We start from the raw sequence: 72,089 nt of genomic DNA, 5'->3' as shown, positions 1-72,089 counted from the left end.
TCTCAAAAGGATCTTTTAATAAAACAACTTGATGTCACTTAATTATTAAGAGTGGACAGTAGTGAGTTCTCTGGGCATGCCACTAATAAATTATGTGACTCTACACAACTCATTCATTTTCTAGGACCATTTTTTTTCACCTCTCAAATAAAGGCAAAACAAAAAAACAATCTTCAAAGTCTCTATACATATTGATTTCTTTAACAATCAGAATTAAAGGAGCAGTGATGCCTCTCTGTAGACTGTGTAAAGAGTAAATGCAGGGTGAAGGGAGTGGACTGATTAGGGCCAGCAAGAGGGGCAATTTCCCCTTCTATAGGCAGTAATTCTTTTGCTGAACTGTGTCCTCACAACGCTGCCTCCTAACTGCCCTCAGCTGTGCTGCTGGCCCCTTGCTCATGCTGAGCGTCATCTCAGTTCTGAAAGCTGCTCACTGGACAGTATGCAATGGCTTCTGGATGTAATGACATCACCCAAGCCTTGCTCACTCTGAGTAGGGGAACCAATAATTGCACCCAGGAAATTCTTTCTTGGGCCTCTTTTGCCTCCATTCTGAGCTCTGGTAATCTTCCAGGGAGGGTTTCTATGGATTGCCCCTTCTCACCTCAAGAGCTGTTTCGTTACAAGAAAGCTGGGACCAGGGCCAGAGGGACGAATTAAACTTAGTTGGAACTTTCAAACAGGGCCCCCAATCTGACCCTCATAGAACATACTTTCTCTAAGGTTCATGGGCTGGGTCATCTACAAACTCAAATAAAGGCTTCCAAGAACGAAGACAGAACAAGGCAGACCAGGCTTGGAAATCTCAATTGGGCTGCCTGTTCCAAGGGCTCAGAAGGGTCATCAAGAATCCCCGAGACACAAGGGCCAAGCAATGATTCAGTCCATATGTATTTCACAATTATTTCCTTGGGATCGAGAAAGACGTATCAGGGCCCAATGCTATGAATAACGATGCTGGGTTTTAAGCAGGGTGGTTTAGTAGAAAGAACAAGAGATTTGCAAAAAAGGAAAAAGAACACTGAAAGTTGAAAATTAGATTTCCACCGCTGCTGACTCTGTGATCTTGGATCACTTCACCTCTCTGAGCCTCAAGTTGTCCCCTCTCTTAACATGAAGACAGTTAAACCCACCTCAGAGATAGTTGTGAGAAATGAAGATCTCTGACGGAAAAAACCCAGTTTGTGTGTGTATTTGTATATTCATAATATATATATTGGGCTTCCCAGGTGGTTCAATGGTAAAAGAATCCACCTGCCATTGCAGAAGCTGCAGATTTGGGTTGGATCCCTGAGTGGGAGAGATCCTCTAGAAAAGGAAATGGCGACCCATTTCATTTCGGTATTCTTGTCAGGATAATCCCATGGATAGAGGAGCCTGGCGGGAGTAGACAGGGTCAGAGGAGCCAAGATGTGGCCAAGAGTTGGACACAACCGAGCATCCATACACTACTACTACTACTAATACATACATTATATATACAGCGCAGAACTGCATGAGTCGGGTATTACTAATATTCTTGTTTTGCAGAAGACGAAATTGTACCCCCTGCAGTTAACTGTCATTCCCAGGGTTGCTCAGGGAAAGCGCTGGAACTGGAATCCCGCTCAGACCGCTCCAGCCAGCGCTCCCTTTCCTTCCCTAGACGAACACGCACGAACTGTGCACCGCCACGGAGCTCGCGCCCCCGGGTCCCCATTGTGGAGGCCGGCCCCTTCCACTGACAGAGGCGCCTCCACCCAGCGGTCCCTTTAGCAAGACACGGCGGCCTACTCTCGACCTCTCGAGCTCAAGTGCAGCGGGGTCCTGCAGAGAGGTCAGCTGGGCTCCTCCCCAGTCCCGCCTCAGCCCGCCCCCGAGCTGCGTCGTACCCGTCTTCCCTCCCCTAACCCTCCCGGGCTCACCCTCTGCTCCCTCGTTGGGTTGCACTGGCTCCTGAGGAGCGCAGACTCGGAAGCGCAGGAATCGCTTCCCGAAAAAGGCGGTAGCCTAGGGAAAGACAACTTACAGCTACAAGTGGAAGTACGCCTGTGCCAGCGGAGCAGCGTCGTCCATTACCCTGGTGAAAACTGCATTTCGCGTAAATCCTTGCTATGGATAATCTCGAGTTTCTCTGTTAAACGCTCCTGTTACCTGGAGCCCAAGATTTGTAAACTTCGCCAGGTTGTAGAATAGAACTCGACTTTACTGACATAGGGCTTCCCCGGTGGTTTGGGGATAAAAAATCTGCCTGCAATGCAAGAGAAGCCCGAGACGCAGGCTCCATCCCTGGCTCAGGAAGATCCCCTGGAGGAAGGCATGGCAACCCACTCTAGTATTCTTGCCTGGAGAATCCCATGGACAGAGACTGTCCCATGGATAGAGAAGCTTGGCGGGTTGCAAAGCGTCAGACAAAACCAGCCGACTTGAGCACACACGCACATTGCTGACATAACACCTAGGTGTAATGCGTGATTCTTGACTGGATCTGGCTTAAATCAGCTGCAAAAGACATTTGGGGAACAAGTAAGGGTTAATTTTTACTTATTAAAATTGAACTGTTAATATTAGGAATTATTGTTATTTTTAGTGTGATAGTAGTAAGCGTTGTAGGAAATGCTAATTTTTAGAAATGCAATACTGAAGTATTTAATTAAAATACTGTGTAAAAGTTATAAAAGGCAAATGTAGCAAAAATTCTCAGCGTTTAATCTAGGTAATGAATATAGATATTCATTTTATTATTCTTACTACTTTAACAAAAAACATCAACAAAAAAACATACAACCAGTGTATGTGTGTGAATAACCACATATTTTAGAACTAGCTTTTTCCATAAGGATTACACATTTGACTGGATGTATTTTAACATAAATCTAAAACCACTGTAGTAAATTTATTTTTTAATGCTGATTTTTTGCTTCTGGCATTAATTTGGATATTTCAGATTCACTGTACATTCCATGATGTTGGTAGCATTATTTCGTTCTAACATCAGACTTTTGTTCCTAAGTTAAGGGTTTTCTGCTTTTAATTTCATTAATTTCTGCTCTTATCATTATTTTTTCTACATGCTTAGATTTGATTTTGTTATTCTTTTTCCAGTTTAAGATGGAAACTTCATTTTCTAATATGAATATTTACCACTGTAAAATTCCTCCTAAGTGCTGTTACTTATATGCCACAAATGTTGACATGTTATATTTTCATTTGTTCTATTCAAAATGTTTTGATTTCCTTTGATAGTTCTCTTTGACCTGTGGATTATTAAGAAGTATTTGTTTAATTCCCAAGTGTTTGGAGATTTGCCTATCTTTTTATTATTGATTTCTAGTTTAATTCTATAATGCTCTGAGAACATACTTTGTGTGATTTCAGTTCTTTTAAATGTAATATTTGTTTTATATTGGAGACTATTCTGTGCAGACTTGGAAAAATGTTTATTTAATTATTGAGTTTAATTCAGTTCAGTTCAGTCGCTCAGTCGTGTCCGACTCTGCAACCCCATGAATCACAGCACGCCAGGCCTCCCTGTCTATCACCAACTCCTGGAGTTCACTCAGACTCATGTCCATCGAGTCCGTGATGCCATCCAGCCATCTCATCCTCTGTCGTCCCCTTCTCCTCCTGCCCCCAATCCCTCCCAGCATCAGAGTCTTTTCCAATGAGTCAACTCTTCACATGAGGTGGCCAAAGTACTGGAGCTTCAGCTTTAGCATCATTCCTTCCAAAGAAATCCCAGGGCTGATCTCCTTCAGAATAGACTGATTGGATCTCCTTGCAGTCCAAGGGACTCTCAAGAGTCCTCTCCAACACCACAGTTCAAAAGCATCAATTCAGCACTTAGCCTTCTTCACAGTCCAACTCTCACATCCATACATGACCACAGGAAAAACCATAGCCTTGACTAGACGGACCTGTAAATCATAGTTGGTTGATGGTGTTATGCAAATTTTCTATGTCCTTGATGATTTTTCTGTCTACTGTTTCTACTATTGATAAATTGGCGTTACCCAATTGTTCCTTCCCTGTGTGCACACTATCATTAGCCATAGTAGTCTCTACCTTAGGTTGGGAAATAGCATTGCTGCAAGAGGGGCTGGAGCAGGAGCCTGATGTAGGCTGGGAGATACCCTGGGATGGTCATGGCATGCCTGCCAGAGTCCCAGGCAGTTTTCGATCTACTGCCTCTGTGCTGTGACCAGGAGTAAAGCAAAACTGTGCACATACTCCTCAAACTAAGAAGGAGCTAAGAAGCTCCTAACAAGCTAAGAAGGCTCATATTTTCTGGTATCAGACCCCCATAGCTGAGGTGCCTAATGTGTAGTTCAAACCTCTCACTCCTCAGGGATGTAGCTCCTCCTCTGTGTCCACCACTAGGGGTATGGGTCCCAACCAGGTCACTCCTCCCTTCCTGCCAGACCCTGTGAGGATCTTTCTTTACAGCCTTGGTTGTAGAAGAGCTGTTCTGCTAGTCTCTGAGTCGATTTGAGGGAAAGTCATTCTATATGTTGTTGTAGTTTTGATGTGTTTGTGAAGGAAGGTGGGCTTGGCATCCTCCTATTTGCCATCTTTATCTTGCTCATGTTCTCTATTTCTTCATGAGTCAATCTTCGCAGATCCTATTTCTTCATGAATCAGTCTCTGTAGGTCTGTGTTTCTAGGAATCTGTTTCATCTATGTTATGCAATTTGTTGGAATAAATTACTCAGTACTTTCTTTTAATTCTTTTTATTTTGGTAGGATGAGCAGCTATGTCCCCACTTTCATTTCTGACTAGTAATTTGAGCCTTCTCTTTTTTAGTCAAGCTAAAGTTTTGTCAAGTTCATTTATCTTTTAAAAATCAATTCTTCAGCTTGCTGATTTTTCTGTTGCTTTTCTATTGTCTATTTTCTTCTACTCTGTTATTATTTCCTTCTTTCTGTTATGTTTGAATTTAGCTAGTTCTTCTTTTCCTAGCTCCTAGTTTGGTTGTTTTGAGCTCCTTTATATTTTTAAATGTAACTACTGATAGGTATTGCTTTCATGGAATCCATAAGTTTTGATATATTGTTTTTGCTTTCATTTGTCTCTAAGTATTTTACAATTTCCCTTGTAATTTCTTCTTTGACCCATTGGTTTTTTAAGTGTGTTTTGTAATTTCCATAGATTTGTGTATTTTCTAGCTTTTCTTCTATTTATGATTTCTAACTTCATCCTGTTGTTGTTGGAGAAGATACTTCTTATGATATCTATCTTTTAAAATCTATTGAGAGTTAACTTGTGGACTAACATAGCCTATTCTGGAGAATGTCCCATGTGCACTTGAGAAGAATGTGTATTCTCCTGTTGTTTGGTAGTTTTCTATATACATTTGTTATATCTAGTTGATTTACTGTGTTTTTAAAATCCTTTATTTCTCTACTTCTATCTAGTTCTTCTATCCCCTATTGAGAATAGAGTATTAAAGTCTCCAAGCAGTATTGCAGAACTATATATTTCTCTTCTTTTCTGTTCATTTTTGCCTCATCTATTTTGATGGTCTGTATTAGGTGCATAAATGATTATTTTTGAAACTTTTATTGGGTTGAACCTTCTATTGGGTCTGATTCCTGGGTTTGGAAGATCCCCTGCAGAAGCGAATGGCTACCCACTCCAGTACTCTGGCCTGGATAATTTCATGGACAGAGGAGGCTGGTGGGCCACAAGTTCATGCGGTTGCAGAGTCAAACATGACTGAGCAACTAACACTTTCACTTCACTATACTTCTTTACAAAATTTATTTTTAATTGAAGCATAAGTGCTTTACAATATTGCCTTGGTTTCTGCGAACATCAACATGAATTAGCCATAGGATACATATGTCCCCTCCCTCTTGAACCTCTCCTACATCCCACCTCATTCCACTCCTCTAGGTTACAGAGCCCTGGTTTGAGTTCCTTGAGACATACAGAAAATTCCCATTGGCTATCTATTTTACATATGGTAGTGTATGTGTATCCATGTTACTCTCTCTATTCATCCCATCCTCTCATCCTCTCCCCACCCCCATGTCCATAAGTCTGTTCTCTATGTGTCTCCACTGCTGCTCTGCAAATAGGTTCATCTATACCGTTTTTTTAGATTCCATATATATATGTGTGTGTTAATATATGATATTTATTTTTCTCTTTGTGACTTACTTCACTCTGTATAATAGGCTCTAGGTTCATCCACCTCATTAGAACTGACTCAAATGCGTTCCTTTTTATGGCTCAGTAATATTCCGTTTTATATATGTACCACAGCTTCCTTGTCCATTCATCCACTGGTAGACATCTAGATTGCTTCCATATCCTAGCTTTTGTAAATAGTGCTGCAATGAACACTGGGGTACATCTCAATGTATTTCTCAATTTTTATTAACATAAAATATAATGCTTTATCTCTTAAAATTTTAAAGCCTTTAAAAAAAACTGATAGTATAGAGACCTTTGCTCTCTCTTGGCTATTATTTGCACATAATATCTTTTTCAATCCTTCCACTTTTAATCCATTTTTGTCTTCAGATGAAAAGTGAATATGTTGTAGGACAGCATACCATTGGCTCATTATAAAAAATCCTTCTGCCAATCTTTGTCTTTTGATTTGAGAGTTTTATCCATTTACATTTATTTCACTTATAAGAAAGGATTTATTTCTGTCATTTTGCTATTTATTCTCTATATGCCTAATAACTTTTTTCCCCTTATTTTCTACATCACTGTCTTCCATTTAGTCTTTTTGTAGTGAAGTGTTCAGTTCAGTTCAGTCACTCAGTCGTGTCTGACTCTTTGCGACCTCATGGACTGTAGCACGCCAGGCTTCCTTGTTCATCACCATCTCCCAGAGCTTACTCAAACTCATGTCCATCAAGTTGGTGATGCCATCCAACCATCTCATCCTCTGTCGTCCCCTTCTCCTCCTGCCTTCAATGTTTCCCAGCATCAGGGTCTTTTCTAATTAGTCAGTTTTTTGCATCAGGTGGCCAAAGTATTTGGTGTTTTTAATTTTCTCCTAATTTCCTTTTGTGTATTTTCTATAGCTACTTTTATTTGCATTTATTGTCAGGATTATATTTAACACTTTACAGTTAATAACATTCTAATTTCAATTTATTCCTTAACTGTAATAAGATATGAAAATTCCGTTTCTTTACAGCTCTATTCCAACCCCTTTCAGTTACTGATGTCGTAAAATTACATCTTTGCGCATTATGTATCCCAAAACATACACTAATAATTTTCAATGCATCTATATATTAACATAGAAAAAAAAGTGGAGTTACAAAAAGTTATAGTAATACTAGTTTTTATAATTATTTATGTATTTAACTTTACCATAGATATTTATTTAACAGTTTTGAGTTTCCGTCTAGTGTCTTTTCATTTCTATCTTAGGGACTCCTTTTCACATTTTATTAAGGATGGGTCTAGTGGTAACAAACTTCCTCAGCCTTTGTTTATCTTCCTATGTCTTAGCTTCTCATTTTTGAAGGACAGTTTTGTAGGATATAGGATTCTTGACTTGACAGATTGTTGTGTTTTTGTTTTTCCTTTAGAACTTTGAATATACCACCCACTGCCTTTTGGCATCTAAGGTTTCTGGTGAAAAATCTAGTGATATTCTTCTTGGTGATTCCTCATTTGTGATAAGTTGCTTCTCTTGCTGCTTTCAAGGTTCTCTTTTTGTGACTGGCTTTGGACAGCCTTTCTGTGAAAAGTTTCTGAGGTCAATATTTGAGATGCATTTTGAGCTCAGGTAGACACTTATTTGTCTTTTCCTTGCTTCTTTCTAGTAAACTACATGTTCCATGATTTAGCCTAGATCTCTCATGATGCTTTCAGTCTCCTTGGAGAGAGCATAGGACCTCTTGATTCTATGCTCTGCCTTTTCCCCTTTGCAAAAATCTCTGAGCCATGCCCCAGATGTAGGAGTGGAGACAGTGGCTTTCTTCTGTGACACCCATAGTTTAGAAGGATAATGCTGTGTGGACATAGTAGCCTCCGGTCTTCTCATTTTCCCTTTTGGCTTGGAACCTCTACCCAACATAGTCAAATTGGGGGTGATTGGGGTTTCAGTATTCTCAGTGTGTTCGGGAATAGAAGCTCTTGGCTTTTCTTCAGGGGCACTTGTCTACAATGCAGGCTGTACAAGAGGCTGCAGGAGAAATGTAAGAAATAACTGGAAGCCTGCCTTTCCCAGACAGATGCCATAGCATGTGACTGGAGCTAGGGAGGCAGGGGTGGGGGTAGTTGAGGTTCAAATACCACAAACTCCTGCTGTTCTTAATGAGCGTAAGTAGATTTTCTTGAATGTTTCCTCTTTGCCATATGCCTTTAGGACAATTTCCAGAGACTTTGCTTAAAAAAAACTTTCATTACACATCATGTGAAGCATCTGCTTGCTTCACATGGGAGTGGGTCTGTATAGTCAAAAGTAACTGTTTTTACATTTGCTGCCATTCTGGGAGTAATAAGTAACTGTTATGTTTGTTGTCCCTGTTAGAAAATAAGCTCTATAAGAAGACAGAGATTTTCCCCAGTTTTATTGAGATATAATTGACATATAATATTGTGTAAGATTAAAGTGTAAAATGTGATGATTTGATACACTTGTAGATGGCAAAATGGTTACCACCGTAAGGTTAGTTAACATATTCTTCACTTCACATTAATTACTTTTTTGTTGTTATGATGAGAACAATGAAGCTGTGCTCTCATACCAACTTTCAATTATATAATACAATAGTATTGACTCTACAGTCTCCAAGCTCCTTTTTAGATCCACGAATTTATTCATCTGATGAATGAGTTTGTATCCTTTGCCCCACATCTTCTCATTTCCCCCACCTTTCAGCCCATCAGCATTCTACAGTTTTTAGATTCCACACATAGATGAGATTATACTGTGTTTGTCCTTCACTGTGTGACTTATTCCACTTGACCTAATGCCCTCAAGGTCTGATAGACCTTGTGTTATCTCATATGGCAGGATTTTCTCCTTTTTTGATGGCTGGATAATACTTCATTGTATATATGTAAAATATGTATATATTATTTCTATTTTTTCCCCTTTGTCAGTAGACACCTAGGTTGTTTTTATATTTTGGCTACTATGAATAATGCTGCAATGAACATGGGTGCAGGTATTGAGATTGTGATTTTATTTCTTCTGGATATAAACTGAGTGGGATTCCTGGATCCTATGGTAGTGCTGTTTTTAACATTTTGAGGAATTTCTGTACTGTTTTCCTTGGTAGCCTTACCAATTTATATTTCTACCAGCAGTGCACCAGAGCACTCTTTTCCTCACCAGCACTTGTTAACTGTCTTTTGGAACCCATACCCCTTGCAGTGAAAGCATGGATTCTTAACCACTGGACTACCAGGGAAGGCCCTGAAATGTCTTTTTGATAAGAGTTATTACTGTGAGGTGATATGCCATTGTCATTTTGACTTAATTTTCCTTGATGATTAGTGATGTTATTTCAACATCATTTATGTCTTTTTTGAAGGTATGTCTGTTCAGTTCCTCTGCTCATTTTAAAGCAGAATTATTTCAGGTTTATTATTTTTTTGCCTTTGTGTTGTGTGAATTCCTAATATATTTTGGATATCAACCCCTTACCACTTATATTATTTGCAAATATTTTCCCCCACTCCATAGTTTGCTTCTTCTTTTGTACAGCTTTTTAGCTTGATGCAGTCCTACCTGTGATTTTTGCCTTTGTTGCTGGTGATTCAGGTGTCATCCAAAAAATAGTTGCCAATGTCAAGAAGCTCTTTATGCATTCACCTGGGAGTTTTACCATTTCAGATCTTATGTTTAAGACTTTAATCCATTTTAATTTTTGTGAGTGATATAACATAGAGATCTAGTTTCATTCTTTTGCATATAAACAGTCCAATTTCATTCTTTTGCATAAAGTATACTTTGATTCCCCTTTCTTGAGTGAATCTACTATAGGTTTTTATTTTCTGGTTACCATGAGGCTTATTTGAAACATTTTACTGACAAAACAGTTTAAGCTCAAAACAGCTTCCATCACATACATAATTTGTGCTTTTTTAAATCCCCCCATTTTATGCTGCTGATTTACATATGTTCGTATTGTATATCCATTTACTATTATAGCTATAGTTATTTTAATGCTTTTGTCCTTTTAGGTTTATACTGATACTAGAATTAAATGTAGTATCTAGTATCTATTAAATACTATCTATTAAATCTAGTATCTATTAAATACTAGAATAATATGTGGTGTATACTGATACACCACATATTATAGTATTAGAGTATTCCAAGTCTGACTTAGAATACCTATATTTACCAGTCTGTTGTATATTTTCATGTTATTAATTAGCATCTTTTTGTTTCTACTTGAATAACTCCTTCCAGCATTTCTCGTAAGGCCGATCTGTGAGTGAGTGGTAGTCACTCAGTCATGTCCAACTCTTTGTGACCCCATGGACTAGAGCCTGCCTGGTTCCTCTGTCCATGGAATTCTTCAGGCAAGGATACTGGAGTGGGTTGCCATTTCCTTCTCCAGGGTATTTTCCTAACCCAGGGATTGAACCCTGGACTCCTGCATTGCAGGCAGATTCCTTACCATCTGAGTCACCAGGGAAGCCTACTATTAAAGAGACTTTTCTAAGTATAAAGACAGGGCAACTCAAAAAGTATCAGCAGATATATACTTGACTTTATCTTATAATCTATAGACAATATATTAGAATATGTAATGAATCCATACATCTTTTCCAAAGGAATACCCAAGACAGAAGTAGCAATAAAGTTATAAGTGACAATCATTAATCAGATGAAATAATTTAGACGAAGGCCAATCTAGTGGTGATGAATTCCTTCAGCTTTTGTTTGGGAAAGTGAAGGACGACTTTGCTGGGCAAAGCATTCTTGATTAGCAGTTCTTTTCTTTCAGCACTTCAAACGTAACCTGGCTTGCAAGATTGCTGTTGAAAGATCCACTGATAGCTTCATGAGGGTTTCTCTTGCTGCTTATCTGTCTTTGAATTCAGATAGTTTTATTAAAACGTATCTTGGAAAAGATTATTTTGGATGGAAATGATTGGGTGATTTATTGGTTTCATGTACCTGGCTGTCCAAATCTTTCTCTTGGTTTGTTAAGTTTCTAGCCATTATTTATTTAAATAAATTTCCTGTCTTTCTCCCTCTTTTTCTGGGTCTACATGATACATATATTGTTTCACTTAATGGTATCACATTAGTCCCATAGTCTTTCTTCATTCTTTTTTTCTCCTCCTGTCTGGATAAATTATAAGTGATCTTTTTGTGGGGTTCACTCATTCTTTCTTCTTTAAGGTACAGTCTGCTGGTGAAGTTATTTTTCATTGTGTTGTTCAGCTAAAATCTTGTTTTTTTGTTTTTAATGCTTTCTCCTCATTGAACTTATTTTGTTTTTGTGTTTTCCTGATTTCATGAAATTCTTAATCTGTGTTCTCTTGTAGCTCTCTGAGCATATTTAGAACAAGCATTCTGAATTATCAAGCAATTCATGAATCTCTATTTCTTTGTGGTCAGTTAAGGGAAAGGCTACCCAATCCAGTATTTTGGCCTGGAGAATTCCATGGACTGTATAGTCCATGGGATTGCAAAGACTCAGCCACGACTGAGTGACTTTCACTTTCACCATAAGTTTACTGTTTCTTTGCTATTGTCATATTTCCCTAATTTTTCATAATCCCTGTATCCTTGCATAGGTGTTCATACAGGGGTTGGTTGCAGACACACAGTGGTGAGGACCAGGGCCAGCAACAAGGCCCTGCACCAGCTGTGGGCACACTGGCTGTTGTGGGGGCCCTGGCTGTTGGTGTGTACCCCTGTGGCTGCAGGGTGTCTCCACAGGCCCTTACTTTCATGACAGCGAAGCCAGTGAAGGGAGTCAGGTTAGGAACATGCAGGTGCACAGCTGCAAGGATAGTTGCAGGTGAGTGCAGTGGTGCAGACCAGTGACAAGAGACAGGGCTGAATCTGGGTCTAGATGCAGTTAATGGGGCCCTATTGCCAAAAATGGTCCATCTAGTCAAAGCTATGGTTTTTCCAGTAGTCATGTATGGATGTGAGAATTGGACTATAAAGAAAGCTGAGCACCAAAGAACTGATTCTTTTGAACTATGGTGTTGGAGAAGACTCTTGAGAGTCCCTTGGACTGCAAGGAGATCCAACCAGTCAATCCCAAAGGAAATCAGTCCTGAATGTTCATTGGAAGGACTGATGCTGAAGCTGAAACTCCAATTCTTTGGCCACCTGATGTGAAGAACCAACTCATTGGAAAAGACCCTGATGCTGGGAAAGATTGAAGGTGGGAGGAGAAGGGGACAACAGAGGATGAGATGGTTGGATGGCATCACTGACATGATGGACATGAGTTTGAGTAGGCTCTGGAAGTTGGTGATGGACAGGGAAGCCTGGTGTGCTGCAGACCATGGGGTTGCAGAGTTGGATTTGACTGAGTGACTGAACTGAACTGATTGCCATGCACTCCTATGGCTGTAAGGTACAGCCACAGGCACACAGCAGTAGATGTTAGTGACATCGTTCAGGCCAGAGGAATGCAGTGCACAGCTGGCAGTGTGTTAGCTGCCAGTGAGTTGAGAGATACAGTGCAGTGACTTGAGATATGGCTGAATCCAGGCCCACAAGCATTTATGGGGAACTTGGCTGACTGCATGCACTTCCATGGCCACAGGACAGCACAACAGGTATGAACATGGCAAAAGAAACTGGTGACAAGAGTCAGGCTGGCAAGGACTTCTGTGGCAGTTCAGTAGTTAAGACTTTGCCTTCCAGTGAAGGGAGTGTGGGTTTGATCCCTAGTTGGTGAGCTAAGATCCCAGTGCTTTGTGGCTAAAAAACCAAAACATATAAAACAGAAACAATACTGTAACACATTCAATAAAGACTGAAAAAAAAAAAAAAACCAGGCTGGCAGTATGCAAATGCACAGCTAAAGGAGCTAACCTCAAGGGTGCCTATGGTGCTAGAGGTTAGTGTGGGGTCTAGGCTGGTGTCTTACACTCTCCCAGCTGTAGAGGTCTTCACTATGTGCTCTTGTGGATCCCAGGCTCTGGAGGAGGGGGTGGAGCTGAAAGGAGTAAAGAAGCACTCAGGCAGCTGGTGTCTGTAAATGCAAATATCTGTTGGGCAAAAACTGGTGAAATCTGCAGGGACTCTGTGGCTGTGCTGGCTGTTGGTTTCTTCAGTGGGAAAGCTGCTGAGATCCTCTGCAGAACAGGTGACTCAGAACTGTGGTTATTCCCACTGTGTGACTGATACTGGTGGCCCCTGCTCTTCCTTGTTCCTAGCTACCTCTGTTCACCTCAGCTGTGCCAGTTTCTGGGTGGAGTGAAACCTAAATGAGTCCTTCATGTGATGCCCTGAAAGGCTGGGGAGGCTGGCTGCTGGCCTGCTCCTCCTTTTTCAAGAAAACTTTCTAGCTGGGTTGTCCTGTCTGGCAGTGAGCCTTGCTGGCCAGGGTGAGTGGGATGATGCAGACAAAATGAAGCAGTACTTCCTTTCCTTTTTGAGTTCTTCTCAGGTTTCTTGTTTTGCTCTGTTACTCAGGCTTAACTGGACTCCTGAGATCTCCCAGAGCTGTTTTTGTTCCTCTAAAATTATTTTTTGATCTTTGTTGGGGGATGCTGGGGTCTCCTACTTCACCATCTTGGTTACATAAGTCTCCAAAGACTTTTTTGTTTGATTTTCAAATAACTCTAATCAATTGTAAAATTGTCTGACTCCTATCTATTGATTGAATGAATAAATTTAAAATTTACTTGCTTATTTAAGTCCTATAACTCTATAAAGTAGGTACTGCTGTCATTCGCATTTTAGAGAGGGATAAACTTAGGTTTTCAGTGGCTCAGTGCAGAATGCCTATGTAGAATCACAGATGTATTATTAAGTAGTAGAATCTGGACATGTATGCAGACATAACTCCAAAGTCCATGCTTGTGAACAGTGTGCTTTACTACACACCACTAACACCCCATAGCCTCAGCTTTTACCAGACAGCCTTTAACAACTCTTCTCAATAGCAGGCATAGACCTCATGCCCTGGCGTGTACAGCTCTAGAAAGATCTTCTGGAATTAAGATGTATACATTTTACTGCACACATCTGGCTGATGACATAAGGAGCTTTCCTCAAGGAAAGTAACAAATGCAACCACAGCCCATCCCCTGTTTAATTCCAGTCTTCATCCTCTCTCTTTGCATTGTCCCCATTATGCTGAAACACAGACCCTGGAGCACAGCCTGTCTTCAGAGGCCTTTATCTGAAGGTAAGTCCAGGGTAGGCACAAAAATATTATGGGCATAAATTAAAATGTAAATGGACCCAACTGAGAAGCATCTGGAGAAATTTTGGAATCTATCCACTATAAAATAATCTTCTTTTCTGACTGTCAAACTCCACAGAACCCCAAAGTGCACAAACTTCCTTTCCAGTTTTCTGCCCCAACCAGGTCTCTGAAGGTGAGACACTGGAACCTTAGGAGGCTGGAGGCAGTGAACTGCACATGTGCAGAGCAGAAGGCTGCACCTTGCCTTCCCAGTGTCAGAGGCCCAGTTAGTCACTTTCCTGGATTCAGTGGACATTAGCCTCTATGGTCCCTCCCTTCAGTGCTTCCTAAATAAATAACCTCTTCTCTCAGGAGATGCTCCTCTTTTATAATCCCAAGAAGATGATTCAGAAATGGGCTATAATCACACCTTGACTCTATACTAACATAAAACTACCCCAGATGTATGTCACCAATATATCTACTTCATTTATGAATACAGGTACAACATTTAAATAAAGCTGAAAACAGAGGCCAACAATTTAAAAGTGTCGTATCTATGGTAATCAGGGTTTCTCCTGGGTTGCAAATTATGTTAAATTGGAAAAATTACACAATTATGAAGCAAAAATGAAAACATACAAAAAAACAAATATTACTCAAAAGAAACCCCCTTCTCTCAAAGTTAACTTTAAGTACCAGCTCTTTTTTTTTTTTAACAAATGCTTTGTGACTATCTTTTCATTGAGCATACAGTGAAAATCTTTATTGGTAAATAAATTTTAATAATATAAAGTGTCCCTCTTATGTCCACAATAATACAGTCAAGAGGTTTACAAGTTCAAAGAAAAATATGTAGACATAAATAACAAATATGAAGAATCTATATGAAGAAAATGAACTTTATTAAACAACCATTTAAAAGATTTAATTAGAGGTACAAATCATTTTTCTGAATAAAAAATGAAGTATATTATGGCACAACATTCCCAACAAAATCTCAAGTTACTTATTTCTTTTGGTTTCATTGCTAGAACAAATGTAAATTTTATGTGTAATATTGGGAAGAGCCAAACATTTTGTGAAAATGGAGACTAACGCTTATCTGAAAATGTATCTTTAACAACTATAATAATCTAAATATTTTAGCTTTGAGTGGGGAAATATACATGTTAAGTCCTAAGATTGTGATAAGAATTTAGTCTATGATAGTGTTTCAAAGAAGTGGAGAGAAATGGGCCTATTTAATTAGTGGTGTTGGGATGGCAGAGTAAGACAGTGTGAAAATAACTGGGATTCAACAGGATAAGCCTTCCCCAAAAAACACAGATAAAGGTTCAGGGCAACCTACCAATTGGAAGATGCAGTCTCCAACTGGAAGCAATAAACAGGGTAGTGGCTGAAGACATACAGTTTACCCATGAGTTGAACCCTCCCAGAGTCTATGGCTCTGCAAAGTATACCTTCCCTGTTAAGTATAGACTGGATATGAAGTGATAGGTCGTATCAGGCAAGAGGAGGTCAAGTTCAAGATAGAAAATGGGCCCAATGCCAAAACAAAACAGGTTATACATATATATGCATTATATATACACAGCTTCTTCCAGATATTCAAATGGCTCCTTCCCTCCATGCTGGCCTCCCCACTGAGGTCTTTCCCTTTCCACACTACATAAAATCACTTGTTCTGACAACTTTTCCCATTGTATATAAGTGGGAAAATTTTATACTTATCATCATGTTCTCCCATGGAGATGTATTTTCTTGATATGGCTGCTGACAGCAAGAAGGACATAAGCTATCCGGTCATGATGACTTTTCAATAAAAATACTTTAGAATGGGTTCTCATTGGCTTATTTTTAACAAAGGATTATTCCTGCATGAATACAGACATGGGGCCAGAAGAGATGGTATCATCTGAGGTAAATGCCAACTCCATGTACACAAAAATAGGTTATATTACTAGAAGAATGTATAAGAGTTGCAGTAGCCACTACATAATCTTTTAAAGTCCATAATCTCAAATTCCTTCCTTTTGTCTGAGGAACTAAGTCTCCCCTTTCCCAGCCTGCCCCTCCTTTCACACTCAGGCTTGTCTTCCAGACAATGAGAAACTGGTGTCTACTCTTAGACACACACTGTTCGAGAGCAGGTTCCCCTCAGATACTTGGGGAGGTGGAGAAGTGAGGCTTAATATTTTTCATGCCACCCTGAACATGTTTGGAGTCTAGAGTATGGGATGGTTGATCCTCTCTGGGTTCAGAATCCTCTTCCACAAAATAGGGGAGGTTATCCCTATGTAAAAGAGATGATCTTATCCTGAATTTACTTCCAATAACACACAGGCCAAACATTGTCAGCTGTCTAACCCCTCAAAAAAGGCTCAAGTCCTTAGAGAATAAAGAGGGTTTTCAGAATTCCTTGAAGGCCCTAGTGATGACAAGCTCTGCTCTTGTCAGTCTTTAATTATATTTCTTAAAATGGAAGAACTTGGTGAAGTATGGCAGTGCTGATTTGTAGCTTTCCTAGGACTATGCTGATTATGCCAGGGCCCATACTGTGAGAAGAGCGCATACATACTCTTTGGAGCATAACAGAAGAGTGTTCTTCAATCCCTACACGCAATAGTTATCGCCCCTAAAATAACAATTGGCTTTTAGATCAGCATGTATCCTGGGTCTTTTGCCATGTAATTTCACACATATATGGGCGCCCCCTAGTGGCTCAGATAGTAAAGAATCTGCCTGCAATGCAGGAGACTCAGGTTCAGTCTCTGGGTTGGGAAGATTCCCTGGAGAAGGGAGTGGCTACCCATGCTAGTATTCTTGCCTGGAGAATTCCATGGACAGAGGAGCCTGGTGGGCTACAGTCCATAGGGTCACAAAGAGTCAGACACACTGAGCAACTAACACTTTCACTTTCTTAACCTTATGTATCTACCTACAGAGAATTTATAACACCCCAGTGTCCTATTATATGGGCACTTGAATTTTACCGATCAGAAATACTGTCAAAATATTATATTTCAATTAAAAATCCCATAAAATGTATTTATTATAATATGTGAGTAAACATCTACTATTATGCTACCTAGAGAGGTAACCAGTTACCCCAGTGGTCATATCAAGCCAACAAGAAAAAGAACGAATTAGTCAAACAGTGCAGAGAGGACTTGCTATTTATTTGGAAGAACACAGAGCTGCTAACCTCACACCACATATGACAAGAAATATGTGGGGTTATATGAATAATCAAGTTAACAGGTCTGCTTCACGTATATCAAACGAGAGACATACCTGCCACAGTGCTCAGTTCCAAAAGGGATTTACTTATGACAGCATAAAAGCACAATGAAGCAGAAATACTTAACTTTCAACTAGAAGCATAACTTTATTTCTAATACTGAGCCATTATATAGGAGTTTACAGGAATCAAAAACACTGTGCTGCTTATTCTCCAATGGTTCCACCCAGACATTCCCCTCTACGTTCTCTGTGCCCATGTGGGCTCACTTGCAGATGGCATCTGATTGGGTTCCAGGAATGTGGTCCATAATTTTGGAGATGACAATATCTCCCATGAGACGGCCCCTCCTCCACAAGAGCAGCAGCTCTTACTGGGCTCTGGTTAACACCTGCTTTCATCCTTTGCCCTTATGGACTTAGAAGGGTAATGGCCTCCTGGGGACACTAATCTCTAGGTGCTTCAATATCCCTTGTTTCTGGCAAACCACTGTAGTTAAGTCTCCCATGAAAGTCTTCTTAGTTGGATCAGAATTGTTTTTCACTAGAACCATGGCTGATACAAACATCCCTCCCTATATTAATTTGTTAAGGAAAATAATTCATCTCTAAAACTGCTGTATAGAATATTAACACTTCTATTAGAAAAGAATTCATTTGAATCAGGTGAATGCCTTTAGTGCTAAATAACAGACATCTCCAACAATAAACAATAAACCTCTTTTGTCCCAGTAATACAAACTCCTAGCAGATAGCAGGTCCAGAAAGAGTTGTGCGGTTCAGTGACAGTACCTCTGAGTCAGGTTTTTCCCATCTTGTGTACTGTTCTCTTCAGGCTATTGCCCTACCAGGCCACAGCTATAATCTAGTATAAAATACAGCCATGAAAAAGTTCAGCAGATGAGAGACAATCTCTTCCATGTCATGACCATATTTTGTCACTGAGTTCTTTCCCCAAAGCACTGAGAATATTTTCCAAGTATCTCATTATTCACCTGCCCATCCCAACAAAATCACTAGAACAGAATATTCATGATTAACTTAAGACTAATGTGGCTGCTACTGCTGCTGCTAAGTCACTGCAGTCGTGTCCAACTCTGTGTGACCCCACCAGGCTCCCCCATCCCTGGGATTCTCCAGGCAAGAACACTGAAGTGGGTTGCCATTTCTTTCTCCAATGCATGAAAGTGAAAAGTGAAAGTGAAGTCGCTCAGTCGTGTCCAACCCTCAGCGACCCCATGGACTGCAGCCTTCCAGGCTCCTCCATCCATGGGATTTTCCAGGCAGGAGTCCTGGAGTGGGGTGCCATTGCCTTCTCCGACTAATGTGGATTTACCCCTAAATCATCTGGGGAAAGGATGGACAAAAAGACAAAACATGGCCCAACAAGGAAGAAGCAGGGAATGGCTATTTGGTGGGCAGTGTTTCTTGGAACTTCTTATCAGTGTTTTCCAAAGAAGCAAAGAAAACAGTAGGACAAAGGAGAGAGAGATAGTATATTACATTCTATTAAATTAAATACATAGTTCCTGAGTTACATACAACTTGGGTTACACATATCATGCCCAAATAGATACAGCAATAAAGCACCAAGAGTAGGACAGAAGCATTTCATTATACAACACTACTTTTTATTTGCTGAATACTGTGAGCATTACTGTTCATAACTGATGTTAACCTTTGCAAAATTTATGTAATTATCATTGTTATTAACAGCATTCACATTATTGACTGACCCAAGGCAGCTGAATAACCTCAGGAAAATATTGTTTGGCCTTTTTATCGAAGTGGAAGCTCAGTAATAATGGCCATACTCATTCACATATGCCAGCAAAATTAGAAGAAAGGTAAGCAACAGGTAGTAAAACAGCATATACTGGCGACATTACAGAGTCTCTGGTAGTACTGAAAATAGGGTTGATGCATAGGTAGTTAAAAACCTCCCAAAAAACATATTTTGGCTTCTTTTTTGAAGAGGCCATTCAGCAGTAATGGACAGAGTCATTTATCTATGGAAATGGGAGAAGGGGTATGTGGCTACTATTTTAAATTTGCCAAACGTATTTTCATATATACACAGTGATGTACCACTGTAAATACTCCCACTAATGCCACACTACCAACACGATGGCACTGAACATAGGGCTGGTCACAGATGTATAGTACTACATCATTATATAATATTCACCATGCTGATTTAACAATATAGATAACCTAAAGAACAAAGATAATAGCAAAACGCTGTGAAATAATTAGGAAATGATGAGTGTTGAGTATGTATTACCTTTGTTTTTTTTTAATATTATTTAACTGTAAATTAATACTTTAACTTTAAAATAATGACTGTGTTTAACAACTGGCTCATAAAATTCCTGAAAATTTATTAGCAGTGCTTGCAAGTTAGTGTAAACTTACTGCAGCACATCACTGTGTATTGGTAAGTGTGTATAAATACATTTACATATACATATATACATAATTATTGCAACCTAAAAAGACATTGATGGTATATAGTGTGGGAAATGTTAATATAGACTATAACAGTTAATTAAGAGTTTAGATTTTCTCTTCATAAGCATGTTAGGCTCTAATATACCAATCAAGAATACCTCAAATTTCTATGATATTAGCATACCCACAAAAGGCTTGCAAACATCAAGGACTCTTCATATAAATGTTTAATGCTGTTGTCATTTAACGTCTTAAAACTTCAGATTCCACTGTGAATATGACTGCAAATGAGTATCATCTATTATATTAACAACAATAAAATTTTTGTATCACATCCAGAATATGGCACTACACAACATAAATTCTAGACAAAGGTGTTTTTTTCCACCATATTATGTAACTGAATTTCCCTTCAATATAAATTTTCTGATGAAAAGTTTTACTTTTTTTGGAAAGCTTTTACATATTCAAAACATGAATAAGGTTTTATTCTAGTACTAATTATCTGAATTACAATAAAACCTCACTCTCTAAAGGAATTTGTGATATTCTTTGGGTTTCATTCATCTCATTTTAAAAACCTGTATAACATATTTGAAAGTGTGGATGAAGGCTTCTTAATGTTCAGGATGCTGAAAGAGCTTTCACCCTTGTGTGAATTCTCTGATGTTTAGTGAGTACTGACCTCTGACTAAAGGTTTTCCCACATCCATTACACTCATAGGGTTTCTCCCCTGTGTGAGTCCTCTGATGTTTAGTGAGAGCTGATTTCTCACAGAAGGTTTTCCCACACTCATTACATTTGTAGGGTTTTTCTCCTGTGTGAGTTCTTTGATGTACAATGAGGTTTGATTTCACACAGAAGGATTTACCACATTCATTACATATAAAGGGTTTCTCTCCTGTGTGTGTTCTCTGATGTACAGTTAGGGCTGACCTGTGGCAGAAGGATTTTCCACATGCATTACATTCATAGGGTTTCTCCCCTGTGTGTGTTCTCTGATGTTCGGTGAGGTTTGACTTCACACAGAATGTTTTCCCACACTGCTTACATTCATAGGGTTTTTCTCCTGTATGTGTTCGCTGATGGTTGGTAAGATGTGGTTTCTGACAAAAGGATTTCCCACATTCAGTACATTCATAGGGTTTCTCTCCTGTGTGTGTTCTCTGATGCTGAGTGAGGTTTGACTTCTCCCAGAATGTTTTCCCACATTCACCACACTCAAAAGTTTTTTCTCCTGAGTGAGCTCTTCGAAGTTGGGTGAGATGTGACTTCTTGTTGAAAGTATTTCCATTTTCATTGTGCTCATAAGGTTTTCCCATGTGTACTATCTGATGTTTAAAGAGAGCTGACTTTTCCCAAGTTTTGTGACTGACTTTATATTCATGGGGAATCTTTCTTGTGTAAGTTCCCTGATGGATAACGAAAGCTGAATTGTCACAGAAAATTTGCCCATATTCATTATATTCATAAGGATTGTCCCCCATAAGAGCTCTCTGATGTCCCAATCTTAAATCCATATAGAAGGACTTACCACAAACGCTGCATTCACATGGCTCCATTTCAAAATCGGTTCTCTGAGATAAACTGAGCTTCAAACTTTGGATGAAGGTTCTTCCACATTCATTATATTTACAGTGTGTCTCTCCTATCTGAACTTTCTTATTTGTGAAAAAGGCTGCCTCTCCATGTTTGCCTCTTCCATTTTCATTATACTCAAAAGGCTGGTCAAAAATTGACTGAGTGAGATCCTGTCCATGATTGAGGACATTCTTGTTTTGATTATAAGATTTCCCTCCAGGAGGAGTTTTGTCATGCCCAATATCAAGGAGCAATTTCTCATATACATTAAACTCATCAGGCTTCTTCCTAGAATAGTTCTTTCTGTTAATAATTAAGCCTGAAATATTTTTCAAACTCACTTCACATGAATCACATATTTTATATAGAAAATTGCTTGAAAGAATGGAGTCTGTACCTAGATTTAAAGTTTTCCTTACTCTGTCATCACTATCTGTACTTAATGTTTTGCTGCTGGTGAAAGCAAGTTGCCAAAAATGTTCATCTTGATTTTCCTGGGTGCTCTCTATTAGGTCATCAACTTTCCAGTCTTCTAGAAATGAGAAAAATAACCACATCTTATGAATCCTAGTACACTTCTAATGGAATTTGACTTTTACACAAATGCCCTATTACACAGTCAGTTCTTTTGCTTTAGGCTCAGTTTTCTGGTGTGAACTAAAATCCAGCATACATTTTCTTTACTTTTCTGGTTTGAGTGGAAAATAAAAACATGCTTCAGTAAAAATAGGGGAAGGAAACTGGCAATAACATTTAATACTTTATTAATACACACTTTAAAACTAGACAGAAAAAGGTGAAATACATTCAAAACACAGGGAACCAGAGAGTGGCTGATTCAGAAATCAAGAATCTCAAGAGAATGGAGTGAGCCCAACAGAGACATTGAACACTGAATATCATTACACTGAAGATTAGTAGACAAGGGCTTTCAGAAAATGAACTATGTTTGGTGGAAACAAAACAGTCCTAACCCCCTCAGACACTGATTACCTGGTGTGATTCCTACTAGATTACTCGCTTCTACTCTACATATCAACACCAGACTAAAGTTCTGAAAACACCAACTACCTCAGGTTCAGAAGAATAGTCTGATAGCCCAGGATTCCTTTAATTCACATGGAATAATTATAAAAAGACATGGTAAGCAAGAGATGGAGATTCTGTAAGAGTTATTCGTTTAGGGAACAGCAAACTCCAAGAACTGAGGTTTTTTGTTTTGTTCATTTGTTTTTAAAGAAAAATAGACTGTTTAAGAAACATATTAGAGGATGAACTCAGTTTGACAGAGGCAGATCATACTTTCTTGTCCTTACCTTCCCACAGCTTGATTACTGTCGTAGGATCCTCACTAATGTGCATGTTGCTATTCCTTTTCCCCATTTGATATATGAACATCAAAACAAATTTCTGAAGGTACCTACTTCCTCATGCTCTAAAGGATTTAATCCAGACTCTAACTCTCTATCAAGCTGTGATTCACAACACAAATGCCCAACAGGAAATACAAAACAGATGATGGACAGACCATCTCTGCAAAAGGACCAGGCTTATTCTGTTTGCTCACAGCTGTTAATGAAGTTGTCCCAACCATAAGACATATGCTTCTTTATTTCAATCTGCTGCCTTACTTTCCCCCAAAACAATTTTGTTCCTGAACCAATACTGATCTTTAAGTCTGCTTTCATATCTAAGTTTTTCATTTACGTCAAGGTTTTCTGCTTTCATATCTAGACTCATCTGTGGCTTTTACTTACAGATGAGACCTATAACGATCGTATTTTTCTATTAATACATGGTTCTGAGGCCTTCAACAAACTTTACTGTAAAAATTCTTGGCTATTCTTTACTGTCATTACTCAATGAAACTGGCTTCCCAGGTGGCTCAGATGGTAAAGAATCTGCCTGAAAAGGAGGAGACCCAGGTTCGACTGCTGAGTTGGGAAGATCCCTTGGAGAAGGAAATGGTTACCCACTCCAGTATTCTTGCCTGGAGAATTCCATGGACAGAGGCCTGGTGGGCTATAGTCCATGGGGTCACAAAGAGTTGGACATGACTAAGTGACTAACTAGGTGAAACAATATTAATCATATGTTAAAAAAAATCTAAGACAGTCCTGAGCCCATGGCTCCAAAGACTGATAATAGTTACTATCTTGACAAACACAAATTAAAACAAAAACTGAATTCATATTATGAGTTCAAGTCACAATTCTATAAGTCCATTAAAAAATATTTGTGCAGTTCTAGCTGGATATTTAACAAATTACTCATTCTGAACAACACACCTTTTATGTAATTAGTTACACTCCAGCCTTGGCTCTCCTTGGGACCTGAACATCCTCCAGGAAATGCTACTTTAATTTAAAACAACAAACCACAAAAGTAATACTAAAATAACAAAGCCAACAAACTGTACAACATCCCTATCATTTTCAGTCTCTACCTGCTGCGTTTAGAAGTTACTACCTGTTTAAGTCACTGTAAGATGAAACAAGTCCATTGCTCAATGATACACCCTGTGTCATGACCACAGTCTAGGCAGGTGTTAGCAAAATTCTATTTCCTCTAACTTCACTGAGGAGACAGGACATTTATGATTCTTAAAAACTGATGTGCATATGAATTATTTTCCACCTGTACTTCAGGATAAAATAAGGGAATGTGCATTTAGTAAAAATACTATAGAATGCTTTCTGAATGGATGAAAAAGAGTGATCTCTTCTAAACTTGGTTCAACAAAGTAATTATTAAAACATCAGAATCAGGAGAAGTATGAAAGGAAAGTACGGATACTTCTAGTTCTGGCCTCAACTATGTACTTTATACCATATATGGTGTGTATGTATATATATATGTGTGTGTGTGTATGTATAGATATAGATGTATATGTATATATGTATACACACACACACATATATATTACATATATAATATATGTATATATATCTATATATACTGAAAGTGAAAGTCACTCAGTTGTGTCCGACTCTTTGTGACCTCATGGGCTATACAGTCTATGAAATTCTCCAGGCCAGAATACTGGCGTGGGTAGCTGTTCCCCTCTCCAGGGGATCTTCCCAACCCAGGGATTAAACCCAGGTCTCCCACACTGCAGGCAGATAGATTCTTTACCAACTGAGCTGTGAGGGAAGCCCAAGAATCCTGGAGTAATGTATATATGAAACCTCCTATTCCATCTCAGATTCTAATAATTATCTCAAGCTTCTCTTTGGGAAAACAAAATCTCAGCAATGATAGAAATCCTAAGCAACAATCATATCATCAGGTATGAGTTTTGGGGCTACAGATGCTAGTGGGTTAGGGTTATAAAACACAGACTATTTAAGTTACAGCAAAAAAATTGATCACTAACTTAAAATAAGTGAAATAATAACGCTTTACCCTCTGAGCCACCAGAGAAGCCCAAAATAATAACAAGAAGCCATTGTTATAAACCATGCAATGTTTAAACACTTTGCATACCCAATTTTAATTAAGTTACTTAAAAGGCAAAATAAACCAAAGTGAAAATTATAGAAAAAAGAGAAAATATTTAAGAGTGAAATTTAATACATAAGATAGCATGAAGTTTAAAATGAACTCTGAAGAACAGTAAAAAAGATACAGATATGTAAAACAGTGCTAGACTGTGACAGTCACTGAAAGGAGACTCTGATTTCATTTATTAATAAGGATCAACTTTGTTAGGCTACTGAAAGATTAATTGGATACTTTAGGTAGAAGAAAACAACAACTAGGAAGATCAAGTCAGGTATCAGTGAGAAAATGAAGAGATGAAGATGAAGAAGATGGAAAAGAAAATAACATTAGGAATTTGAAAAAACTAGTAACAGGGTAAAAGGTTTAGGACACTGAACCCATGGTTGCCATTTAAGGTAGTAATGGATGGCTGAATGTTCCTTATTTGACCCCTGGGAAACCAGGCTCTCTGATTTTCAAGTGACTCAGGCTGTTCCCCTCAGTCTCCTCTAATGACAAGATTTAGTGGATTTACTCACCTTGTAAAAGCAGTACTGCCCCACGACTACCTCTCTCATTTACAAACAACCACTCTCTAGAAAAGGGGTCAGCAAACTCTCACTGCAAGGTTGTGGGCCTAGAACTAAGGATGTTTTTAAGTTTTCAGAGGGAAATATACAGAAAAGGCAGCAGAGAGGAGTGAGGAGGAAGAGAAAGAAGAGAAAGATTTAAGAGGAGGAAGAGCAGCAGCAGCAACTGAGACCATGTGTGGCCCACAAAGCCTAAAATATTTACTGTGTGGTCTTTTACAAAGAAATTCTATGTATGTGTCTCCCAGAATCTAGCAGTTATCCCAAGCTTCTTGTGACCAACTGTACTAACTCTCCTCTAATCGCTCCTCCAAGTTTTTTCTCTCAGTAAATGGTACTCTAAGTTATCAGAATCATTGGAATTCATGCTCAACTCCTCCTTCTCTCACACTCTATATCTAACCTAGTAACAAATCCTCTTGGCCTCATGTTCAAGATATATGTACAAATCCACTGTTTTTCAGCATTTCCAACATAGCCTGAGCTACTAGCTTCTCTCCTCTGGGTATACAATAGTATCCTAACTGGTATTCTTTCCTTGCTTGTGCCTAAGCACCATCCACCCATCACATGGTCACAACAGAGAAGTCAGAGAGATTCTTTTAAACTGTAAATCCAATCTGCTAGCTTAATTTGGTTTATATATACTGAAAAAAGCCTGAGGATTTCCCACATCACTCAAAATCAAATTAATATATCTACCACAGTCCATGCTACTTATGACATCATCTACCAATCTCCCCCATGCCCACTCACCTCCATCTACCATGACATCCTTATCATTCCTCAGATACTCTAATAGCACACTAGTCTGACAAGTTTAATACCAGGACCTGATGTTCCCTCTGCCTGGAGTATTCAGAATCCACAGAGCTCACACTTTAATTTATTAGAGACTCATATCTATTATGTACCTCATAAAATATATTTTCTCTTGAAATGAAGTGAAAGTCGCTCAGTCCTGTCCAACTCTTTGCAACCCCATGGACTATACAGTGCACGGAATTCTCCAGGCCAGAATACTGGCGTGGGTAGCTGTTCCCCTCTGCAGGGGATCATCCCAACCCAGGGATTGAACCCAGGTCTCCTGCTTTGTAGGTGGTTTCTTTATCAGCTGAGCCATGAGGGAAGCCCATTTTCTCTTGAATTCTGTACCAAATAGCATGTTATCATTCTCTAACCCCCTTGTCACTGCTTCAGCTCTTCACAGTACTTACCACCACCCAACATCATGTGTGTGTATACATGCACATACATCTTCATACATACACATGTATGCTTTTTGTCTCTCACTGTAATACACACTCTGATAATAGGGACATTCTTTTAATTATGTATAAACATAATTGGATCATACTGAATGCTCACCATATATTTGTTAAATTAATATATGAAAGTATTACATGAATCATACCATCTAACAAAAGATGTCCAAAGACAATAGATGGAAGGTGGACAATTTTAAAATAATCAAGAAAAATTATCCCAGATGGAGCCAAATGAGTTTGGATTATGGATATAGGTAGATGACTCTAAAATGTCAAAGAACAAAGGGAAGCATTTATGAGTAAAAGTGACATACAGAAGAATGTGATTAAGGAAACATAAGTATGTGGGCCAACTGTCAATCACTTTCAAAGGTCAGGGGTTGGAACCATATACCAATGGCCTAAGATCTCATTTCCTCTGGCTTCCATCTGCCTGTGAACTCACTAACTCACCTGAGCGGCACTGTTTTGGGAATCTCTCCTCTAGTATCCAAGGTTCTTCTCCTTGCTCGATCTTGAAGATCACTTCTGGCTTAGTAATACAATTCCCTGTAAAGAGAGTATGGCTGAACAATCTGGCTTCAGGAACTCTAAAAAAATGATGGGGAAGAAAGGTACAGCTTTGGGAGCTATCTAAAAGAGGTGCCTAAATAAACCAATTCCCAAGGGAGGTAGACTGCAGCATACTTTATAGTGGCCAAAAGGGACCAGTCATCTAAGGCCTTGAATCTCCATCAGAAAATTTCACAGGGAGTTTTTACATTTCATCAGCTAAGAAATGCATGCTACTGGTAATCATGTGGAAAAGAATTCTTACCTACTGAGACAAGGTGGCTGTAGTTTTCTAGGATCACGTCTCTGTATAATATCTTCTGAGCAGGATCCAGCAGGTACCACTCTTCCTGGGTGAAGTCCACACATACATCTTTGAATGACACTTGCTCCTGTAACAGTACATTCCTTTTCTATAAGAAATTGTCAGAGCTATACGAGTGGAAAATCTTTAAAAGAATGACTTTGCCAACAAAGGTCCGTCTAGTCAAAGCTATGGTTTTCTAGTAGTCAGGTATGGATGAGAGAGTTGGACTATAAAGAAAGCAGAGCACTGAAGAATTGATGCTTTTGAATTGTGGTGTTGGAGAAGACTCTTGAGTCCCCTGGACTGCAAGGAGATAAAATCAGATAAAATCTGAAAGGAAATTAATCCTGAATACTCATTGCAAGGACTGATGCTGAGGCTGAAGCTCCAATAAGCTGGCCACCAGATGTGAAGAACCGACATTAAAAAAGACCCTGATGCTGGGAAAGATCGAAGGCAGGAGGAGACGGGGATGACAGAGGATGAGATGGTTGGATGGCATCATGGATGCAATGGACATGAGTTTGAGCAAGCTCTAGGAGTCGGAGATAGACAGGGAAGCCTGGCATGCTGCAGTCCATAGGGTCACAGAGTTGGACATGACTGAGCAACTGAACTGAAATGAATCTCTTTAAATTTAGGACTGCTTTCTTTAATGCTGGGCTTCCCTGGTGGCTCAGCTGGTAAAGAAACTGTCTGAGATGTGGGAGACCTGCGTTCAATCCCTGGGTTGGGAAGATCCCCTGGAAAAGGGAACAGCTACCAACTCCAACATTCTGGCCTAGAGAATTCCATGGACTTGCAAAGAGTTGGACACAACTGAGCGACTTTTGCTTTTGCTTTTCTTTAATGCTATACTATGTAGGATAAAAGTAGTATCTTGTATAAATTGAGTTTCCATGAGAGGGTGGAAGGGTGGTCCTAGTTGCTACAAATATTATTCTTAATGAGGAGACATATACATTAACATGTATTAAACTGGAAACTGTAGGAGCTAGCACTATACAAAAAGTAGAATGGGATGACCAAGAAAAAGTTATTTCATATTATCTTTTGTATTATAAAGTTAACTTTCACTAAGGAAGTAAAACTCTCAGTTGTTAAAATGAAAAGAAGGATTAAAACTAATATGTTATGGGCCCTAACCAAGCTCACTCATGTCTGATTAAAGTGACAGGTTCTGTATTCTACCTGCCCAGCAGAAAAAAGGATGAATCCTCTCTACTTGAGATAACTTTTGGAGCCTCTCCTAATATCTGTGTTGTTAGATATAATGCTCACCATCCAACAGAAAATTTCATGTTATATGAAGAGACAAGGCCAAAGGAAAAGGACAATAAAAGCATAATCACAATGGTTGTTTGAGGAGGCCTTACAAAAAGCTGAGAAAAGAATAGAAGCAAAAGGCAAAGGAAAAAAGGAGAGATATACCCATTGAATGCAGAGTTTCAAAGAAAAGCAAGGAGAGATAAGAAAGCCTCCCTAAGTGAACAATGCAAAGAAATAAGAGGAAAACAACAGAATGGGAAAGACTAGAGATCTCTTCAAAAAAATTAAGAGAAACCAAGGGAACATTTCATGCAAAGATGGGCACAATAAAGGACAGAAATGGTATGGATCTAACAGAAACAGAAGGTATTAAGAAGAGGTGGCAACAATACACAGAAGAACTATACAAAAATATCTAAGTGACCCAGATAATCACAGTGGTGTGACCACTCACCTAGAGCCAGTCAAGTGGGCCTTAGAAAGCATTACTATGAACAAAGCTAATGGAGGTGATGGAATTCCAGTTGAGCTATTTCAAATCCTGAAAGATGATGCTGTGAAAGTGCTGCACTCAATATGCCAGCAAATTTGGAAAACTCAGCAATGGCCACAGGACTGGAAAAGGTCAGTTTTCATTCCAATCCCAAAGAAAGGCAATGCCAAAGAATTCTCAAACTACAGCACAATTGCACTCATCTCACATGCTAGTAAAGTAATGCTCCAAATTCTCTAAGCAAGGCTTCAACAGTACATGAACCATGAACTTCTAGAATTAAAGCTGGATTTAGAAAAGGCAGAGGAACCAGAGATCAAATTGCCAACATCTGTTGGATCATAGAAAAAGCAAAGGAATTCCAGAAAAACATCTACTTCTGCTTCACTACGCCAAAGCTTTTGACTGTGTGGATCACAATAAACTGTGAAAAATTCTTAGAGAGATGGGAATACCAGACCACCTGACCTGCCTCCTGAGAAACCTGTATGCAGGTCGATAAGCAACAATTAGAACTGGACATGGAATAATGGACTGGTTCAAAATTGGGAAAGGAGTATGTCAAGGCTGTATATTGTTACCCTGCTTATTTAATTTATATTCAGAGTACATCATGAGAAATGCCGGGCTGGATGAAGCACAAGCTGGAATCAAGATTGCCAGGAGAAATATCAATAACCTCAGATATGCAGATGACACCACACTTATGGCAGAAAACAAACAGGAACTATACAGCTTCTTGATGAAAGTGAAAGAGGAGAGTGAAAAAGCTGGATTAAAACTCAACATTCAAAAAACGAAGATCATGGCATTTGGTCCCATCACTTTATGACAAATAGATGGAGAAACAATGGAAACAGTGACAGACTTTATTTTCTTGGGCTTCAAAATCACTGCAGATGGTGACTGCAGCCATGAAATTAAAAGACACTTGCTCCTTGGAAGAAAAGCTATGACAAACCTAGACAGCATATTAAAAAGCAGACATATTACTTAGTCTACAAAAGGTCTGTATAGTTAAAGCTATGGTTTTTTCCAGTAGTCATGTATGGATGTGAGAGTTGGACCGTGAAGAAGGATAAGCATTGAAAAACTGATGCTTTCAAATTATGGTTTTGAAGATTTAAAGTCCCTTGGACTGCAAGGAGATCAAAGCAGTCAATCCTAAAGGAAATCAACCCTGAATATTTCAAATTACGGTTTTGAAGAAGATTTAAAGTCCCTTGGACTGCAAGGAGATCAAAGCAGTCAATCCTAAAGGAAATCAACCCTGAATATTCACTGGAAAGATGCTGAAGCTGAAACTCTAATACTTTGGCCATCTGATGCAAAGAGCTGACTCATTAGAAAAGACCCTAATGCTGGGAAACATTGAAGGCAGGAGGAGAAGGGGACAACAGATGAGATGGTTAGATGGCATCACAGACTCAATGGACATGAGTTTCAGCAAGCTCCGGAAGATGGTGAAGGACAAGGAAGCCTGGCATGCTGCAGTCCATGGGGTCACAAAGAGTCAGACATGACTGAGTGAATAACAACATAGAGACTCAGATACTGTAACACAAAAGAACTTCAGAATGAATTACAATTAATATAAAAGAGGAAAATATGAACAAAATAAATGAAAGGATGGGAGAAGTCAACAGATACATTTTATGTCTGTTGTAGATAAAGAATTAACAGAGCAGGTCTGAGACTGCTGTCTTCTGAAAGATCTGCTACAAGCGTGTCTCATGGCTGGTATCTGGGAATTTGGAGTTCATGATGGTTCTTACCAGTTCTTGGTAAGAATGGTTCACTGGGCCTGAACTGTTTGTGTGAAGTATATGTTTTTTTCTGCTCATGCACATTCCTTCTGGAGTCTGAGATTTTGTTAATATGTTAAGCAAACAGTACCTACGTGACTAGCCCCTAATAAAATCAAAGCTACTCCATTTTGTAAGGTTCCAGGAAAAGAGCCTTTGGAAATCCCCTGACCTCACCCCACCACCTGCGAACCAATCAGAACCCTTGGCCAGCCCAGGAAATTCGAGTCAAGCCCAGGAAATTCGAGTCAAGCCCGGGAAAGGAGAACCAATCAGAACTCAACACCTAACCCTTCACCAGAAGGTGACCAATCAGACCCGGAGACTCCCGTTTTTTGAATTTTTCGCGCAATAATACCCTATATAAGCAATGTAACCCAGAGCTCAGGGCTCCTCCCTATAGCTGCTGCGTCGGTATCGGTGGGAGCCCCAGCTCGAGCTTGGTAATAAAAACTCTCTTGCTTTTGCATCGGATATCGGCTCCCTGGTGGTCATTGGGAGATTTCGCGACTTGGGCATAACATTTGGGGGCTCGTCCGGGATCTCCCACTGGCTCCACGGGAAGACCGATCCGGAGAGTCATCTGCAGCCAGTAAGCTTTTTTCTGTCTTTCTTTTCACTCCTGGTAGGGCCTGGTATCTGAGACCGGTATATGACTCAGGCAGATGCGCCGGAGAGTCACCGGTGGGGGTCGTTGGGAGATGTCCCCGACCCCAGCGTGGGGGGATGGAGTGCCCCTGTTCTCTGTAGACGATAGCAGGTCGCTCCCGCTGAATGGCTGGAGGCCGTTGTCGTTCGGTTTTACCTCCGGATTCCCGGAGGTGTATTTCTCCTGTCTCTCTTTCTGTTTGTGTGGCTGTTTGTATTGTCTGTGTTAATTTACCAACATCTGACTGATCCAGGGACGATGGGGCAACACCATTCTAGCCCCACACCTCTATCCTTGGTTACTGATAATTTTAAGGAGGTTAAGATGTGCGCTCATGACCTCAGTGTAGAAATTAAAAGGAATAAATTAATCACTTTTTGCAGTGCAGAATGGCTGACCTTCCATGTAGGCTGGCCCTCAGAAGACACCTCTGACTTGGGAACTTTACACCGGGTTCTGACCGCGGATCGGACACCCTGACCAAGTTCCCTTTGTCAGCACATGTGTCTCCTCGGACAATTCATTTCCAAGTGTTAGACAAGAGCCCAGTTTCGGGCCCTGGAAGGGGTCCCTCTTCCTGCAACAAATGGTGACTCTGGCGGGGACTCTTCTTCACCGAGACTGACATCCTGACCACTCGGGGTACTCAGGGGCCAGCTTGCCTGCCAATGGACCAGACTCAGCGGCCGCAACTGGGACCCTTTTGTCCCTGGTCTCCTCCTGACTCGGACAACTGGCCAGAGTGCCCCGACCAGTAAGGAACAAGAGACTTTATTGATCTCTCTCCCCTTCCCTCTCTGTCTCCTCTCCTTAACCCTTCCTGTCCTTCCCTGTTTTTCTAGTCCCCCGGTCCTGGACGCAGGAATCTGGTCGAAGGGCCCTCAGCCTGAGCTGAGGATTGGAGACTGATCACCTCCTCTTGGCAGAGAACTCGAATTCTGGTTCTGATTTCTGGTAGGGCCGAGTTCCAGTCCTCCCTTCTCTGGAGGCCCAGGGAAAAGTCCCGTAACGCCTGGGTATCTGTAGGTGGCAGGAGACGTCTGTAAGACCACCCCTTTTGCGCCCCCCCCCCGCCTCCTGCCTCCTCTCCCTTCTTCTTCAACCTGGCTTCCTTTCCTTCCTTGAAATCTTTGATGTTAGTACTTGGATCTGAAGTTCTGTGTCTCTATAGGAGGTTTTCTGAGAGACTGTATTTTTGTATTTAATGGCTTCTCTGGTGGAGCCGAGGTTAAAGCGTCTGCCTGCAATATGGGAGACCTGGGTTCATCCCTGGTCGAGAAGATCCCCTGGAAAAGGAAATTTTGCTTTGTCTGGCAACCATGTGGTTTAGACCTGCCGCCATTTTGTTAAAACTTGATTTTTTTCCCTGTGCCTTGAGACCAGGGCTCTCAGGAACACTTATCTAGACCATCTCTAATTCCTGACACTGAAAAAAAAAAAAAAAAAGACTTAAAGCTAGATCTTACACTGTGTCTGTCTAAATATGTCTTGGTAATATTTTTGTATATGATCTCTATTTATTTGGCTTAAAAAAAAGGTAAGCGCTTACAAATCAAGTAATTCTAAATTAAACAATAAATTCCAGGTTTATGTGAACTGGGAAATATTCAGTGTTAAATAGCTGATATTAATGTTTGTTTGTTGACCTATTTAATATAGACATGTCTTAGAGTACTTAACGTTAAGTAAAATATTTTCATGGTACCTAGGTTTAACATGAGTTAAATATTATATCTGTTACAAGTTTGTCAACAAGAAAATTACCTCAAGTAAGAAAAACTTCTAAAAAATGTAAATGAGATATGAGCATTTAGATAAACTCTACTAAGAATAATTATGCTTTAGGAATGTCTGTCTGAAATAGTCTGTCCAAATTGGGGTAACTTGAATTGGGTTGTGCTAAACTAAGTGATGGAAGTTCACTGACTAGCTAGCTCATTTCCAAATAGAGTAAAATTTTGAAACATTTATTACTAAACATTAGTTTCCTCTTACAAAGAAGCTAAAAAATTTGGGACTGTTAATGACTAAAAATAAGCTGGTGCAAAAACTTAAATTTGGCTTTTCTCTCTGTTAAAAGGACACACTTTCTTCAGATGTTGAACTGCATTTGACAATAGATATAAGTTCATTTGCTTCTTAAATGGTCTGTTCTGTATTCGCCTCTGAAATCCCATATTGTTACTTTGGCTGAGTGAATAGCTATTGTTTCACAGCGACCTATAGTTCCATCTGACTGAGTGCTCAAAACCTTTCTGATATTCGTTGACAAAACTTCCTAAATCATTCTATGAAGCACTTTTGGCTTCTAGCTAACTTTGGGGTGCTTCAGAGGGCCCCTGAAGCATCCCAAAGAGATATTAAACTGTGTTTATTTGGTTGGTTAAATTACATTAAAAAAAGATTATCAAATGAGTAATAAATCTGCTCATATTATAATATAGGGTAAAGTTACTAATACAGATATCCTAAAAATTATATGGAGTTTTTAACATTCTGATATGTCCTGGTATTTTAATGAAAAACCTGATGACTTCACAAAAGTTAGCAAAAGGACTAAATGAACCAGTAAATATGCTTATAACCTTTATGGTTTCTATCTAAAAAATTATGGGGTTGAATCTTATGTTTTCAGGGAGTAGCGGAAATCTTCCTCTCAAACTAATTATGACAATACTTTGGTAAAATTAAACGTTATAAACAAAACAATTATATTTTCTATCTGACTCCTCCAAAGATTAGAAGTTCTTAGGTTTCCAGTAAGTTTATCAAATGAGTTACGAAGGTTTTCTAATGGATACAAAAATCTCAAGAAATTTTTGAGACCTTAAAAGGGAAAAATTCACCTAGATTTGTAATGCAAAATCTGTGATAAGCCTTTGGTGTGAGTTTCCCGGCCCTGTTTTATTTTGAAAGTTCAATCTGAGACTCTATAAATGTTTCAGCAAAATAAAAATCTATAATCAATTATGGTTACAGAAATCATCAGACCAAAATTAGTGAGAACAGACCTATTTTGCAAACAAACTAGCCTTAATTTGGTTATATTTAATAAAAATAAGGGTAACTTTAAGGAAAAAAAGATATTTCGAAATGTTAAATACCAGTTTGTTAATGGAGGTCTGCATCTAGTAAGACTCATCTCTTAGATAGTTCTTTACTGTTATGTAATGTTAATGTAAAATTTAATTGAATTCTTGAAGAACAGCCTAAGTTTGTTTCTGAAGCTTATCTCTGTAATCTATCTTTGGATGAAGATCAGATGCCTCATGACCTGCAACCAGGACTGGAAAAAGACATAATTTAAGGCACTGTCGTCTCCAACATGGATGGAAGGACTTTTTTTATCAAGAGAAACTACACTACACCAGGATGAGAAGACGACGACATCAGAGGTAGACAGCTTCCCCAAGATGCGGGACCTGATTCGTATGATCATTTGTTTTCTTGACTTCTTAGACCTTTGCATATAAGTCAAATGCTTTTCTATCATAGGCCTGATCCTATGCTAGTTTCAAAATCAATCCAATTGTTGGGTTTGTGGCCAATAACCTGTGTCTAGTTCTGGGTTACCCTGGTAAATTTCTCTATTACCAGACTCTAACTGGTTGGCCCTGAGAAAATTTACTTAAAAAATTAAATCAAACTAAAGATAATCAGTCTAGTGACACTAGAAAACTGGGCTATGTTCCTTATAGATGGTGCCAATATATAATTTCCCTGGAAGATAAAGATTCTACAGGGCAGACTAAGTCAGATAACCTGAAGATATACTGGGCTACATCTAATGGAAGTTCTTAACGTAAGTCTTACTTGTGACTTTACTAATACTGCTGGCTATGTTATTTGTATTTCACCTGTTTTACAAAATTGCTGTTTCTTACACTGTATGTGTGTGAGACCTCTAATAGAATAATATATAGTCCCGTATGAGATCAATGATGGTAACAGTGTAACTCTAGATATGGCAAGAAGCAACAAGAGGGAATATTCTCCTGGACCAAAAAGCTAGTAAGACAGGTGGTCCAGAGAATTTTAGATACTGTTTTATGGCCTAGTCCAGTAACAGCACATTGAGTGGCCTGTTTACCTGAGAATGGACACTCTCAGCACCATGGGATAAAATGGTCATGAACTGCCCCCCTCATAATATGATCAAGTTTATGAGCAAAAAGGGGCTCTGCCAACTGAAGACTGACACTCGCCATCTGCATCTACAAAGATCAAACCATGGCCGCTGCAACTGCTGACTTTCAACGCCCCTGAAAAAGGAGTTCAGGGTGAAAATCAAGAATGAGGCACTCTGTGCTCTGGGAAAAACTGGCAGAACAGGCCTTCAGATAGTTAGATCTTTTCAGGAAAAGATTTTATGAGTCCCAATTCTTGCATCTTCTCATACCTAGAGAAACTGACGTCATTAACAGTGAAATCTGCTTTGGCTATTAAGGAAAAGTTTACAATTAAAAGTCAAAATAGAATAGCTATGGTTCAGATAATCCTGGGAAATAACTAGGTGATGCTATGAGTGTACTTTCAGATTAGACCTTGTGTTGCTAAACCCTTGAGTTTTCTGAGTCGTGTCAGGCTTGGATGCCACCATTTTCAAAACAATGTCTGCTGGAAGCTACTAACCTGACTTTTTATAAAACTAGGCAACTGGCTACATGGCTACAAGTCTCCCTGATGTGCCAGGTCCAGACTGGGTTTCAGACCTATTCTTCTAAAAAGAAATGAGATAAAGATTTTAATCACACAAGACTCAGATCTAAAACTTGGAACTCAGAAATACTTCCAATTCAGTGTCTATACTCCAAGCTGGGGCAGTCCTATGCCCCATTTTGACAGGAAGTTATCACAGTCACAGTTGCCTAGTTCCCTAAAATTAAAACTGAGCGGGACCCTGGGGCTCTGGAGTGCAGATCTGTTCTGTGTTCTCCATTTCTTATCTGTAGGATATAGAATTTGTTCAGCCTCCTTGGCCTTCGCTGAATTCCAAAGCATGGATTCAAACAATTGCTAAGCAGGGAAGGGAGGGTCTACAAAAACAGAAATAATCAAAGGTTGGTACAGCCTCCAGACAGAGTCCTGGTTCCTACTCAAAGAAATATGCATAACAATGTCTTTGAGCCCCCATTCAGGTGGAAGATGGTAACTTCAGACTGAACACAAGATTCCTGGAGCACAGCTCTGTTGCCTCACCACCAACCTATCAGAAGGGGTCACAAAGCCTGCAACCCTCACCCCAAATGTTGCCTTCTGTTTCCGGGGACCAGAGATGACCATCCTGTTAGGTCTCCTGTTTGGCCCTTGTCTATTTCATTTCTGAGAGGGGCCAACTAAATTGCTGTTACTACAAGGGTAGAAGCTGGTTTCAGATGTGGAAAACCCCAACTTAGATCAGGTAGAGAGAGACTTCTGCTCTATTAGGCAGGCCTACGCCCATGCACAGCAGGAAGAAGTTACAGAAGAAAGAGACCTCTGCCCCAATTCCCAAAAAGTATCTAGAGTATGAAGTCTCTCAGAGGGCCTATGTGCTGCGTTAGGGGAAGAACATTGTTTTTATGTGAATCACTTGGGTAGTCAAGGAGTCCCTGGCCAAGATAAGAAAAGGGCTGAGTCAGAGACAAATGTCTCAAAATTGGTTTGAATCCTGGTTCAACCCATTCCCCTGGTTCACAACTCTCATATCCTCCTTGGTGGGGCCCCTGATTATCTTGTTACTGCTACTCACCCTCAGGCCATGCTTACTAAACTAACTAGTGGCCTTCATTAAAAACTGCATCAACACAGTGCAGCTCATGGTACTCAGATCCCAATATGCGGCCCTGCCAACGGTCCCCTTAGCAGGAGACAATATAGAGCTGACCTCAGACCCATGATTGGGTCTGTCCTGGATCCTAGAGAAGGGGGGAATGAAGAATCAAAGATCTGCTACAAGCGTGTCTCGTGGCTGGTATCTGGGAATTTGGAGTTCATGATGGTTCTTACCAGTTCTTGGTAAGAATGGTTCACTGAGCCTGAACTGTTTGTGTGAAGTATATGATTTTTTCTGCTCATGCACATTCCTTCTGGAGTCTGAGATTTTGTTATATGTTAAGCAAACAGTACCTACGTGACTAGCCCCTAATAAACTGAAGAATCAAAGCTACTCCATTTTGTAAGGTTCCGGGAAAAGAGCCTTTGGAAATCCCCTGACCTCACCCCACCACCTGCGAACCAATCAGAACCCTTGGCCAGCCCGGGAAATTCGAGTCAAGCCCGGGAAAGGAGAACCAATCAGAACTCAACACCTAACCCTTCACCAGAAGGTGACCAATCAGACCCGGAGACTCCCGTTTTTTGAATTTTTCGCGCGATAATACCCTATATAAGCAATGTAACCCAGAGCTCAGGGCTCCTCCCTATAGCTGCTGCGTCGGTATCGGTGGGAGCCCCAGCTCGAGCTTGGTAATAAAAACTCTCTTGCTTTTGCATCGGATATCGGCTCCCTGGTGGTCATTGGGAGATTTCACGACTTGAGCATAACAAAACATTTTGAATGCTGAGTGTCTAATGAGCTTCCCTGGCAGACATTCCACATTTGTCATCACATCTCATTGCTATAGGACTTAAGCCTGTCCTGGGAAAAGTCTTAGGAGCTTATGCCTGGCATCCTCTACCTGGGACTAAACCCCAAGTATCTTTTCCCTTTGCTGACTGTGCTTTGTATCCTTTCACTTTAATAAGTCACAGCCTTAAGTACAACTACATGCTGAGTCATCCCAGAAAATCACTGAACCTAGTGATAGTCTTGGGGACCTCTGATAAATGTGTATGCAAACATGTACATGTACATACATACATGCATAAAATGGGCATTCCAAAGTAGAAAATTATAATATCTGAAATTAAGAACTCATTAGATGGCTTTGTATGTATCCAACAAAAGTATCAAAATACATACAGCAAAAAGTGACAGAACTGAAAGGAGAAACAGACAAATCTATAACCACAGCTGGAGACTTCAATACCCCTCCAATTGTCCTGAGAAATCAAGCAGGCAGAAAAGCAGTAAGTATATAGATGACCTGACCAGTACTGTCCATCAACATGATCTGAAATTTCTAGAATATTCCATCCAAAAAAATAAACCACACATTCTATCATTCTATTCTACCTCTTATGAACATTCACCTACATAGGTTATAGCCTAGGACACAAAACACACCGTAACAAATTTAAAACAATAGCTATCATAAAAAATATATTCTCAGACCACAATGGAATTAAAGAGAAATCAATAAGCAAAAGATAGCTGAAAAATCCCCCAAATACTTGAAAATTAAATAGCATTTAGGTCAAAAAAGAAGTTGCAAAGAAAATTTCAAACTACTTTAAATGAAATGGAATAAAAATGCAAATATGATGTATCAAAATTTGTGGGATGCAGTGAAAGCAGTACACAGAGGGAAATTTATAGCATCAAATGTATATATTAGAAAAGATTTCAAATCAATAATCTAACCTTCTATCTTAGTAAACTAAAGGGAAAAAAAGGCAAACTGAGCCCAAGCAAGCAAAATAAAGGAATTTTTATTAAAATAAATCAGTTAAATTGAAAATGTGAAAAAAATAGAAAAAGTCAATAAACTGAAAGTTGCTTCTTTGAAAAGATCAATAAAAATTTTAAAAGCCTCCAATCTAACCAAGAAAAAAAGAAGCAAACTGTGAATCTCAGAAATGAAAGACAGATTGATGCTACTAATCCTAACGACATTAAAAAATAATAAGAGAATACTACAAACAATTCTGTCCCTGAAAAATTGGTAACATAGATGAAATTAAAAGACACAGCTATGAAATTCACACAAAGGAGATACAGATAATGTGAAAAGATTCATTTCTGCTAAAAAAATTAAATCAATAATTAAAATACTTCCAAAATAGAAAGCACCAACCCAGACAGTGTCACTAGTGAATTCTAATAAACATTTAAGGAAAAACTAATACAATTCTCCATCATCTCCTCCAGGAAATAACACTTTCAAACTCATTATATGAGGCCAACATTACCCTAATACCAAATTAGATAAGGATATTATGAGAAAAATAAAGATCAGATTATCTTTCAATAACAGAGATGCAAAAATCCTCAAACATGGGTGAATCAAATCTGACAATGTATAAGAAGAAATATAAACACAGCCAAGTGGAATTTATTGCAGGTATGAAAGGCTGGGTCAACATTAAAAAAAACACAAGACAAGAACAACATGATCCAACATATCAGGAAGTCAAAGAAGCAAAATGCCACAATAATAGCAACTAATGAAGAAAAAACAGTCATTAATGTTAATGAAAAATAAAAACAAAAACCAACCTCTCAACCTCTCAGTAAACTAGGAATAGAGGGGAACTTTCCCAACTTCACGAAGAAGAGAACATCATACTGAAAGGTTGTTGCTGAACCATGAAAGATGCCGGGATTCTTGGCCTCTGGAGAAGAATTCAGTCCGGGGCCAGAGATGAGGCTTGATCGCTCAGAGCTTTTGTGTAATAAAGTTTTATTAAAGTATAAAAGGGATAGAGAAAGCTTTTGTCATAGACATCAGAAGGGGGCAGAAAGATACTCGCCTGTTAGTCTTTAGCTGGATGTTATATAATTACTAGCAGTCTGTTAATGAAAGGAAGCAATGTCTCAAAACTCAGAGAATGGCACCAGGCCCCTCACCCACAGGATGCATTTTGAGATAATCTTGGCACCAGGGGGCTCATCGGGGCCATAAAATGATTGACTTGAATCTTGTATAAAGGCAGATTATCATACAAATAGTTTCATTTACATAGATTAGGAGAACAATGTATGAGGATAGCAGAGTGGTTTGTCAAGTCAGTTCTAAGCCTTTAGGTGGAACCGACTTGAAGACAGAGTCTGGGGTAAATGTATAGCACATTAACATAGCTTAAGACAAACATTTCCATAAGAAAAATGTATTTGTTAGCTCAAAATTTGAGAAAAGTTAAGTTCAGGTGGAACCAGGTGTCATTATGGCAACACAGTATTTTAAGAGAAACCTCTTTTTAAATTTGTGTAGAGAAGGGGAAAAAATATATCACCGGTTTGTTTCCTCTTGCTGCTTAAGAGAGAATTTTTGAAAAAATGTCTGATACTTGCAGGCTATTTCCTCTGTTTGGAGACCCCTGGCCTTCCTGCCTGTTACCCTCTCAATACTTGCTGTTAGGAGATGATACTTTTCCCTGAAGTGCAGGAAAAGAGAAAGGATGCCCTGTTTCAAGACTATTATTCAAGTCCTAGCTAGTACAGAAAGACCTAAAACAAAACAAACAGAAAAACCTGAAATAAAAGGTAGATGATTAGGAAGAAAAAAATAAAACTGTCTTTATCTGAAGTCAACATGATTGTCTATGTAGAAAATCCCCAAGACTCTGAAAAAAGGAAAAGAATAAAAATCCTGGAAGTAATAAGCAAATATAGCAACATCATAGGATACAAAGTCAATATAAAAAAGCCAACTGTTTTCCCATATCAGAATAAACTACTGGAATTTCATATTTTGAATGAAAAAAAAAAACCATTTACAACACCACCACCACCAAAAAAAGGACTGAAATATAAAAATAATACAATATATTACAGGGATATACAGAAAAAAAAACTGATGGAAGAAATCAAAGATCTAGATAACAGGAAAGACAGTCCATATTCATCACTCAAAGACAATTCAGTATTGTTAAGATGTCAGTTCCTTCCAATTTAATCTACAAATTCAATGCAATTCAAATAAAAATCCCAGCTATCTTGGAGATGCTGACAAAATGATTCTAAAGTTTATACAGAAAGGTAAAACAACCAGAATAGCCAATGGAATATGGAAGAAGGAAAAGGAGGATTTACACATTACCTGATTTCAAGACTTATACAAAGCTACCAAATAACATGTACAAATAACCAGATGTTCAAGCTGGATTTACAAAGGCCAGAGGAACCAGAGATCAAACTGCCAGCATCTGTTGGATCATCAAAAAAGCAAGAGAATTACAGAAAAACATGTACTTCTGCTTTATTGACTATGCTAAAGTCTTTGACTGTGTAGATCACAACAAACTGTGGAAAATTCTTAAAGAGACGGGAATACCAGACCATCTCACCTGCCTCCTGAGAAACCTGTATATAGGTTAGGAAGCAACAGTTAGAATGGACATGGAACAACAGACTGGTTCAAAACTGGGAAAGGAGTATGTCAAGGCTGTATATTGTCACCCTGCTTATTTAACTTACATGCAGAGTACATCATGCAAAATGCTGGGCTGGATGAAGCACAAGCTGAAATCAAGATTACTGGGAGAAATATCAGTAACCCAGATATGCAGATGACACTACCCTTATGGCAGAAAGGAAAGAGAAATCAAGCCTCTTGATGAAGGTGAAAGAGGAGAATGAAAAAGCTGGCTTAAAACTCGACACTCAAAAAATGAAGATCATGGCATCCGGTCCCATCACTTTATGGCAAATAGATGGAAAAACAATGGAAACAGTGACAGACTTTATTTTCTTTGGGCTCCAAAATCACTGTGGGTGGTGACTGCAGCCATGAAATTAAGACACTTGCTCCTTGGAAGAAAAGCAATGACAAACCTAGACAGCATATTAAAAAACAGACATTATTTGGCCTACAAAGGTCCATATAGTCGAAGCTATGACTTTTCCAGTAGCCATGTACAGATGTGAGAGTTTGACAATAAAAAAGGCTGAGCTCTGAAGAATCGATGCCTTCAAACTGTGGTGCTGGAGAAGACTCTTGAGAGTCCCCTGGACTGCAAGGAGATCAGTCAATCCTAAAGGAAATCAACCCTGAATATTCACTGGAAGGATTGATGCTAAAGCTGAAGCTCCAATACTTTCACCACCTGATGCTAAGAACCGACTCATTGGAAAAGATGCTGATGCTGGGAAAGATTGAAGGCAGGAGGAGAAGGGGACAACAGAGGATGAGATGGTTGGATGGCATCACAGACTCAATGGACATGAATTTGAGCAAGCTCTGGGAGATGGTGCTGCAGCCCATGGGGTAGCAAAGAGTTGAGCACTTTGAGTGACCAAACAACAACAACAAATATCCAAGACAGTGCGTTATTGGTGAAAGAAGCCCACAGCTTAATGGAACAGAATAGAGTGTCCAGGTACAGATCTACTGAAATATAGTCACCTGATGAAATAAAAAAAAGTATAGATGATGTATAATACTATGTAAGTTTTAGGTGTACAACACAGTGATTCACAAGTTGTAAAGACTATATTCCACTTATAATGGTTATATAATATTGACTATAGTCCTGTGTTATACAGTATATCTTTATAGCTTTTTAATTTTATGCATAGCAGTTTGTACCTTTTAACCCCCTACTACCATGCTCCTCCCCACTTCCCTCTCTCTACTGATAACCACTAGCTTGTTCTCTGTATCTGTGAGTCTGTTTCTTTGCTGTCGTATTCATCAGTTTGTTTTAGTCAATTGATTTTCGACAAAGCCCCAAAGGCATTTAAATTGAAAAAAGACAGTCTTTTGACATATGATGCTTCAACAACTCTACATCTATGCAAAAAAAAAAATGAACCTAGACACAGACCTTACACTTTATACAAATGTTAACAAAAATGAATCACAGACCTAGATATAAAATGCAAAACTATTAAATTTCTAGAATACAGAAGATGGGAGATCTATGTGATCTTGGGTTTCATGAAAAGTTTTTGAATACAATAGAAAAATCACGTTCCATTTTTTAAAAAATACATGGATTGGCTTTCCTCAAAAATATTTTACCCTGCAAAAGTCATTTCTAAGAAAATGAAAGGACAAGCCATAGACTGGGAGAAAATATTTGCAACATATATATCTAATAAAGAAGTTGCATGTGAAATATATAAAAGAATTCTGAAAATTTAATAGTAAGAAAATAAATTGCCTAATTAAAAAATGGATAAAAAATGTGAACAAACAGGTCAAGTAAAGACATACAGATAGTTCATAAATTTATGAACAAATGCTCAATGTCATTTGTCATTGTTCTTCTTCAGTTACTAAGTTGTGTCTAACTCTTTGTGACCCCACAGACTGTAGCCCATCAGCCTCCTTTGTGCATGGGATTTCCCAGGCAAGAATACTACAGTGGATTGCCATTTCCTCCTCCAGGGGATATTTCTTACCCAAGGGTCAAATCCACATCTGCTGCATTGGAGGCGGATTCTTTATCACTGAGTCACCAGGGAAGCCCATTATGTGTATTAGGGAAATGTAAATTAAAACAAAAGTGAGACACCATAACACATTTTTTAGAACCATTAAATCTAAAACAATGACAACGTCAATTTCAGGTCCAGATGAAGAACGAGAGGAATTCTCATTCATAATTAGAAATATAAAATGATACAGCACTTTTATAAAATAATTGGGCAGTTTCAACTTTGTACAAAGCTGAAGTCTTAACATATGATCAAGTGTTTTTAATTTCACACTCTAGCTATTTTAAAACATGTATCTATGTAAAAACCTACATATGTTTCTAGCAGCTTAATTCATAATGACCAAAAACTGGAAGGAACCAAGAGTCCACAGGTTAGTAACTTTGAAATAACTTACATATGTATGCTGGAATTCAACAATTAAGTAAATGAAATGAGGATGGTGGTGGCCAAAATGCTGGAATGGGAGTTATAGACAAGCAAGGGGACAAGGTCAGAATGTTTCAGGTGATAATGATTATAGCAGGAGACATTAGTGTGAACTAATACTTAGCTTAATATAAATACAGATGGTTACACACTGAAATATTCATAGATATATGTTAGTATACATATATATTTTCTTGTTCAGTCAGCTGACAGGATCTATAAGGAATTACAAACCAATAGCATACTCAGCCCCCCAATCTTGGTTTCTAACACCAAGCTCCAATAAAAGGAAGCAGAGCTCTTCAGGGGAAAATGGCTTATTCTAGGGCAGGAAATATGAGCCTGGACTACCTTCTAGCATCAGAAAGTATAGAAGAAGTACTCAAACAGAAACACAATAATGGGGTTTGTTGAAAGTGCTCTATTTAATAACCAAGCTGGAACAAACAATTTGAGCAACAAAGTGAACAAGGTAGTACTGGACTATAATAAGTAAAAAAATAACTAGCCATGAGTTCATATTGATATTAAACACTGACTGAGTTTGCTTGCTCGCTAAGCCTCTTCAGTCGTGTCTGACTCTGTGCGACCCCACAGACGGCAGCCCACCAGGCTCCCCCGTCCCTGGGATTCTCCAGGCAAGAACACTGGAGTGGGTTGCCATTTCCTTCTCCAATGCATAAAAGTGAAAAGTGAATGTGAAGTCGCTCAGTCATGTCTGACTCTGTGACCCCATGGACTGCAGCCCACCAGGCTCCTCCGTCCATGGGATTTTCCAGGCAACAGTTCTGGAGTGGGGTGCCATCGCCTTCTCCGCTGACTGAGTTAATAAATATTAAAATCTCCTGTGCAGAATGCCTAACAGTTTATGTGGATACTCCACTGAGAAGGAGGTGTGGTATAACCCTCCACTTCCTTCCAAATAGTATATTATGAAAACAGAGGGGAAAAAAGAGTGACTTTACAGTGGAGAAAGTTAATACCATACAGCTTCAGGCTGATGATCAATAGTGGTACATCATTTTTTGAAAAGTGAAAAGTCATGTGAGAGAATTTACCCCTGATAAGACATGACCAAATGACATTTTACCTCTGTGGTCTTTCTCCAAGAAAACAATTACCCCAATATAGTCATAGGACAAACAGTAGACAATTCCCATGTGAAGGACATTCTATAAAACACCTGATTTGTACTCCTCAAAACTGACAACGTCTTCAAAAACAAGGAAAATCTGAGGAATTGTCACAGCCAAGGGGAGCCTAAGGAAACATGATGACTAAGTGAGATGTGGTATCCTGAAGCAGAACACCTGCATGGGGAGGGGAGGGAAACCAGGAACACTTATCAAAAGACAAATGATATACAAGAAAATAATATTCTGTAACTTATATGAAAGATAAGCATTAGGATCACTAACCTGCAAAGAGCTAACCAGACATTGAAAAAAAGAAAAAAAAAAGCCAGAAACCTAAGAGCAAAATGGGTAAAAGATATGAACAGATCACAGAAACATACAAACAAGACATCTTTTAGATATGTGAAAAAAATCTTCAACCTCACTGAGCATTAGGATAATTACAGATGTAAACTACATAAAATACAAATTTTTACCTATCAGATGTCAAAATCCAAAAGTGAACCACATTATTTTTATGGGAGAAGCTGTGGAGAAAAAGCACTCTCATGCAATGCCAATGTAAATACAAAGTATCTATAATCCCACCAAACAGATCAAGTTTATCAATTGTAGTCAACCGTTTGGGAATTTACATATTCCCAAATATCACTTCTGGGAATTTACCTGACAGAATTAATCTCATTTCTGGGAATGTATATGACAGAATAAACCTAATGTACAAAGTTATTCATTAAAACATAGGTTGTAGTAGCAAAAGGTTGGAAATAGTTAATTACTAGTTTAATAAACTGTGGAACATTCAGAATTGAATTCCATGTGATTATAACAAAGAAAGAAGAAATCTATGTTCTGTTACAAAGATTCCCTGGGACAAGCTGAACAAAGAAGTGAAAAAAAGCAACCAAAAAAAGAAAGAATGGGAAACAATGTTTAGACTCACTACTTAGTGTGGTTCTCTGAGCAGCAGAATCAGCTCCAGGTATGTACAGGTGCATCTAAACTTAAAAAGCACTAAGTATAATAGATTCCCATTTAAATAAAAGAGGGCACATACTTTCTTTCAACTGAATAAAGAAACATTGGAAGGACAAACAAGAAATCAGAAATAATGTATACCTATAGCTGAGTGACAATACACTGCAGTTCATCTGGGACTGTCCCAATATATGCCAGTTGTTCCAGCATAGTTGTTAATAAAACCTCTCTCACTCTCAGTGAAAGAGACACAGTTTAGATGCTAAATAAATCCTACTTGGAGGAAGCCTAAGGTACAGAGAGGAAGGGATGTGAATTTTTATTTTCTCTGTATCACTTACATTTTTAAAAAACCATGTTAATATACTAACAATTTTAAAGTATTTTAATTTTTAAAGACAAAAGTTGTCAGGAAAAATAGGTATCTGAGAAGGGCAGTTGTCTAAGAACAGGGAAACAATGGATAAGCAATAAACCCAGGGATAAGCAATGTTGAGGCAAAAGGCAAAGACAACTTCATGAGGCACAGAAGTTAGGAAAGGGAGAACTAGGAACTTAGCGTCATAGACAACAGAGGAGACTTTCAAAACAGACTCCACGTAATAGTATCAAATGCTGCAAAAGGGTCCACTAAGACTAAGACAAAGACAAAAACTGGACTTGACTACAATCTGGTGGCTTTTTCAAGAAATGATTCAGGTGGAGAGGTACTGAAGGAGCAAGACTGCATGTATTAGGTTGAAATTTAAGTGGCAATGCAGAAACAAAAGCCAGGACTATCTGCTACTGAAGCTAAAAACACAAATGAGCTGACACACGGTTTAATAAACCTTTAAAAACTTTAGAAAACTCATTTTGGATAAAGTGGGGGAAAAAAAAAAACTCACCTGGGATTTGTTCATTTTTCACTCTTAGTGGAGGAGGGAGAGCTGAGGGAGAAAGAAGGAAGTAAGAACTTGGCTTGTCCTATAGTTTCTAGATTCACCAGCCTACACAGCTCCACACACAAGACACTTACCTGCTCATATGTGGCTCCCATTTATGTTGACCTTAGACCTGATACTTTTCACTGAGTGAATGTAAACTTTTGCTTCTTACTGATTTATTACCGGGTTTCCCTGGTGGCTCAGCCCATAAAGAATGCTGGAGACCTGGGTTCGATCCCTAGGTTGGGAAGGTTTATTACCAATTTAGGTTTTGTGACACAGAAAAATTAAAAACATGAGAGGATGCTTAACAGAACAGTAACCTAAAAGATACACTAGGGATTTGTCAAAACTGAGGTTCTAGGGGGGTAAAAACACCTTCTTACTGTTGTTGTTTAGTCACTAAGTCCTGTCTGACTCTCATCTGCTGACACCATTAATCCTATGAGATCAGATAATCAAAGAAACCTCTGAAAAAAGGGATGGGGGTGTTTAAGGCAAGATTTTTTTTTTTTAAAGTTTGTTCTAAGCCGCTTACACTTTTCAAAAGGATCTTTTCATAAAAAACTAACTCTGACCTAACAAAATGACAAAATGGGCTGTGGCCCAAGAATCTGCAGACCTGACTTTCAACTGTGATTCTGTCACTAACAAACTGCATGATCAGAGCCAGTCATCTTCTCGGGCTCATTTCTTTTTGCATCTTTCAATAAGAAACTGATAAGCCAAAAAGGACCTGTCTGCATTACCATCCTGTGTGTCTGAGGCTAGGGGGAGCAGGAACCTTAGCATTTCTCTAGATGCCATCAACAATGGAACACTGCTCGAGGACAGCTAACCTCAGCAAAGAATGAATGGAGAGTTAGGAGAGGAAGAGGTGTTAGGGATGGATAATGACAGAATTTTAACTATGGCTGGTGAGCCTTTCAACCCCAACCATGGCTTCACAAATTTATAAAGCGGTGTCATTTCCTGTGTAGCCTGTGTGTCCACCCCGCTCATCTCCAGCTCACCTCTCTCTTCTTAAATTTGTCCCAGACCTTCCACCATCACACAGCCTTCGATGGCTTCAGGACACCGTGTCATGATTATATACAACAAATAACAAATGAAGATATAACAAATAATAACTTAGGATCCGAGTAATGTTAACAGAGCCAGGAAAAGGCTTTGGTGGCTAGGTGGTCCAGCCCCTTCCAATCCATTTCACAAACGACTTAACTGAGGGGCCCAAGCTCCAGCCGCCTATACAGAACAAACACAACAGCAGCTGACAAAACGTGGGCGCTCAAAACAACCCAAATCGGCAAGCACTATAGAGGTCTGCATTTTACAGATAAGAAAACCAAGTCTCTAGGCGGCGATTTGGTCCTGGAAATTCATTTATTTCGGGGCCCTGCAGGAGACAATGGTCTATAGCCTCCCGGCTCCCCGTAAGCCTGGCGCAGAAGAAACGCATACGTCACTACGTGAAGTGCGCACAAACATGTCACACAAGCGCAATCGCTTTCCCCCTACCTCCTACCCGCCCGCCCCCCACCCCCGTGGGCCCAGCGCACACTTCACGCACGCGCACTCCCCACCCGCGGCCACAGGACAGCGCCGCCCGCTCCGCTGAGGGGCGGAACACCTGCAGACCGAGCGAGCCTGAGAGGCCGCGTTCCCACACGGGACTCTGGCCCCTTAAGGCAGAAGCGCCCCCGCCTGCCGTCCCTTCAGTTCTGCAGACGCTGCAGACTCCCGGGGTCGCGCAGTGTTCGCGGGACTCCAACCCACCGCCCGGCACCGCTGCCTCGGCCGGCTCTCCCAGCCGCGCGGAGCCCGCTCGGCCCTCGCCCCCACCCTCCGGGGCTCACCCGCAGCTCCCTCGCCCGTGGACCTGGAGGCCAGGGATTGTTTCCCACGAGGGGCTGGAGGCCGCGGAAGGACGAGCCAGGCGGAGAAGGCGGGGATGCACATGCGCAGAGGGAGGGAGGGAGCGGCGCGGCGCGGTGCGGTAGCAGAGAGCTGGAATTTAGCTCCTGGTAGTTTGCTTTGGAAAAGTGGCTCTACCTATAGAAGCACGCCTCACTCCTAAATTGTAAAAGTAAGCTAATAGTAGTACAGTACCTAACTAACGGTTTTTATGAAGATCCAGAATGTTTGTCTTGTAAAAGCACTTAGGATGAGTTCCAGCACATAAATTGTTCAGTATGTTTCTTAAGATTCTTTCTAAATATACACCATGCCCACTCTAGAAATCAGCTGGAGAGTTTCTGCCTTATTGACTGAGCTGAGAGATTACTATCTGTTATACTCACTCCTGCTACCTGAACCCTGGATTCTGTCCGTGTCCCATAGATGTATGTCAAAGCAGTGTGCATTTTTGACTAGACACATCAAGTGGTACCTGAATTTTATTTATGAAAGTGAACAGATGTTATTTTTGTTTTGATAAACTTATCTTATAGCAGTTTAGACAGCAAATTTATGTAAACTAAAATGATATCTGTGAGCAGCAGAGTTGTTCTCTGGAATGAGGAAAAAAGCGACCTAGCAGTTCAGTATTAATAAAAATTGTTCATATATGCGAAAGTGTTCATACATTAAACTTAAGGAAGAAAGCACTTTCTCATCTTTCCAAACCAACCGTTTTCCCTGGAACCGAATATATATTCTTTTATGTGGGCATTCTCATGACATTTTTGACACAGTATAGTCATATGAGCCTGTTAGTTTATGATGAACTTTTCGTAAAAGAATATGTAGTTAACTCTTTCCGGTCAACGTCGTTAAAATTTTTTTTAATAACTTTAAGTTGCTCAGGTTGGTCCCATGTACTCTTCACCCAGTTTCCCTTAATTGTTAACATTTTGCAAAACCGTGGTACATTTAGCAAAACTAAGAAAGTGATGTGGGTACAATTCTAATGAAACTACAGAGTTTATTCGTTTTTCCATTAATGTCCTTTTTACTGATCTAGGATTCAATCCAGGATACCACAGTATGTTTAGTCATCAGATCCGTTAGGTCTCATCCAACCTATAATAGTTTCTTGGTCTTTGTCTTTTATTACCTTCAGATGTTTGAAGAATAGTGGTCACATATTTTGAAGATTGTCCCTGAATTTAAGTTTGTCTGATATTTTCTCCTGATTGGACTAAAGTTTAAGATTTTTAGAAATATCTCAGAGAGGATGTGTCCTTCCTGTATATGAGGGGACACATGATTATCAACATAACTTATATTAGCCTTGGTTACTTCATTAAGGTCGTGTCTGATGAGTTTCTCCACTATCTTTAGGATTTTTCCCTTTCCAATCTATGCTTAGAAGTCCAGTGTATACACTGGTTACAAAGTCCAGTGCACTCAGTGGGGGCAGAAATAAGCTGCATCTCAAATTTAGGGTGATATTTTTAAACTGCCACATTTAGTAGTAAATTTGGGTTGAGAACCTTTGAGGTTATGCAGATATACTCTTCCTACTTAGAGTTTTGGCCACTAATTTTACCTTTCATTGGTGGATCTTGCATGCAACAGTTATTACTGTGGTATTCCAGTTGGTGATTTAATATTTCACCGCTTTCTTCTTTATTAATTGGAAATCTTCTGTAAGGGAAGATTTTCATTCCCCAAATTTATTTATAACATCATTTATTTATATCAGTATGGATATTTGTTTTATTCCCAACTGTCGGGGGAGTGTGTAATTTCCTCGGTTCTGTCTCAATGCAAAGATTTGAAATGGCAGATCAGTGTTACAGCTTTGTTACAGCCCAGTTTTATTTGGTGAGCAAAGGATAGTACCTCCTGGAGGTGTGAAGACAGGCTGACCCAAAAAGGACAGAGGCTCAATCTTGGCTCCTCTTTTTATAAAAAATGTTTTGTCTCCTTCTGCTGAGCCTGTCCTATGTAAATTGGGCTAGAGATCTGTTTGTTTCACCTGTGGTACTCACTCTGGTCCTCAGATTTTCTTTTGTTGCATTTTCACGAGCTTTTTCCTTTCTTTGTCTTTTAGCCACTGCCATTTTGGACTCTTTTTTCCATTCTAACTACCTAACATTCCCCCCTCAAGAGATGGGAGGCCCGATTCCTTGGGAATAGGGGTGTTGAGGTCTCTCTGGCTACTTCCTGCTGAGCTGGGATGACTAGGGGCATTGGGCCTCCCTCTCTTGCTAGTCTCAAGCTTCAGAGTCCTTATAGCAGTGTCCATCTAAAGGTGAGTGATATTTTCTGTGGTTGGGTGTAGTTTTCTATATCCTTGTTGAACTGGCATTGCATGTTGTAGCTTGTTGACCTGGGCAGACAAAATGGGTTAGACAGTTGCTAATACATGGAGCAATCATAAGCAGCATTAATATGGTGATAACATGGGTTAGTAGATGCATTAGCCAACTCCAAATTCCCCTTCACCAGGAGAAGGATCCCCCAAAGAGAGATTATAGCCACCTTGAGGACTCTCCAGCTCGTTCTTTGAGATCCCATAGGATCTGAATGTTTTTCTTGAGGACTGTGAGACTTTCTTTAACTTGGCTGGAGGTGTTTACCCAGCAACAACACGTCTCATTCAAGATGGCTCAAGTCCCTCCTTGTTCAGGGATCAGGAAATCTATCTTCTATCTATTTTGGAGTACAACTTCTGTCAAGCTGTGTTGGCTCTTTAGAGCTATTCTGAGAAACCTTATTCCTGGAAACTTAAATTGAGAATGTTCATTAGAATGACACTCATTTGTAGTCCTGGATAGATATCTCAGATCTCCCAGGGGCTCACAGGTGTACTGAGTGCCCTCTTCTGTTTTCTTCCATGGCTTGACTCGTGAGTAGTGAATCCAAGAGTTGTGCCCTGGTACCTTGTCTACTGTGGGGGTAGAAAGTATTACAGGGTAGGGGCCCTTCCATGTGGGCTAGAGTTGAGCCTTTGGGGACCCATCTTTCCAGACTTTAATTAGGACTTGTGTCCCTGGAGCATATAGTGGTGGCTCTTTAGAATCTTTTGGGTCCTGGTTGACACCCCACAAGGGTATTTCTTGTTGGAATTGCCCAGTGGCCATGGTGTAAGACCAGAGGGTCTGAGCCTCTGGATCTAGGAAGAGGTGATTGATATAAAACAAAATGTCTCCAATATAGCATCTCATAAGGGCTAAGACCAACCTTTTCCTTAGGGGCAACATGGGTGTGGAGGACATGGGAAGTCTCCTGGGTTATCTTTGTTATTGGTGATTTTAAGAATTAGTTGGCTCTTTCTACTTTGCCTGAAGGCTGAGGCCTCCAGGCACAATGGAGGTAATAAGTAATGCCCAATGCTTTAGAGACCCCTTGGGTGACCTTAGAAGTAAATGATGTCCTATTGTCACTTTGTAATAACCTGGGCAGACCAAATCTTGGAATGATTTCATGGAGCAGTTTTTTTTTTTTTTTTTTTTACTACCTCCTCAGCCTTCTCAGTCCAGGTGGAAAAATCTTCAATCCACCCTGTGAATGTGTCTATCATGACTAGTAGGTATTTATACTCTTGAGAAACTGGCATCTGGGTGAAGTCCATCTGCCAGTCCTCTCCTGGGTATGTCCCACGCTGTTGGACAGGCTGGAATCTTCTATCTCCTTGGAGTTGTTTAAGTGGCAAGTGGGACAAGAGGAGACCACTTGACTTATAGTCATTTTGGAGGCCTGTTCCTCTGAAGGACCTTGCTAGTAATCTTTGGAGGGCCTTCTCCCCTAAATGAGTGGTGGCATGTAAGGAGTTAACCAACTTCCCCTGGAGGTTCCCAGGCAGAAAAAAGAGTCAAGAAGTCCCTCCTTTTGGAACCATCCCATATCATCTTCTTGAAAGCCCTCACTCTTAGCTTTAAGAGTCTCACTTTCAATATATGAAGGAGTTTCTGGCAAATTAGTCTGTGGAACTAAGGTGGCAGCCCCTACTAGGTCATTGTTCTGTAATGCTGCTCTCTTAGCTGCCTGATTGGCTGCTTGGTCCCTTGTGCCACTTCCATGCTCCCCTTTTGGTGTCCTCTGCAATGGGAGACTGAAATCTCAGTGGGCAGATGGACTGCCTCCAAGAGCCTAAGGATTTGATCACCATGCTTGATTTGGGACCCTGGGGTGGTCAAGTAGCCTCTTTCTTTCCAAATAGCAGCATGTACATGTAGCACCAGAAAGGCATACTTGGAGTCAGTGTAAATGACTACTCTTTTTCTTTTTCCCAGCTCTAAAGCTTGAATCAGGGCTATGAGCTCAGCCAATTGGGCTGAAGTACCGGTGGCAAAGGTTTAGCCTCTATGATCTCAAAATCGGAGACTACTGCATATCTGGCTCTTCTTTTTCCATCCAACACAAAGATGCTTCCATCAGTGTGCCAGATTTGCTGAGAATTGGTCAGAAAATCTTCTGATGATCTCTCTCAGGGTTTTGAACAATGGTCCAAAGTTTCTAGGCAAGAGTGAAGGGAGAGAGCCCTTGGGGGTAGACAGGAGGATGGCTGGGTTAAGAACCTCACAAGGGGATAGATATAGTGAGGCCTGGATTTTCCATCAGCACTACTTGATATCTGCGGATCCTTTGATCAGACATCTATAAATGGCTTCTGCCATTCAGGAATTATTTCATTTGGTAGCTGGTAAAAATAGTTTGCCCCCAAGAGAGAGTTTTAAAGCATCTTCTATCAGGACTGCAATAGCTGCAAGATTTCGAAAGCAGAGAAAGATCTCTTCCCAATAAGGGAGTAGGACACTCAGGGACCACCAGAAACTGGTGGGAAAATATTTGTCCATCCAAGCAACTAAGAAGTGCTCAGGTGAATCTTTTTGTAATTGTTTTTCCTGTAGTACTCAAAATGGTACAGGTTTGGGAGGAGAAGGCTCCAGAGTAGGAGGTCAGGACAGAGTAGGTAGCCCTTGTGTCAACCAAGAAATTCTCGGCTCTACCTGCCACATCTTGCTGCACCCTTGGCTCCAGCCCCATGAAGGTTATCTGTGACAGGTGGGCTGGCTGGAGTGAGCCACTTCAGTCCTGTCAAACAACCATCGTGAGGGAAAGCTTGGCCCTTAACCCTGAGGCTCTTGGGTCCCAAGGACAGTGTACAGTCCAGAGTCCCAGTTGATAGCATTTGTAGCAAGCCATTTTAGGAGACTTGCCACGGTTTGGACACTCTTTGGCCCAAGGTCCCGCCTGTATACAGATTAGGCATTTACCTCATGCCTTGTCCTTCAAGTACTCGGGGTTTGCCATAGGGCTTCCCTGAAGGGCGGCCAGCATCTGGGCACGCCCTGTCTCTTTCCTTTTCTCCCTTTCCTGGGCCTTGGCCTCCCTCTCCTGTTCTAAAAGGTATTGGTGGCTGTCTGGACCATCTCATCTAAAGAGGCAGCAGGGTCCTGCTTCTCTAGCTGTTATAACTTTATCCTGATGTCTGATGCACCTTGGGAAAGGAATTTGTCCTTTAAAATCACCTGTCCCTCTTAAGAGTCTTTAAGTCCATATTGGTAAACTTTTGGAGGGCCTCTTTCAGACTTTCCAGAAAGGCAATGATGTTCTTGTTGGACTCCTGAGTTATTGCTGAGACCAGGCACATTCCCACAACTAATAGGCTTCCTTCTATTTCCATGGGTGGACTTCTTAAGGGTGAGTTTTTCTGAAGCTTATCCTACGCAGTACTGTTGCAACCTGAGAGCTGGGCATCCCTGGGTCAGGTGCAGGTCCCCAGGCAGACTGAGGCATAATAGCCTCCTGGAGATCAAATCCCTGGGCAGGCTGAGGCAAGTTAGCCTCCTGAGAATTGGGTCCCTGGGCAGGTCGAGGCATGTCGACTTCCTGGGACCCTTGGACTGGCAGATTCCTGAGCAGGTTGAGGTGTGACAACCTCCTGAGGACCTGGTTCCTAGGCAGGTCGACCTCCTGGGACCCCTGAACTGGCAGATTCCTGAGCAGGTTGAGGTGTGACAACCTCCCAGGGACCAGATCCCGAGGCAGGTCGACCTCCTGGGATCCCAGGCTGGAGTTGGGCATCCCTAAGGTCGCTAGCATGACTAGTGCTGGGTAGGATTAAGGGGTTGTAATCTTAACTCATTGCCAGTTTCTCCACCGCAGATGGAAATAGGTACCATGACGTAAAGCAATCCAAGCCTGTGGCCTGAGACTGAACCTGGCAAAATAGCCATGAGCCTTATCCTCTTATTGCTCTGAGATAGTATAATTTCCTCACTGATTTCCTCCTCTAGTCCTCAATAAGAACAGTTTAGGGTGTTTCCAATGGTAAACATTTCATTGTAATAGACCCACTTTAGGTAATAACAGAAGTAATGACAAATGAGTGGGTTATCTGATCCTGTTAGGGGCATTAAGAATATTTTAATAAGCTTGGTGGATCGATGTTGCCTACAAAGGGGCAGGGTCCTGGTTGTAGGAGTTAGTAAGTGGCTTAAGGACAAATTGATAATAGGCAACAGACAAGATGTTCCATGAAAGTGGAGTGGAGATTTGATCTGAGGGTATGTTTGTAACTTTAGGAGAAGGATGGTAAGGGTTTGGGCCCAAACAGCCTGCAGGGCTAACTCCCAAAGTGATAAACATTGTCCCTGGAAGCCCAATTGCCCTTGAAGGGATGCCACCAACAGATGGACTTCTGGAAGGTATTGTGTGCCTGTCACCCACCCTAGCAGGTCCACTGAGAGGCGCTGTTGTCATACATGTAGGAAACATGGAAGATGAAGGCCTGACGCTACAGAGGGATTGGATACCATACAGTATTTCCCTCCCCAGGGCCAGCTGTTTTCTGGTTGTCCTTCCAGAAGATTTATAGACGCAATATTGTGGGCCCAGATGGGCCTCATGAAAAGAGCATGAAACAGGACTGAAGGGGGCAGGGCACAACTTTTGAAAGAATAACATAGCCCAAGGGCATAGCATAAAATGATTAAAATCAAATGGGTCCAAGATAGCAGACAAGTCAAATTTAACTAAACCTTGATCCTCAATCTGCAAACTAAATAACATACCCAGAGGCACCAGAACAGTTCCAAGGCACTATCAAAAGACCAAGGACTGGGTGGTTCCCCAATTATTGGAATGATCCTCCCACTCATTAGCATATGAAACCACCCAGCTCACAAAAACTAACCACACATTTCATGGCTGCCATACTCACCCTCTGTGATGGCACACACTGTGGACTGTGCTGCTCTCTGAATCCAAACAAATCTACCTCTTACCTATTGCTGTGTCTCTCACTGAATTCTTGTTGCAATAAGACATCCAGAACCTGAGCTTCATTATGTCCTGAAACCAGGCACTGTGGGCTTTGGCCTTGCTCAAGTCCTGGTAGAACCCAACTGAGTGACTGAACATAGCACATAGTACCTGCCACGTGGGTTTGAGTCCCAGTTTTAGGTAAACAGTTTCAAACACAACTTTCAGAAATGGAAAGATGATAACCTTCTCTATACTTTGTAAACAGTGGCATAGATGGAGAGAGAAACTGAAGGATGGGAGGAAAAAGCAGTGGGAAAAACGTGCCAAGGAACCCCTTTCAAAACTCACTGGAAAATCTGCTATATACCTGACCTGTGCACACAATTTCCATTGGCCTGATCCTTGGCACAAAGGAGGTTAAGGACAGAAGAACCCTCACCGGCTTGGGCAACAGCTACTAGGGTGCAGGACACAGCAGAGCCTTTGGGACACACTGGGGAGTATCCCCTGCCAGAGTCCCTCAGTTGCACCCACTGCTCCTCGTCTGTTCTCAGGGGGTTTGAGGAAACAAGAAACGAGAGATTGTAAAGGAATTAAGATTTTGTTAGCCATATGTCCTTCCAGACATAGGGGCGAGAACCTCCTACCTTAACTGGAGGTCTTCTGGAATCTGACACTGAGCCACATGAGCTTTCTGCTCTTTGTTCTTGTCCCAGTTGCCAGCATGCTAGGCTTCTTGTCACTTCCACTACACTGGGTTTCCTTTGCATTCAGCTTCCACCATATGACTTTTCACCAAGTTGGGCTTCTGCTGCGCTTGGTCTCTGCTCGCTGGGGCTGAGCTGGGGTTGTTTCAGCCAGGTTAAATCTGAGACATGTCGGATTTAAGGCACCAGATATGTTGGGGGGAGTGTGTAATTTCCTTGGTTCTGTCTCGCCACAGCAAAGATTTGAAATGGCAGACCTGTGTTACAGCTCAGTTACAGCTCAGTTTTATTTGGCAAACAAAAGATAGTACATCCTCTAGGCGTGAGGGTGGGCTGACCCAAAAAGGAGAGAGGCTCAATCTTGGCTCCTCTTTTTATATATTTTGTCTCCTCCCCCTGAGCCTTCCCTATGTAAACTGGGCTAGCCAGGAGAGCTGTTTGTTTCAACTGAGGTTCTCACTCCATCTGCAGATTTTCTTTTGCTCCATCTTCATGGGCTTTTTCCTTTCTTTGTCTTTTAGCCACCACCATTTTGGACTCCTTTTTCCTATTCTAACAGCCTAACACAACCATGGTTATTCAACCTGTTAATGAATCACAAGTCTCTGCCCGAAACACAGTGAGGCCCATCAATACTAAAATAGAGTTTAGTACAGAGAAAGGCTTATTACAGATTCATACAAGGAGATGGGTGACTGATGCCCTCAGAATCCCAAAGTTACTGAAAACTTTCTACAAGCCCCTTTAAAAGCAAAAGGTGAGGGATGGGTGTGGTTGTTGCAAATTTCTTGCTGTAGGATCTTCTTGAGGTCAGGTCATGGCAGATGTTCCTGTAAGTCTCTACCAAACGAATGTTATTCTCTGTCCTGAAAGAAAGGGTAAAATCCCAAGGCATAGCTTTCACCCTCCAAGGTCCCAGTCCTGGCTAAGAGGAGGCAGATCTCAGTTGGTATTTCCTTCAGGCCAGGTTCCCACACCCTACCCAGTTGTCATCCCTGAGGGAGTGAGGCACCCAGCCCAACTGGCCCTCAATCTATTCAGGGTGCCTGAATGGGAAAATCATGTCTCAGAGACTGTGACCAAAAGAGATGGCCACTGCTATTAGGTCTCAGAGACAGGGATCAGGGAGAGGTTCACTGCTACCTTAATACCTGTGCCAATACCTGGTGAAGGGCCTTAGCAAGGGCTCTGGGGCCCTACAGAACATAGTTCCCACTCTGTTCCCTGGGCCTTTCAACCCAAGGCTGGATGAGCTGGAGGGCCTCAAGGAGAAGACCTGAGTCTGACTCTTACCTCACTCACCACCTGATGACCACCACACCACTGAGCCTTGGCTGAATCACTTCCCTAACAGTCCCTTATTAACAGTTACTTGTAGGCAGGGCCCATTGCGGCATTGAACACTAGCTGAGCAGGACAACTAATGGTCACTTATTGACAGTCGGCTGCTTGTGGGAGGGGCACGCTGAGGCATCGAACAATGGCTGAGCAAGACCTATTGCCTGGTAACAGAGTGCAGAGTAATGAGGCACAGCAATGGCTGCCTACTAAGGGCTGTGCTCAGCCTGCTTTGGTACACCCTCTGGTATGTTTTCTTTCTGTAATTTTACCCTTTTCAGAATGTCACATGGAATTATGTGTATTGCCTGGGTTTGGCTTAGCAAAATTCATGTAAAATTCATTTATGTTGTCACTCCCCACTTTTTTAGGTCAGCTCTTTTGCTCCCACTCTTTTCACTTCATTCAGTACTTCTATATTATTATGTTGTTCAAAGTGTTCTATGTTTGGGCATTGAGAGCTATCATAGGTTAGCTTTTGGATCATATTAAAGAGTCAAGCAAGAGAGTTCCAGAAAAACATCTATTTCTGCTTTATTGACTAGGCCAAAGCCTTTGACTATGTGGATCACAATCAACTGTGGAAAATTCTGAAAGAGATGGGAATACCAGACCACCTGACCTGCCTCTTGAGAAATCTGTATGCGGGTCAGGAAGCAACAGTTAGAACTGGACATGGAAGAGCAGACTGGTTCCAAATAGGAAAAGGAGTGCGTCAAGGCTGTATATTGTCACCCTGCTTATTTAACTTATGTGCAGAGTACATCATGAGAAACGCTGGACTGGAAAAAACACAAGCTGGAATCAAGATTGCCGGGAGAAATATCAATCATCTCAGATATGCAGATGACACTACCCTTATGGCAGAAAGTGAAGAGGAACTAAAAAGCCTCTTGATGAAAGTGAAAGAGGAGAGTGAAAAAGTTGGCTTAAAGCTCAACATTCAGAAAATGAAGATCATGGCATCCGGTCCCATCACTTCATGGGAAATAGATGGGGAAACAGTGGAAACAGTGTCAGACTTTATTTTTGGGGCTCCAAAATCACTGCAGATGGTGACTGCAGCCATGAAATTAAAAGATGCTTACTCCTTGGAAGAAAAGTTATGACCAACCTAAATAGCATATTCAAAAGCAGAGACATTACTTTGCCAACGAAGGTCCGTCTAGTCAAGGCTATGGTTTTTCCTATGGTCATGTATGGATGTGAGAGTTAGACTGTGAAGAAGGCTGAGTGCCGAAGCATTGACGCTTTTGAACTGTGGTGTTGGAGAAGACTCTTGAGAGTCCCTTGGACTGCAAGGAGATCCAACCAGTCCATTCTGAAGAAGATCAGCCCTGGGATTTCTTTGGAAGGAATGATGCTAAAGCTGAAGCTCCAGTACTTTGGCCACCTCATGTGAAGAGTTGACTCATTGGAAAAGACTCTGATGCTGGGAGGGATTGGGGGCAGGAGGAGAAGGGGACGACAGAGGATGAGATGGCTGGATGGCATCACGGACTCGATGGACATGAGTCTGAGTGAACTCCAGGAGATGGTGATGGACAGGGAGGCCTGGCGTGCTGTGATTCATGGGGTCACAAAGAGTCGGACACAACTGAGTGACTGAACTGAACTGAAAGAGTCAGACACGACTGAACGACTGAACTGAACATATTCTTATCATTTAAAAAAAAATAATAGTTTTTTTTTTTCCCTTTGGCTGCACTGCATGACTGTGGGATCTTAGTTCCTGACCAGGGATCAAACCCATGCCCCGTGTATTGGAAGTGCAGAGTCTTAAGCACTGGATCACCAGGGAAGTGCCAAAAATAGCAGTTTTATTGAGATATAATTCATGTAACATACAACTCATTCATTTAAAGTGCACAATTGTACAATTCAGTCATTTTTAGTGTATTCACAGATAAGAGTGATCATCACCACAGTCAATTATAGAACTGTTTCATCAACTCAAAACAAATTCCATATGCTTTAGCAGTCATCCCCGGTGCCTTCATCCCCCAAACCCGTGCAACTACTAATCTATTGTTGTTTCTATATAAATGGAATCAAACAATATATGGTCTCTTGTGACTGATTTCATTCACATTAGCATAATGTTTTTCAAAAGTCATCCATGTTTTAGCATGTATTGATACTTCATTCTTTTTTTATGGTTGAATAATATTCTGATATGTGGAATAATTTTGTTTTATACCACATTTTCTTTATCCCTTCATCAGGTGATGGATGTTTGGGTTGTTTCCATCTGTTAGCTATTGTGAATAACATTGCTATAAATATTCATGTCCTGCCTCTTGAGAAATCTGTATGCAGGTCAGGAAGCAACAGTTAGGACTGGACGTGGAACAACAGACTGGTTTTAAATAGGAAAAGGAGTGCGTCAAGGCTGTATATTGTCACCCTGCTTATTTAACTTATGTGCAGAGTACATCATGAGAAACGCTGGACTGGAAAAAACACAAGCTGGAATCAAGATTGCCGGGAGAAATATCAATCATCTCAGATATGCAGATGACACTACCCTTATGGCAGAAAGTGAAGAGGAACAAAAAAGCCTCTTGATGAAAGTGAAAGAGGAGAGTGAAAAAGTTGGCTTAAAGCTCAACATTCAGAAAATGAAGATCATGGCATCCGGTCCCATCACTTCATGGGAAATAGATGGGGGAAACAGTGGAAACAGTGTCAGACTTTATTTTTGGGGGCTCCAAAATCACTGCAGATGGTGACTGCAGCCATGAAATTAAAAGATGCTTACTCCTTGGAAGAAAAGTTATGACCAACCTAGAGAGCATATTGAAAGGCAGAGATATTACTTTGCCGACTAAAGTCCGTCTAGCCAAGGCTATGGTTTTTCCTGTGGTCATGTATGGATGTGAGAGTTGGACTGTGAAGAAGGTTGAGCGCCAAAGAATTGATGCTTTTGAACTGTGGTGTTGGAGAAGACTCTTGAGAGTCCCTTGGACTGCAAGGAGATCCAACCAGTCCATTCTGAAGATCAACCCTGGGATTTCTTTGGAAGGAATGATGCTAAAGCTGAAGCTCCAGTACTTTGACCACCTCATGTGAAGAGTTGACTCATTGGAAAAGACTCTGATGCTGGGAGGGATTGGGGGCAGGAGGAGAAGGGGACGACAGAGGATGAGATGGCTGGATGGCATCACGGACTCGATGGACGTGAGTCTGAGTGAACTCTGGGAGTTGGTGATGGAACGGGAGGCCTGGCGTGGTGTTATTCATGGGGTCGCAAAGAGTCGGATACAACTGAGCGACTGAACTGAACTCAGCTGAAGATTTGTTTGAACATGTTTTTGTTATTCTTGGGTATTTACCTAGGAATTGCTGATTCTGATGTTAATTCTATGATTAATATTTTGAGGAACTGCCACTTTTTTTCACAGTAATTGCACCATTTTTCATTCTCACCTTAAGTGTATGATGGTTCCTATTTTTCCATATCCTTACATACACTTTAAAAAAAATTTATTTTGGGTGTGCCACATGGCTTGCATTCCCAAGTAACTTTGCAAGGATGCTAAACATTTAAGTCCTGACTAGGAGAGCAATGGTCTAAAAGATAATACCTCAGAGGAAATGCTTAAGAACCTGAGGTTTTTATGGGGAATGTTACCTCAGGCAGATGGTGCCAGGCAGTTAACAAGGCCCAGCTCCTCCCCAGGGCCAGGCTCTGAGGGGCACCTTCTGAGGTCCTTACTGGGGATGCACTTCCTGACTGGTGCTCAATGTCTCTGCTTTAAACCAATTATCCATTCCTCCTCTCATATGTGATGGCAGATGTGCCATCATCATTTAATATGGCATCCTTATTAATAAGGCATCATTAATATGGCGATATCTCAGTGGCCATCATTTAAATATGGCATTGATATCTGAAGATTACCAGTCTGTATTGAGTACCTTTTGCCATATAAAGGTGCAGGTTGTCAAACTGGAAATGGTTCAGAAAGCCATACATGTGAAATGGATTCATGTGGCTGGTGTTGGTTGGTCAGGAACCAGAAGAAAATGTCAGCAGTGGTAAGGTGCAAGATAGTCCCCAGAAGAGGTCAAATATGAAGCTGGCATCTGCCAGGAGTGGGCAGGGAGGGCATGCTCCATGTAATGTGGGCTCACTACCAAGAGACATGCAGGCCCAAGGCTGTTGCTCCTTGAAAGAACTCTAGCCTCACAGACACCCTTACCCCACCCAGCCTGCCTGGCCCGTTTCCAAGGTTGCCTGCACTGCCTTCCAGCACACGTGCTCACAGGCATGTGTGTGTCCACAGGCCCTGAAATGGCTGGTCCAAGCCTGGCTTTGACAAGAGTCACAGGTGTGGCATGCAGCCATAGCTTCTGCATTAGCAACAGTCTTTTCCCTTTAGCCCAATCCGTGGAGGTGGACATGTTGCCATGTTCAGAAAGGCAATGAATCCAGGCAACATTTGTTGCAACCTGGATGCTGGGAGCTGATTCCAGTTGGTCTTAGAGAGGTTATGGTAGAAAGTGAAGAAGAACTAAAGAGCCTCTTGATGAAAGTGAAACAGGAGAGTGAAAAAGTTGGCTTAAAGCTTAACATTCAGAAAACTAAGATCATGGCATCTGGTCCCATCAGTTCAGTTCAGTTCAGTTTAGCTGCTCAGTCGTGTCCGACTCTTTGCAACCCCATGAATCACAGCACGCCAGGCCTCCCTGTCCATCACCATCTCCCGGAGTTCACTCAGACTCACGTCCACCGAGTCCGTGATGCCATCCAGCCATCTCATCCTCTGTCGTCCCCTTCTCCTCCTGCCCCCAATCCCTCCCAGCATCAGAGTCTTTTCCAATGAGTCAACTCTTCACATGAGGTGGCCAAAGTACTGGAGTTTCAGCTTTAGCATCATTCCTTCCAAAGAAATCCCAGGGCTGATCTCCTTCAGAAAGGACTGGTTGGATCTCCTTGCAGTCCAAGGGACTCTCAAGAGTCTTCTCCAACACCACAGTTCAAAAGCATCAATTCTTTGACGCTCAGCCTTCTTCACAGTCCAACTCTCACATCCATACATGACCACAGGAAAAACCATAGCCTTGACTAGATGGACCTTAGTTGGCGAAGTAATGTCTCTGCTTTTGAATATGCTATCTAGGTTGGTCACAACTTTTCTTCCAGGGAGTAAGCATCTTTTAATTTCATGGCTGCAGTCACCATCTGCAGTGATTTTGGAGCCCCAAAAATAAAGTCTGACACTGTTTCCACTGTTTCCCCATCTATTTCCCATGACGTGATGGGACCAGATGCCATGATCTTCGTTTTCTGAATGTTGAGCTTTAAGCCAACTTTTTCACTCCCCTCTTTCACTTTCATCAAGAGGCTTTTTTGTTCCTCTTCACTTTCTGCCATAAGGGTGGTGTCATCTGCATATCTGAGGTGATTGATATTTCTCCCGGCAATCTTGATTCCAGCTTGTGTTTCTTCCAGTCCAGCATTTCTCATGATGTACTCTGCATAGAAGTTAAATAAGCAGGGTGACAATATACAGCCTTGACACACTCTTTTTCCTATTTGGAACCAGTCTGTTGTTCCATGTCCAGTTCTAACTGTTGCTTCCTGACCTGCATACAGATTTCTCAAGATGCAGGTCAGATGGTCTGGTATTCCCATCTCTTTCAGAATCTTCCACAGTTTATTGTGATCCACACAGTCAAAGGCTTTGGCACAGTCAATAAAGCAGAAATAGATGTTTTTCTGGCACTCTCTTGCTTTTTCCATGATCCAGCGGATGTTGTCAATTTGATCTCTGGTTCCTCTGCCTTTTCTAAAACCAGCTTGAACATCAGGAATTTCATGGTTCACATATTGTTGAAGCCTGGCTTGGAGAATTTTGAGCATTACTTTGCTAGCATGTGAGATGAGTGCAATTGTGTGGGAGTCTGAGCATTCTTTGGCATTGCCTTTCTTTGGGATTGGAATGAAAACTGACCTTTTCCAGTCCTGTGCTGAGTTTCATGGCAAATAGTTGGGGAAACAGTGGCTGACTTTATTTTTTGGGGCTCCAAAATCACTGCAGATGGTGATTGCAGCCATGAAATTAAAAGATGCTTACTCCTTGGAAGGAAAGTTATGACCAACCTAGATAGCATATTAGAAAGCAGAGAAGAGACATTACTTTGCCAACAAAGGTCCGTCTAGTCAAGGCTATGGTTTTTCCAGTGGTCATGTATGGATATGAAAGTTGGAGTATAAAGAAAGCTGAGCACCGAAGAATTTGATGCTTTTGAACTGTGGTGTTGGAGAAGACTCTTGAGAGTCCCTTGTACTGCAAGGAGATCCAACCAGTCCATCCTAAAGGAGATCAGTCCTGGGTGTTCACTGGAAGACTGATGTTGAAGCTGAAACTCCAATACTTTGTCCACCTGATGCGAAGAGCTGACTCATTTGAAAAGACCCTGATGCTGGGAAAGATTGAGGGCAGGAGGAGAAGGGGATGAGAGAAAATGAGAGAGTTGGATGGCATCACCGACTTGATGGACATGGGTTTGGGTGGACTCCAGGAGTTGGTGATGGACAGGGAGGCCTGGCGTGCTGTGGTTCATGGAGTCGCAAAGAGCTGGACACAACTGAGTGACTGAACTGAACTGAACTGAACTGAACTGAACTGAGAGCTCTTTGTGGGCACCTACATGAGTGAAACAGTTCCATCATCACCTGCAATTTGTTTCCAGTTTCCCAATTTCCTGGCCCCAAAGAGAGTTTCTTTACTGGGTTGAAAAAAAAAAAAAGAAGGAAAGAAAAGTCTTCATTCTGCCCACAGTAGGAGCAACCCTAAGCCCTTTCAGTCTGTATAGTTGGTCAAGCTGATTCTGAAGCTATTAGTGGACAATATTGAGTTTCAGTTTAGTTGGAACATTAGTAAACCAGGACCTAGCAGTCAGAGAATCATCTGTGAAATGAAAACCCCAAAGAGCTGGTGACTTTGGGCTTTTTTGAGGCAGCACAGAGAGAGATAAAATTTCCTCCACAGAGATAGCTGCAATTAAAGCTGAGATGCTACTGCATTTTCCAGTGTACATATCCATTTCACAAGTGAAGGTTTCTTTGGTCCTTTCCCACCTTATCCATCATGGATTCAAGGTTACTCACCCTCAAAATGGACATAGGAGGCTCATGAGGTCTCTAAGTATCAGGAATTTAATTGGACAACAGCTCAGGAACAAGGTATTGTAATAGCTGTAGTAGCCATGCCAAAACCCAAAGTCCAAAGCCATAAGAAATACCAGTCCCTTTGCCAGAGGTTCTAGTAGGCAAAAGGCATCAGTGTCAGAACCTTGTACCATCGCCAATTCCTAAATAATTCAATAAGGTGAGGGGAACTCGTGTTAAATCATGACCTGATCACTGGTGACTAATGACCAGAAAGTCAGGCCCAACATTCTTCTCTACCTGCAGTTCTTCAGCCATGGGATGAATATCCTGTGAAACTTATGAGACAGGGAATTAGAGCTTATAATATTCTACTATAATTCTAATGCAAAAACAACAGTAAAAATGTACATCAAGGGACTTCCGGGGTCCAGTGGTTAAGATTCCAGACTTCCAACACAGGGGGCATGAGTTAGATCCCTGCTCAGGCATTCCACGTGCCACATGGATGTGGCCAAAACATTTAAAGAGGAAATGAATTTTAAAAAGTCTTGTTTTAAAATATTGTACATCAAATCTGTCCAAAGGGCCCCACCCACAAAGTCGCTTTTACATTTTTTTCTTTTTCACTGCATTGTTTCTTTGAACTGGCTCAGTTGGACACGTGTGGTTTTCTGTTTGTTTGTTTTTCTCCTACAGGAACACAAGAGCTTAACATCTGCTTGTTGCAGGTGTTAACAGCTTCCAGATCTTGGTACCTCTTGGGGGTTTGAAGGAGGGGATTGAAGGATGGAGAGTATTGGATGCTAGGTTATGGAGATGGCTGAAGCATTTGAGATTTAATTTTTCTCTTTGGTACATATCCCCAATCTTATCTCCTCCTGTGTGCCTTCCGGCATCTGGGGAGCACTGGGCTCAGGAGCTTTTTCTTTACGCCCCCTTACATGAAGCAATGGCTCTGCCCTATAGTCCACAGCACCTTCTGCATCCCTGTCCAGTGCCTTTTTTCCCTCAGGGGACCAGGTAGGGTGGGGACTAGGCTGCCTGTATCCCATACAGCTCTAAAAGTTTAAGACTCTTCCCTGAGGTCCCCCAGCATATTCAGATTGATCTATTAGGGTCTTTGACCCCCTTAAGGATAGGAAGAACCCATCCCTCATTTGAAGCAGCTGAAGTTAGGGTAGATGGCAGATGAGGAATCAGTGAGACATAGAAAATACTAATATCTCTGCACAAGAGAGACACATTTACTTTCAGGTTTGAGCAGCTGCTTGCAGCTCACTCCTCCCAAAGACCTATAGATGCAGCTCTGGAGACTCCTTAACTCTTCTTCCATGTCCCACACGAGTTTGGTTTTTGTTGTTAGTCGCTCAGTTGTGTCCAACTCTTTAAGACCCCATGGACTGTAGCCTGCTAGTCTCCTCAAATTCTCCAGGCAAGAATACTGGAGTGGGTTGCCATTTCCTTCACCAGGGGATCTTCCTGACCGAGGGATCAAACTCCGGTCTCCTGCATTACAGGCAGATTCTTTACCGTCTGAGCCACCAAGATTTCTTGTCCCATGTGAAGTAAAGAACAAATAACAAAATTGTAATTCAAGATGCTTGTTTCAGTCCTAATTCCTGGTACACGGTCAGCAACCACCTTTCATATGTTGTGGCTTTTGATCTGTTAACAAGTTCTGCCTTTCCATTTGTTTATACTTTTGGTTTTCTTTCATAAGTTGCTAGCTTTACATTTACACCTGAATATTTCATTTTCTATGGAGTAATTGTAAATGGTATTGTGTTTTTCAGTTCAGTTCCCATATGCTCCTAGTTAGTATATGAAAATGTGATAGGTTTTGCACCCTATGATCCTTTTTGTACTTGCTTATTAATTCTCAAAGATTTCTATAGATCCTTGGGATTTTCTACATAGACTATATACAATATACAATGTCATTTGCAAACAGGGATAATTTTATTTCTTTTTCCTCCCAAACTGTATGCCTTTTATTGCTTGTGTATCTATATGTATGCTTTATTGTACCATCTAGTACTTCCAGTATTATGCTGAATGAATAAGCATGGTGAATGATGATGTTCCTGACTTTAGGAGGAAAACATTCAGTCCCTCAACACTAACTGTGATGTTAAATGTAGGATGTTTTGTAGATAATCAAGATGAAGTTCCCCTCTACTCCTAGTTTCCTGAGAGTTTTTATTTTTATATCATGAGTAAATGTTGGATTTGATTAGATGCTTTTTCTGAGCCAGATATGATCATATGACTTTTCTTCTTTAGCCTGTTGATATGGTGGATGTCACTGATTGATTTTTTAAAATCTGAACCAGCCTTCCAAACCTAGAATAAACTCCACTTGATTATGGTGTATAATTCTTTTTATACATCATTGGATTCAGTTTGGTAGTATTTTGCTGAGGATTTCTGCATCTAAGTTAATGTGAAATACTTGTCTATAGTTTTAATTTTGTACTGTCTTGATTTGATATTGATATCAGAATAATACAGATGTCATAAAACGAGGTGAGAAGTGGTCTGTTTCTGAACAAGATTGTATATAATTGATATGAATTCTTCTTTAAATTTTTCATAGAATTCTTCAGTGGGTCTGGCATCTTCTTTTTAAAGGGAATTTTTAAAAGTACAAATTCAATTTAAAAAATTGGCTATAGGACTCTTCAGATGTCTATTTCATCTTGGTCGAATTTTGTAAATTTGTTGTTTTTGAGAAATTGATCTGTTTTTTCTGTTTTTGAATTTATGCTTATAAAATTGTTCACAGTATTCTCTTATTATCATTTTAATGAATAAATGATCTATAGTGAAAGTACCTGTTTCTTTACTCACATTGATGTTTTATGTCTGTTTTTATCTTTGTCAGTCTTGCTGGAGGTTTACCACTTCTATTGATTTTTTGGGGCACCAACTTTTTGTTTCATTGATATTCTCTGTTGCTTTCCAGTTTTCAGTTTCATTGATTTCTGCTCTATCTTCAGTATTTCCTTTGTCTACTTACTTTGGGTATATTTTGTTCTTCTTTTTCTTAAGTTTCTTGGAATAGAAACTAACATAATTGATTTGAGATCTTGCCTTGTTCCTGAAGTAAGCATTTGGTGCTATAAACTTCTCACAACTCCACTTTAACTGTCTCAAATATTTTGATAGGCTGTATTTTAATTTCCATTCAGTTCTATATATTTTTAAATTTTCCTTTGAGACTACCTCTTTTATCAACTGTTATTTAGATATGTTGTTAAAATTTTCAAGTGTTCAGAGATTTTCCTATTGTCTTTCTGTTACTGATTTCATTTTATTACATTGTGATCAGAGAGAATACTATGTATAATTTCAGTAATTTTAAATTTTATGAACTTATTTTATGACTCAGTATGGTCTCTCATAGTGAAGGTTTCTTTGGTACTTGAAAAATATATATATTCTGTTGATTTTGAGTAGTGTTTTATATATTTCACTTAGGTCCTGTTAGTTGACTGTGTTGTTTTTCTGTATTCTTACTGATTTACTGTTTAGTAGTTCTAAGAGTGGGGTGTTGAAGTCTTGAACTATTAATATAATTGTGGATTCATCTGTTTCTCCTTTCATCTCTATTATTTGAGGAGAATATCAATTCAAATGACAGTAACTTTCCAAGTGTCTTTTTCCTCTGTCTGCTTTCAAGGTTTTTCTTTGTCTATAGATTTTTATTTTAAGTTTAATTATGATGTAACTTGGTATGGATTTCTTCAGGCTTATTTGAGATTTGCTCAGTTTATTTTATGATTATGGCTTAATCCCCCCCCCCACCCCCATTTATGAAAGCTTCAGCCTTTATTTCTTTAAGTACTTTTTCAGTTCCTCTCTCTCCTCTTCTTCAGGGATGTTAGCTCTTTTATTGTTATCTCAGAGATCCTGAGACTCTGTTCATTTTTTCAATGTCAACTGAGTAAATTCTATTGATCTCAGATTCACTGATTCTGTCCTTTTCATTTCCACTCTACTATTGATCCCACACAGCTATTTACAAAATTTAGTTATTGAATTTTTTCAGTTCTCTAATTTCCATTTTCTTCTCTCTCTCTCTCCCTTTCTCTGTCTTTCTCCCTGTTCCTCCCTCTCTCCCTCTCTTAACTTTTATCTATTTGCTGAGATTTTTCTATTTTTTTCATTGGGTTTCAGGCATATTTGTAATTTTGATGATTGACAGCTGCTTTAAAATCCCAATCAGACTATTCCAGTATTTAATTCATCTCAATGTTGGTGTCTGTCTTTTTTTTCATTCAAGTTGTTATTGTCCTAGGTATTGGTATGATGAGAGATTTGCAGTTGTAGCCTGGACATTTGGGATATTATATTTCAGGACAATTGGACCTATTTCATTTTCTTTTTAAATAGGCAGTCCCATTGTTTAGTTGCAGCATGAAAACCTGGTTGGAAGTGTATGTTTTGCTTCTCGCTGGGCTTTGCTGATACTACCCTGGAAAAAGTGGAGTTCTGACTCACTTTGCCTTTTTGTAGATGGGTGGGATATATTGTCAGTCCCTGCCTCAGTCTCATTGACATGTTCTTTGTAGAAAAGGGCCCTGACTCACACCATCTCATTGTCTCCAGCTGTGCATGTAAGCTCGCTCCCTGCTGGGCCTTGCTGATACCAGGGGAACAAGGTAGCTCAGTACCTGCCTTCCACCCATAATTCTTTTTTGATGCTGAATTGTGGAGGCTCAGCTTCTCCTGTGCCACCTGACATGAAAGAAATGGGAAGTGGAGTGTCAACTATCTCTCCCTTGAATCACTTGCTCTGCCTCATTGTTGCCAGTGGGGGTAGATACTTAGCTGCTCATTGGGCTCCCCTGACATTAGGTGGTTGGAGGCACCAAATTAAAAGAACTTATATTGCCTTATTTAATCTTATTGCTGCCAGGTCACTAAATAGCTTCAGCTACCCACTGGGCCTCACTGACACTAAAGATGGAAAGAAAGTGGAGTGCTGAGTTGTATTACCTTGCTCAGTCGGATCAGTGACAGGACTCCTCTGTCATTACCTTTGCAGAGGAATCCAAATACCACTTGCTTCCACTAGGTGAGAGATGAAAAATCAGCTCCTGGCTCAGCCCCATTGACACTTCTGTGGTAGCTTAATCGGAGAACCTTCTGCTTCTTATTGAGTAGAGATGGAAATTCACATCCCTGCTTGTGTTGCATGGCCCAGCAGGGAAAATTGAAACACTGCCTACTTTCACTAGGAAGGAATGGTGGATGAGTAGGGGAATCAGAGCACCATCATCTGCTACTACACAGCACAAAGTGAGTGAGTGGGTTCTGTTAGGCATCTCTTTTCTTGGCCCTTTGGCTAGAGGGAAAAAGCTTGGCTTTTGTTTTATTTTTGGGCTTCTCTGGTGGCTCAGAGGTTAAAGCGTCTGCCTGGAATGCAGGAGACCCAGGTTTGATCCCTGGGTGGGGAAGATCCTCTGGAGAAGGAAATGGCAATCCACTCCAGTACTCTTGCCTGGAGAATCCCATGGATGGAGGAAACCTGGTAGGCTACAGTCCATGGGGTCGTAAAGAGTCGGACATGACTGAGCGACTTCACTTTCACTTTTGTTTTATTTTCGGGCTTCTGCAGTCTGAGAGGTATAAGAGGTAACAAGAAAACCAGGGGAAATCATCACCATTGCTCTAGTGGTACTATATGCCTTGGTAGTCCCACAGACAGTTTGCCTTCTTTCCACCTTTCAGAGACTTTCTATGGTTTCTTGGTGTATTATGTTCAGGATATTTTTGCTGTAAGAGAGAATAATTGTAAAAAATGGGACGACTCCACCTTGGCCAGAAACAGAAGTCTGTTTGAATTTTATCAGTGTCAGACATAACAGCAGCAATGAATAAGAGCTTCTTTCAGGGCTGTCATGGAAATTGTCTGGTTCTCACACTGTGATTTTTGCTGAGAAATCTCACACTGTGATTTTGCTGATAGACCTAAGTTTGTTATTTCCTCTTTGTAAATTCCCAAAGGCACTCAGAAGAAATTCTTCCACATCACAATCCTTATATTCATC

The 72,089-nt window shown here is 40.5% G+C and overlaps 1 protein-coding gene and 1 non-coding gene across 4 annotated transcripts; one reads left to right on the top strand and one right to left on the bottom strand.

Moving 5' to 3' along the window:
• Positions 1 to 15,039: 15,039 nt before the first annotated feature.
• ZNF248 (zinc finger protein 248) lies at positions 15,040 to 49,653 on the bottom strand. 3 transcript variants are annotated; one of them, XM_069571640.1, is made up of 5 exons: positions 49,563 to 49,653; positions 47,668 to 47,709; positions 27,736 to 27,862; positions 27,372 to 27,467; positions 15,040 to 22,109 (listed from the first exon to the last, which is right to left on the bottom strand). In XM_069571640.1, exons 2-5 carry the CDS (start codon positions 47,680 to 47,682, stop codon positions 20,620 to 20,622), a joined length of 1,728 nt encoding a protein of 575 aa, XP_069427741.1. In that variant the 5' UTR covers positions 47,683 to 47,709; positions 49,563 to 49,653; the 3' UTR covers positions 15,040 to 20,619. The 3 variants fall into 3 exon arrangements, with proteins under 3 accessions (XP_069427741.1, XP_069427743.1, XP_069427742.1); XM_069571642.1 differs by having other exon boundaries at positions 15,040 to 22,106; XM_069571641.1 differs by lacking the exon at positions 49,563 to 49,653 and adding an exon at positions 47,799 to 49,507.
• Positions 49,654 to 71,423: 21,770 nt separating this feature from the next.
• On the top strand, positions 71,424 to 71,495 carry TRNAS-GGA (transfer RNA serine (anticodon GGA)). The gene has a single exon. It is a non-coding gene; the product is annotated as a tRNA-Ser (tRNA).
• Positions 71,496 to 72,089: the final 594 nt, after the last annotated feature.

The sequence above is a fragment of the Ovis canadensis genome, chromosome 25 (assembly GCF_042477335.2).
Source record: "Ovis canadensis isolate MfBH-ARS-UI-01 breed Bighorn chromosome 25, ARS-UI_OviCan_v2, whole genome shotgun sequence".
NCBI lineage: Eukaryota > Metazoa > Chordata > Mammalia > Artiodactyla > Bovidae > Ovis > Ovis canadensis.
Note: the sequence above shows the minus strand (reverse complement) of the source record. Positions and strands in the feature narration are given on the sequence as shown.

What these genes read in the sequence shown, in the direction of transcription:
- ZNF248 (XM_069571640.1), bottom strand. An exon ending in CAGCCACCTTGTCTCAGTAG is followed by an intron (nt 27,468 to 27,735) that starts GTAAGAATTCTT and finishes CTCTCTTTACAG; the next exon opens with GGAATTGTATTACTAAGCCA. An exon ending in CCCAAAACAGTGCCGCTCAG is followed by an intron (nt 22,110 to 27,371) that starts GTGAGTTAGTGA and finishes TCTCATTTCTAG; the next exon opens with AAGACTGGAAAGTTGATGAC.